The sequence below is a fragment of the Durio zibethinus genome, chromosome 16 (genome assembly GCF_047325235.1).
Source record: "Durio zibethinus cultivar Kanyao isolate XHJ-2024 chromosome 16, ASM4732523v1, whole genome shotgun sequence".
NCBI lineage: Eukaryota > Viridiplantae > Streptophyta > Magnoliopsida > Malvales > Malvaceae > Durio > Durio zibethinus.
The window spans coordinates 1,622,707-1,688,406 of record NC_143177.1 but is presented as its reverse complement, the minus strand read 5'-3'; the positions used below and the strand labels follow the sequence as shown (position 1 = coordinate 1,688,406).

Genomic DNA, 65,700 nt, shown 5'->3' with positions numbered 1-65,700 from the left:
TATATATATATATATAAAAACCCCATTGATGAAATGTAAACACTAAAAAAAGAAAGGAAAGAATGTTGGTGATTGATTAATACATTTTATATTCTAAATTTTTGCAAAAGGGAGGTGAAAATGCAATATGCTGTAAATGGGAAGTAATTTGAGGGAAGGGCAGGGGAAACCTGCCATGCCAGTTGACTCTTTCTCTTTTTTTTTTTTTAATTTTTTTATTAATTCAATTTTATTAATTTAATTAATTCTAATAAAATAAAATTTGATTTTAAATTTTAATTTGGGTTTAGAATTAGGCTTTAAATTTCTATTGAACTTTTAAACTCAAGTGACCAATTTTGAATTGAATTAGATTTTGGCTATGCAAAATGATCTAAAAACAATTAATCAAAAACAGTCAAAATGAACTTAATTCAATTAAAACATTTAAGTAAAACTAAATCCAAACATTCAAATCAAGCATACAAATCGAACAAAATTAGACTATCCCAACAAAATTAAGTGTCCACATGCATTATTTCATTTCATTTCATTTTGCATTGTTCAATTAAAATAGAACTTCATATCTTCTATGAAGATTTGTAGATATTTTGATTCTGGGGTCATTCATTTTGTTTTTTATGGCAAAATTCTTGCTTTGGGAGTCAACGAGGAGTTCATTCGCATGTGGGAATATTAACTTTGTCTTCATTCTACGCTTTTTTCTGCAAATTAATTGAAGGATTATGATTGCAGTGTGGAGCATGTAGAAAATATGGGATCCAGTACTTATGGCCAAACACTGAGATGTTGGAGAAAAAATTTATTGGAAATTCAGAGGTACTTTAATGACTTCCTGATCTAATTATTTCCAAAGACAAGTGCTAATTAATCTAAATTAGCAATAAGAAATGTGTTCTTTTTTATCAGGTTATCAAAGTAATTGAATATGTTTGATGATGGAAGATTCATATTTATTTCTTACCACAATTCTGGCTTTGGGATTTGATGAGAAGTTCATGAGGAAATGGGAATATTATTTTGATTACTGTGAAGCTGATTTTAAGTCTCGTAAAGCTTGGAGATTACTAGGTAATTAAATTCCTTGAAGTAGCACAAAATTGAATTGCCACTTGAATGTACATTTTGACTGTTATCTACTTGAAAAGTGTTAATGATCTGTTGAAGTAGGAAAACATTTGCTTGCCCCATTACTATATATGAAACTAAAAGTAATGGAAACTAAACTATTTTCACTCCTTAATCATGCATGTATATTCAAGTGAAATTGAAGGTGGAGTATCCAATTAATGTAGAGTTGGCTTAAGTAACAAAATTTCTTGTTTATTTCTGCTGATAACTCATATGGTCCATCAGTACAAATAAGAACAACTTCAATTTCAGTTCCTAATTGGGATAGACATGCAAAGAAGATTCCTTGGTAGTATTTATGATTGCTAACTTCCACCAATATGTTTTATACTCATATGGCTCATCAATACAAATAAGAAGCACTTCAATTTTAGTTCCTAATTGGGATGGACATGGAAAGAAGAAGATTCCTTGGTACTATAAATGATTGCTAACTTCCACCAATATGTTATATATATATATATATATATATATATGTAACATTTTTTTTTATTTTAAATTATCTTATATTGAATTATGATTATTGAAATGAAAAGTTAAAATATTCCTCCGATCACACGACCATAGGCGATATGTTATATATGTGTTGTAAAATTATAAACCGTTTTGGTTGAAAGATCACAAATTTTACTTTATTAGTCTAATGAATTAATAAATTCATTGCATTACTATATTAATAAAAAGATTTTCATCCTTAATACAATATAAAATTCGTCCTCCTTCAAACTAAAAATCCTAGTTCCTAGTAGAGAAGATGTTGTAATCAAAGGAACGAAAGATAATTCTTTACTTATTGAGACAGATTCACAAATGAGTAAAAAATCTCATTTTATTAAAAAATATGAGTGAGATGTCCTTTATATATATAGATGACTAAAAAATTCAATAACTTAAGCTTTTGTGCTCAAATGTTATTCATTATGTATATATGAGTTCTCTAGTGTACTTTCATGACTTCTAAGTATGGTGTATCTCTCCCACAACTAATATCGAAGCCTAAGATTTGACATAAATGCAGCAAGCAACGAATAGGATAATATACGAAAACAAAACACCCAAGAAGATAATGTACTGAGGCAACCCGTGATAAGTGCAAGATTAAAGTTGTGATTGAGTATAAGTTTAAAGGGCATTGAGACAACCTAAACCCACAGAAAGGTAAGGTTAATGCTGGACCACAAGTGCAAAGATTATTCGCACCAAAAAAATTATTAGGATAGATTCACATATGAATAAAAAATCTCACATTATTAAAAAATCTGAGTGAGATGTTTTATAATATATACATGAAAGATCTAACAACCCTATAATTTAAGTTTTTTGGCTCAAATGATATACAATATATATGTATGAACTTTCTTGTATATCCAAAGGGTTCTAAGTATGACATATCTCTTCAACATCATTAGTATAATTAATTATAAGTAACATACATTGAAAAAGAAAATAAAATGAAAATTTTATTTTGAAACATTAAAAAAAATAATAAGACAAAGGGAGTAAAAACAAATTCTTTTGTACGAATGATAGCAAAAACCCACAAAAGCTTCAACTATTTCATAAAGATGCTTACTTTGCGAGAGTGTTTCATTTTAATTTCAAAGAATTTGTCTCCAAGATGTGTCATTTTTCCACTAAGTCATTATCATTATTACTCACTTTCATCTCATGCCTGATTCATGTCCAACCGTCAAATTAATTGGTAGGTGGATAGCTTTTTTTTTTTTAAAGAGAAATAGGTGGATAGCATTTTTAAATGTATATGAAAAGTTTATTTTAATTTTAAAATATAAATGTAGAAATATTTTAAATTTTATGAAAACACTTTGAGATTTTTTAATTTTTGGGCTTAATCCAATTGTAAAAAGACAAAATCAAAGACCAATTAATCCAAAAATAATTTTAAAATTCAATATCAAATTAAAATTTAAAACCCAAAAAATGTTCAAGAAATCCAAATAAAATGAGATGTCTACGTCCAAAAAATACATGTTATCTGTAGGAAATTGGAATACCTCTCAATGAGCACATAATGAGCACATAATCTAACACTCTTGACTAAGAGAGCTAGTGTTGAAAGAGAAACGATCCCACATTCAATAATTAAGGATTAGATTGTGATAAAATTGTGAGGACAAGTCTTCAAACTTTTAGAATCTTCGATACCTCATAGTGGTCCAACAATTTTTGTATCAACAATGTTGTTCCATTACATTAACAAAAATTATATATGGGTTTTACAGGAGCTTACACTTCAATAGGTTTGTTTAAATGTTCCAAAATGGAAATGTTTTAAGTTGAAATAATGATTGTCCGGTTGGTAAAAATAGGAGATTGTGAGGGAGCTTATGGTTTGTTCTTATGATTTGCTCGCCATGGATATTAAGGATTAAAGAATATGAACCTCTTTAGTATGTTTTGTATGGGTAGCCAAAAGAATGGGTTAGTTGTTTATAGAGATAAAACAAACAAAGGTAATGCCTAATTGAGTCATTTTGTTGGCTAGTTTTGCAGGTTTGGAAGATTTGGACAAATTTCATTAAAACAAAATTAAAAAAGGAGACAAAAAACAAAAAAAAAAAAGAAACAAAATTAAAAAAGGAGACAAAAAAACAAAAAAACAAAAAAAAAGAAATAAAATTAAAAAAGGCTAAATCATGAAACATAGAATTTAATCTCTCCTTTTGAGAAAAAACAAAATAGACCTAAATGCTTAAATCTTATTTTGTTTTAGAGAAAAAAGCACATAATTGGAGTTTCACCTTTAAATTGCAAATAGGGTATGCATTTTTTATACAAAAAGCTAGAGGGGGGGGGGGGGGGGGAAGAAAGAGAGAGAAACTTTGCAAATTGAGCAAATTGCAAGTTCTACTTTAGTTTTGGTCATGCATGGAAAAACCCAATTTATACTTCAATGCTCTTCTTTCATGTATTACTTCTTTGGCAAATTGGTAAAGATAATGGAACATGTTGGAGGTCATCATCAACTGTCATTTAAGAACTCTTACTTTTATTTTTTTAAATCTTTAAAATGAATTATAAAAGTAAAAGAATACAAAACAAAGAAAGGGAAATGAATAGAGAGAAAGATGAGTTATTTTGGTTATTTTATAGTTGACGCAGAATAGACATGCATGAAATGAAAATGAAAATAGTTAAAAGAAAAAAAGGAAAAAATGAGTGGAGAGAAAAATTAAGGTTTAATTTTGTTTGTTTTTGCAATTTTTCTTTACAAAAATGAAGTGATAAAAGGTGCAATATATTAAGAATGTATTTGGTGTACAAAATTATAATAGGATAAGATAATAAAAGATTATAGATAAGATTATATTAGATAATGACATCTTATCTTATATTTGATATGTGCAAAAATTAAGAATATGATAAAAATGATTTTTATCTCTCAAAATGTTATGTGTAAAATTAAAAGTAAGATAAAATAATTATTTTATTAGTCAAAATTACTCTTTTTTTAAGTAAAATATTTTAAATTTATAATTTTTTACAAAAATATAAGTCAAAAACTTTTTTACTAAAAACAAATATTCTATGATAATTTCTATAAATAAGAGTTAAATTTATTTTTTAACAAAAATATTTTTCACCATTTTCCTTTTTATTTTATTATTTTATTTTTTACTTTTTATAAATTAAATTTAAAATAATTCATATCATAGAAAGCTAAAATTATTTTTAAAAAAAAATGGTTTTTCCAAAAAAAAAGTTGAGTTTTTCAAAAAAAATTATCAAAAATATTTTTTTATTTTCTTTCCTCTTTTTTTCTCTCTTTTTCTTTTATTCTCCCTCTCAACAAGAAACAAAGAAACTAGAAAAAAGAAAAAAGAAAACAAAAAAGGAATAATGAGAAAAAAAAAAGTAAGGGGAAATTATATACTATTTAAATTTAATAATTCAAAATTTAATACGAAACAAAGAAAATGAATTGAATAGAGAGAAAGGAAACTTATTTAGATATTTTAACGATTGATGTAGAATAGACATGAAATGATGAAAAGAGTAAAAAAAAAATTGGGTGGGGGGGGGGGATAAGGAGAGAGAAAAATTCGGATTTATTTATTCATTTATTTTGTAATTTTTCTTTATGAATATGATGTGATAAAAGGTGCAATACATTAAGAAAGGAAAATGAATAAAGATAAAGATAAGTTATTTTGATTTTTTTTTTACAGTTGATGTAGAATAAACATGAAATGAATATGAGTTAAAAAAAAAAAAAAAAGAAAGAAAGAAAAACGAGGGGAGAGAAAAATTAGGGTTTGATTTTTTATTTTTTTTTGCAATTTTTCCTTATAAATATGACATGATAAAAGATAAAATACATTAAGAAAAGGAAATGAATGGAGTGAAAGATAAAGTTATTTTGAATTTTTTTATAGTTGATATAGAATAGACATGAAAATAAAATGAAAAGAGTGAAAAAAAGGAAAAATGAGAGGAATGAAAAATTAGAGTTTAATTTTTTTTGTTTATTTTTTTGTAATTTTTATTTATGAATTTGATGTGATAAAAGGTGTAATTCATTAAGAAAGGGAAATGAATAAAGAGAAAGACAAGTTCTTTTGATTTTTTTTATAGTTGATATAAAATAGACATGAAATGAAAATGAAAATGAAAATAATAAAAAAAGGACAAATGAGGAGAGAGAAAAATTATGATTTAATTTTTTGTAATTTTTCTTTATGAAAATGATGTGATAAAAGGTGTAATACATTAAGAGTGTGTTTTGATGTACAAAATTATGATAGGATAGGATAATAAAATATTATAGATAAGATTAGATTAGATGATGACATCTTATCTTATGTTTGATATGTGTAAATATTAAAAGTATGACAAAATGATTTTTATCTCTCATAATCTTTGTTATATGTAAAATGAAGAGTAGGATAAAATATTTTTTTATTAGTAAAAATTATTCTTCTTTAAAGTAAAAATAATTTAAATTTATTATTTTTATATAAATCAAAAAAATTTTAACTAAAAATAAATATTTTGTGATAATTTCTATAGATAAGAGTTAAATTTATTTTTTATCAAAAATTATTTTTCACTATTTTCCTTTTATTTTATTTTTTATTTTTTCTTTTTATAAATTAAATTTAAAATAATTTTAATGAAACTAAAATTATATTTTAAAAAATCATTTTTCCAAAAAAAATTAGTTTAGTTTCTTCTAAAAAATTTATCAAAAAGAGAAAAGAGAGAAATTAGAAAAAAAATAAAAAGGAATAATGAAAAAAATAAAAAAGAAAATATATGCTATTTAAATTTAATATTTCAAAATTTATTGATTAAAAATATTTAATTTAGAATAGTTTTACAGTTAAAAGTTAAATTTAGGTTTTTAAAAAATGATTATTTCAAAAAAAAAAGTAAATTAATTTTTACGAAGCTATATTTTTATTTATTTGAAAAAATAAAGAAAGATGAAAAAAGAAAAAATAAAGAAAGAGAAGTAGAAAAAAAAAGAAAAAGAGAAAAAAACAAAATGGGGAAAAAATGAAAAGAAGAAAAATAAAAAAAAATATATAGTTCTTGTTAACTTATTAAATAATCACTTTTCATTTTATTAAATATTTAAGTCAAATTTTAAATGTATGATTTAAGACTAAAACAAGTAATTTATTAGTATTTATTATCTAATTCATAAAAGCAAAAATAATATTTTTTTTGTAAAAAATTGAGTCATCTTATATATACTAAGGGGATGGCTAATGTTTTGTACAATTCAATCTTCCCTCTTATGCTAGCAGCGAACATAAGATTAAATAATTATTATTTTATTATATTTATAATCTTATACACTAAATATAATTTTAAAAAATAAGTTTAACCATACAACTATTTGAAAAATAAGATTTTAAAATACAACGAACCATTGTTTCAAAAGTTGAAAGTGACATTTTACAGTTTTTTTGTATTTTTTGAGTGAGATGGGAAAGATTTAAATAAAAATTTTTAAACAAAGTTTGTAAAGTTTCATTTTAGAAATAATTAAATCAAAAGTGATAAATTAAAAAATTTTAATATATAGATCAAATATGTAAAATTTAAAAATAATAATAATAAATTTTAATATATTTTTAAATAGATATTTATAATAAAAAATTTTATAAAATTTTTTATAAAAACTATCGATTAAATTTAAATTATAAATAATATTTTTAATAATTTTTATATATTATCAATTTTTACATTAAATTCTATCAATATATCAATTTAAAATTTTTATTAAATTATTTTTAAAAAAATTTACAAACTTTACATAAAAAAAATCAACAAAATTTTATCTCTATTTGATATGAAGCATTAATTTTTTTCATCTATAAAATCATCCGATAAATGAGAATATATCACTTATAATGATTATAATATAATTAACTAATTATAATTTAAAATTATAAAAAATCATCAAAATTTTATATAAAATTTATATTTTTAAATGATAAATGTTGACATAATTTTTTATTATAATTAAATAATTTTAATATTATAATAAAAAATTATACGTAAAATATTTGGACTAGATTATTTGAACCGACAATAACTGCTGTCATATCTCAGGGGAGATGCAAGCTGCGAGTGGGTGCAAATTTTCATGTAAGCATCTTTATAAAGGGGTGGCCATGTTATAAATAACAGGGTCACAAATTTAGCAATCAATATAAAATACAGTAAAATAATTTGAGGCAATATATAATTAATGAAAATAGAGATCACAAAGGAGTAGTTGGAACAAGTAAAAAATTAGATTATTTATCTACTATTTTTTAATGTTAAAATTAGTTTTGATTTTACCAATTACGATTGCAAGTATATAATTTTTTATAAAAATATTAATAAAAAAGAAATTATAATTATATTTAAGTATTTCACATAAAAAATTAATAAATTATATATGAGATAAATTTAACATAAAATTAAGTTTGAGATTTAAACTTAAAACATTAAATTTTTGAAAAATTTGTTTACTAATAAATCAATGTTTTATTAATATTATATAAAAAAAAACTTTTTTGCAATGAAAATAATAAAAAAATTATTACTTAAATCATTAAAAAATAATTTAATGAATAATTATTTGATTATATTTGTATTGATGAAATGCATTGAAAAAATGCATTTCATATCTTAATGATGATTTTACATATGATTGACCCACTTATCTTAAAGCATTAATTTGTATGAATATGATGTGATCAAAGAAATAATACAATAAGAAAAGGAAATGGATAGAGTGAAAAATAAAGTTATTTTGATTTTTTTGTAGTTGATGTAGAATAGAGATGAAATGAAAATACAAAGAGTCAAAAAAGGAAAAATGAGGGGAGAGAAAATTAGGGTTTTTTTTTTTTTTTTTGCAATTTTTCTTTATGAATATGATGTGATAAAAGGCTAATACATTAAAGGAAAATGAATGAGAGAAAGATAAGTTATTTTGACTTTTTTTACGGTTGATGTAGAATACATGTGAAATGAAAGTGAAAAGAGTCAAAAAAAAAAAAAAAAAAGAGAGAAAATTAGGGTTTTTTTGTTTTTTGCAAATTTTCTTTATTAGTATGATGTGATAAAAGGTTTTATATATTAACAAAGGGAAATGAATAAAGAGAAAGATAAATTATTTTGATTTTTTTTTTACAGTTGATGTAAAATAGACATGAAATGACAATGAAAATAGTAAAAAAAAAAAAAAAAAAGAAAAATGAGGGGAGAGAAAAATTATGGTTTAATTTTTTTTTTTTTTTGTAATTTTTCTTTTATAAAAAATGATGTGAAAAAAGGTGCAATACATTAAGAGTGTGTTTTGGTGTACAAAATTATGATAGGATATGATAGGATAATAAAAGATTATAGATAAGATTAGATTAGATGATGACATTTTATCTTATGTTTGATATGCGTAAATATTAAGAGTATGACAGAATGATTTTTATCTCTCACAATCTTTGTTATATGTAAAATGAAGAGTAGGATAAAATAATTTTTTCTTAGTAAAAATTATTCTTCTTTAAAATAAAAATAATTTAAATTTATAATTTTTTACATAAATCAAAAAAATTTTAACTAAAAATAAATATTTTATGATAATTTCTATAGATAAGAGTTAAATTTATTTTTTATAAAAAATTATTTTTTCACTATTTTCCTTTTTATTTTTATTTTTTCTTTTTATAAATTAAATTTAAACTAATTGATATGATAGGAAGCTAAAATTATATTTTAAAAAATGGTTTTTCTAAAAAAAATAGTTGAGTTTTTTCTAAAAAATATTATCAAAAAGAGAAAAGAGAGATATTAGAAAAAAAGGGAATAACGAAAAAAAATAAAAAGAAAATATATACTATTTAAATTTAATATTTTAAAATTTATTGATTAAAAATATTTAAAATATTTAATTTAGAATAGTTTTATAATTAAGAGTTTATTTTAGTTTTTTAAAAAATGATTATTTCAAAAAAAAGTAAATTATTTTTTATCGAAGCTGTATTTTTATTTATTTAAAAAAAAAGGAAAGATGAAAAAATAAAAAATAAAGAAAGAGAAATAAGAAAAAAGAAAAAGAAAATAAAATAAAATAAAATGGGGAAAGAAAAAATTGAAAAGAAGAAAAATAAAAAAATATATAGTTCTGGTTAACTTATTAAATAATCACTTTTTATTTTATTAATTATTTAAGTCAAATTTTAAATGTATGATTTAAGGTAAAACAAGTAATTTATTAGCATTTATTATCTAATCCATAAAATTAAAATAATATATTTCTATTGAAAAAGATTGAGTCATCTTGTATGTATTAAGAGGATGACTAATGTTTTTAACAATTCAATCTTCTCTCTATTTCATTATTTTCTCATATTTATAATTTTATACACCAAATATAATTTTTAAAAAATAGTTTAACAATGCAACTATTTAAAAAATAAGATTTTAAAATACAACGGTCCATTGTTTTGAAAGTTGAACGTGACATTTTACAGCTTTTTTGCATTTTTGAGTGAGATGAGAAAGATTTAAATAAAATTATTTAAATAAAGTTTGTAAAGTTTTTTGTAAGTAATTAAATAAAAATTAAAAGTGATAAATTAAAAAATTAAAACATAGATCAAATATGTAAAATTTAAAAATAATAATAATAATATATTTTAATATATTTTTAAATAGATACTTACAATAAAAATTTTATAAAAATTTTTATTATAAAATAAGTACTTATTATATTTGAATTATAAATAATTTTTTTATATATTATTGAATTTTATATTGAATTTTGTTAATTTATCGATTTAAATTTTTACTAAATTTTTTATTAAATCCTTTTTTAAAAAATTTACAAACTTTACATAAAAATATTTCATCTAAATTTTATCTTTATTTGATATGAAGCATTGATTTTTTGCATCTATAAATCATCCGTTAAATGAGAATATATCACTTATAATAATTATAATATAATTAACTAATTATAATTTAGAATTATAAAAGATCATCAAAATTTTATATAAAATTTAAAATTTTAAATGATGAATATTTACATAATTTTTTATTATAATTAAATAATTTTAATATTATAATAAAAAATTATAAATAAAATATTTGGTCGTACGTTGTTTGAACCGACAGTATCTGCTGTTATGATTTCACGGGAGATGAAAGCTGCAAGTGGGTGCAAATTTTCATGTAAGCATCTTTATCATGGGGTGGCCATGTTATACTCGAGGGGTCACAAATTTATGAATCAATATAAAATACAGTAAAATAATTTGAGGCAATACATAATTAATGAAAATAGAGATCACAAAAGAGTAGTTAGAACAAGAAAAAAAATAGTATTATTTATCTACTATTTTTTAATATTAAAATTAGTTTTGATTTTACCAATTACGATTGCAAGTATATAATTTTTTATGAAAATATTAATAGAAAAAGAAATTCTAATTATATTTATGTATTTCACAAAAAAAATCATAAATTATATATGAGATAAATTTAACATAAAATTAAGTCTAAGATTTAAACTTAAAACATTAAATTTTTGAAAAAACTTTTTACCAATAAATCAATGTTTTATTAATATTATATAAAAAAAACTTTTTTGCAATGAAAATAATAAAAAAATATTACTTAAATCAATAAAAAATAATTTAATGAATAATTAGTTGATTATATTTGTATTGATGAAATGCATTGAAAAAATGCATTTCATATCTTAATGATGATTTTACGTCTAACCCACTTATCTTAAAGCATTAATTTGTATGAATATGATGTGATCATAGATATAATACATTAAGAAAAGGAAATGGATAGAGTGAAAGATAAAGTTAGTTTGATGTTTATGAAGTTGATGTAGAATAGACATGAAATGAAAATGAAAAGAGCCAAAAAAGGAAAAATGAAGGGAGAGAAAAATTAGGATTTTTTTTTTTTTGGCAAATTTTCTTTATGGATATGATGTGATAAAATGTGTAACACATTAAGAAAGGGAAATGGATAGAGAGAAAGATAAGTTATTTTGACTTTTTTTTTTTTTTTAAGTTGATGTAGAATATTTATTAAATGAAAATGAAAAAAGTCAAAAAAAGGAAAAAGAAAAGAGAGAAAAACAAGGGTTTATTATTATTATTATTATTTTGCAAATTTTCTTTATGAATATGATGTGATAAAAGGTTTTATACATTAAGAAAGGGAAATTAATAAAGAGAAAGATAAGTTATTTTGATTTTTTTTTTGTCAGTTGATGTAGAATAGACATGAAATGAAAATGAAAATGAAAATAGTTAAAGAATGAAAAATAAGGGGAAAGAAAAATTATGGTTTTTTTTTTTTTTTTTTGCAAATTTTCTTTTATAAAAAATGATGTGATAAAAGGTGCAATACATTAAGAGTGTGTTTTGGTGTGTAAAATTATGATAGGATAGGATAATAAAAGATTATAAATAGGATTATATTAGATGATGACATCTTATCTTATGTTTGATGTGTGTAAATATTAAAAATATTATAGAATTATTTTTATCTCTCATAATCTTTGTTATATGTAAAATGAAGAGTAGGATAAAATAATTTTTTATTAGTAAAAATTATTCTTCTTTAAAGTAAAAATAATTTAAATTTATAATTTTTTATATAAATAAAAAATTTTTTAACTAAAAATAAATATTTTATGATAATTTCTATAGATAAGAGTTAAATTTATTTTTTATCAAAAATTATTTTTTCACTATTTTCCTTTTATTTTATTTTTATTTTTGTCTTTTATAAATTACATTTAAAATAACTGATATGATAGGAAGCTAAAATTATATTTTAAAAAATGGTTTTCTGAAAAAAAAAAAAGTTGAGTTTCTTCTAAAATATATTATCAAAAAGAGAAAAGAGAGAAATTTGAAAAAAATAAAGGAATAATGAAAAAAATAAAAAGAAAATATATACTATTTAAATTTATTATTTTAAAACTTATTGATTAAAAATATTTAATTTAGAATAGTCTTATGATTAAGAGTTAAATTTAGTTTTAAAAAATGATTATTTCAAAAAAAAGTAAATTAATTTTTATCAAAGCTATATTTTATTTATTTGAAAAAAAAAAGAAAGATGAAAAAAGAAAAAAAATAAAGAAAGGGAAGTAGGAAAAAAATGAAAAGAAGAAAAATAAAAAAAATAGTCCAGGTTAACTTATTTAATAATCATTTTTTTATTTTATTAAATATTAAAGTCAAAATTTAAACGTATGATTTAAGGCTAAAACAAGTAATTTATTAGTATTTATTATCTAATCCATAAAATTAAAATAATATATTTCTTTTGAAAAAGATTGAGTCATCTTATATATATTAAGAGGATGACTAATGTTTTTTACAATTCAATCTTCTATCTTATGCTAGCAACAAACATAAGATTAAATACTAATATTTTATCATATTTATAATCTTATACATCAAATATAATTTTAAAAAATAAGTTTAACAATACAACTATTTAAAAAATAAGATTTTAAAATCCAACAGTCCATTGTTTTGAAAGTTGAAAGTGACATTTTACAGCTTTTTTGTATATTTTGAGTGAGATGAGAAAGATTTAGATAAAATTCCTTAAATAAAATCTGTAAAGTTTTTCCTAAAAATAATTAAATTAAAAAATTTAATACATAGATCAAATATGTAAAATTTAAAAATAATAATAATAAATTTTAATATATTGTTAAATAGAGACTTACAATAAAAATTTTATAAAATTTTTTATTATAAAATAAGTTTCAATTAAATTTAAATTATAATTAATATTTTTAATATTTTTATATATTATCAATTTTTACATTAAATTCTATCAATCTATTATAAATTTAATTTTTTTATTAAATAAATTTTTTAAAAATTTATAAACTTTACGTAAAAAAAACTTTATCTAATTTTATTTCTATTTGATATAAAGCATTGATTTTTTGCATTTATAAAATCATATGTTAAATGAGAATATATCACTTCTAATGATTATAATATAATTAATTAATCATAATTTAAAATTATGAAAAATCATAAAAAGTTTACAGGAAATTTATATTTTTAAATGATTAATTTTTATATAATTTTTATTATAATTAAATAATTTTAATATTATAATAAAAAATTATACATAAAATATTTAGACGTAGATTATTCGAACCGACAATATCTGTTGTCATTATTTCAAGGGAGATGCAAGCTGCAAGTTGTTGCAAATTTTCATGTAAGCATCTTTATCATAAATTATATATAATAAATTATATATAAGATAAATTTAGCATAAAATTAAATCAAATTCATAAATAATAAATTTTAATTTAAAACATCAAAATTAAAAAAAATTACCACTAAATCAACGTTTTATTATTGAAATCAATGAAAAATAATTTAATAAATAATTATTTAATTACATATGTATTGATGAAATGCATTGTATATCTTAACGATGATTTTCTGTCTGATTCACCCATATCTTAAGGCATTATTTATCAAATCACTCAAATGAAATATTCAAAAAGATTTACGGGACTTTCAAAGTATTCCTTATTGGGGATTTTCTAAGTATTCCATATTGGATTCCTGTTTTCCAAGGGTTCCCTATTACTGACATAACAGGAGCTATATAACAATATTATTTCGGTTTTCTAAGGATTCTCTATCCCTTACAGGGATATCAGGGGTCCAGAAATAATAGCAAAGTAGTACAGAAATTTGTTGTTTTATGTCGATAGAGGACTTTGTCCCCAGCTTCCTTTGCTCCACCGCTACCAAACAAACGTTAAAATAGAATAACCTTCAAATTTTTTTGTAGTTCTTTTAATTTTGGGTTTAATTTTAAGAGATAGAAAAAAAAATTGTGTTTGTCTTTATATCTGTGTTTCAGATCTTGTGACGGTACGAATGCAAGTTGATAAAAAAACAAAAATTTTTGCTTGTTCTTTGAATATCGAGTTAAGCCGAATTAAAATAATTTAATAAATTTATAAATTTAATTAAATTTAAAAAATTTATTTAAATTATGAGTTAAATTTAAATATAAAAAATAAAATTTAAGTCAAATTAAGCTGGAAAATAATAATATATCGATTTTATTTGATTTGATTAAATCTTTAAATTGATCATATTGAAGAATTTAAATATAAAGAAAAAATTTACCTTATTTTTGGAAATTTACAAAATGTCCCTTTCATAAAATGTTCAATTATGGAAAGTAGAAAATATCACTTTCCAATTTTATTAAAAGAAATCAATAAAAATCCTTCAGTTTCTGGTTACGCCTGTAAATTTCAATAATGGTTTTTTGTTTCTTTCTCTTAATTTTTGGGGCACGTCGCTTTCTACTTTCTGGTTACATCTTGTTCTTGGGCCTCATGGATTTGTTTTTTTTTTTCCTTTTCAGTGCATTATTATAGGAGCATTGTCACGTGACGACTGACACTGGTTGCGAAAATGGAGTCACTTGACCCCATTAATTTAATTTAAAATTTTTATTAATAAAAAATCATAAATTCATTTCATTAAAAATAATTTTAAAGTTTTTAATTGATTTTAAAATTAGCTTTATAAGAATAAAAAAATCAAACTTGTATTTTTTAGAAAAAGTCACAATCTGATAATTAAAAAAAAATTATAAATTCTTTTAAAATTCAAATTTTAAACTTTTTGAATTCCATTTTTTAAAAATAGATACATAAATTACTTAAACCAAAGTTTAAATTCGTTTTTTTTTTTTTTCATTCATTATACTTTGTTATAATAGTAAATCTCAAATCAAATTAAATAATTCATGTATTTATATTATTTTTTATGTTAATACGTTAAATATAAAAAAAATTTTATTAAATTTATATATAATTTTTATAAAAATTTTAAAATATGTAATTTTTTTATATTTTTTAAATCATATCATTATTCTTTGTTATAATAGTAAATCTCAAATCAAATTAAATAATTTATATATTTATATCATATTTATTTTATATTAATTATAAAATATAAAATATATATTTTTATTTTTATTAAATTTATATATAATTTTTATAAAAATTTTAAAATATATAATTTTTTTACATTTTTTAAATCATATCAATATTTAAATCGTATTAATATTTTTTATTTTTAGATTCGAATCTTATCGATAGTTATTTATTGAGATTATTTTTAATGCACGACTTATAATTATTTGTCTTAAATTATCAAATACGATATACTTTATCTTAATCTGAAAAATTAAATAATTTATCTACTTTTAAATTTTAAAAAAAAATTAATATGCCTTATTTTGTAATTTTACATTTTATCTTTTTAATTAACTTGCTTCTTTATACACAATATGTCAATATTCAAGCGAGGATAAATGAAATAAAAATAATCACATTTATTGGAGGATAAGTGAAAGAGAAATCTCTAGCGAAACACATGCGAAAGTAGCATTGGTCAACTTTCCAAATTTATTAATTTTTAACCACTGAAAAAATTGTATTTGGCATTCAAGGACAAAAATCTCTGAGCTCACCGAACGCCACTCAGAAATAATGTCATCTCTTTTGTTTTTTTCCTTAGTTTTTCCAATTTTGTATTGTTACATTCACAAATAATATCAATTTTTTTTGTTTCTTTCCTTTTTTTCCAATTTCATATTGTTTGAATCATTAATTTTGTCAGGTTGATTGCTGACCAACTGTACTATAATGGCTCCACCAAACGCCATTAATTATGTCAATTTCTTCAAACTCTTGATGATACCATTGAAAAATTAAGTAATTGATATTATTGAGTTTGAGTATTTTCCACATATGAGATGTTGTGGTCCAATTGAGTACTTTTTTTTTTAGATTATTTATAGTAATATTTATTTTTACATTTATAGAGTTTCCTTTCAGTTTTGAACTTTAATTTGAGTTGAAATTCAATAATAACTGAAATTAGATATATATATATATATTATTTGAGATTTTTTTATATTCAATAGTCACTTTAAGTCTTGATTAATCCGACGTCAAGTTAGATTAGATCCCATAAAAAATTAAAATTTTTTAATTTTTTTTATTCACAAAACTCTAACCAATGTTTTGCTTAAAGAGAATCAAACTCCTTATTATTTGAACTAATAAGCGTTAGTAAATTAGATATATATTGATGTCTAATTGATATTTATTTAATAATTAAATAATTAATTATTTTTAATTTATCTTTAAATCGTAAAAGTTAAAAAACTTCATTATGGATGATAATATTATATATTGTTAATGTCAGCAATTTTATAATATGTTGCTAATGTGTTAAATTCTTAGTTTGTTAAATATTAAATGAAGAGATGCGAATGAGTTAGCTGGTTCAAACCATGCGCATTGAATTTATTTACGTAAAAAAGTTTGTTAATCTAAAAATTAAGCTATAAAATAAGAAAATAATTATAAACTTTAATTATTAAATTAATATTTTTTTATTTTTATTCATTTTTATATCGGACAAAACTTAAATATGTGTTTGGTAAAATAGAAAATGAATCTTGGATGTACTTTGAGAGAAAAGTGAAAGGAAAAAAAAATAGGAAAGATGATATTTTTTACAGTTATTCATAAAAATAAATTATTCAAAATTAAAATGGTAGGAACAGAAAAATAATAAGGGTAAAAGTTAAGTGTTGCATATTTTTAAGATTATCTATTATATTTAAATTTTGTTTTTTTATGTTAATTTACAAAAAAAATATAATTGTTATTTTCTTTCTTTTCATTTTTCAACTTTATCATCATGTAATTAATGAAAAAACTTAAATTTACTTTCAAATTTTTCATCTTTTCTATCGTTTACATAGATTAAAAAAATATTTTCCTTCTTTCAATTTCTACTCATTTAAATTTTCTTTTCATTTTCTATTCACACTACCAAACAAGCAAAGCCTAGATTAATATATTTTAATACAATATATGGTGCAGGTTCACTGAAACAATTAGTAGCTGATAGTTGTATATTAATTATATATACAATCATCTATATTCTATACAACAAGTAGTAGGTTTTATATATACTGTTAACTAGTGTTCATTTAATAATTAAATAATTAATTATCTTTTAAATCAACCTTTAAATTTGTTTCATTATTAAAAAATTTTATTGTTAATATATTATATTGCATAATAATATATATTATAAAATTTGATTAATGGATATAAAATTTAAATTTTTATTATTGAAATTAAGAGTTTAATAATCTGTTAATAGATCATACAATTATTAATTACTTATAGACTTATAGTTATTTGTTAGTATCAACAATAGTGTAATATGTCAATAAGTAATAAATTGTTTTGTTGTTATTATCAATTGATTCATTTGTTTACAAAATTTAACTAATTAAAAAAATTTAAAGGAAAAAAAAGCACATTGGCATATTGTTGAAGCACCTATTTTTTTTCATAAATTTATCTAAATAAAAAATTTATAAAATTATTGAAAGAAAAAGAAAAAGAAAAAAACATAAAATGGCATATTTAGATTTGAAATGAGAGTCAAATTAAAGTTAAAATGAACCAAATATATATAATGTGTGAATAGATTGATGGATTACATCTTATTTAAGGCATATATAAAATTTGTCATTAAATTCAAATATTGAATAATAACTTATTAATATAATACATATATAAATATAAAAATAAATAAATTATTTAAAATATAATTTAATATATATAATTAAAGTAAGACGGAACACTATAAATTCACATTCAACTTGACTTTAATTTTTTATGAAAAACTTTAGTTTGATCCTGAATAAAAAAATACCTATTAGATTTGCACAAATTGAAATCTATCGGATATGGGTTGTTTTATTATCCATATATTCATTAAAATTATTTTGAAGAAATTAATTTACTAGTTAAATTTTTATTTATTATTTAGTAAAAAAAAGCCAAAAAAAAAGTGTCATGTGTTCACATGTATTTTTTCTTTTTAAGTTATCTAATTAAAAATAATAAAAGAAGAAAAATTTTTAAAAAATTAAAAATGATGGAAAGGTAAAAAAATAAAAAGAGAAGATTGAGTTGCCATACGACATTAGCAACGATAAGCTTTCCTTATAAAATTTATATCATAGATTTATATATTTTTTATTTTAATTTACTTTTTTATTATTTTTTATACTTACTATATTTTGGTTATATTGTAAATTTTTTTGAAGTCAATTTGATTTTATTGATTAAAGCATCAATTTTCTTATATCATAAATTTTAAAAAAAATATATGAAAATATCAAATTTGAATGCCAGTTGAAATCTCCATTAATAGAATTTTTAGCAAAATTATTTAATTACAAAAATATTACAAAAAAATTTAATTATTAATATAAAATAAGACCTACCATAAAAAATAAAATATTAAAAATATTTGTTAAATACAAAAAAGAAATAAAAAAGAAAAATGGTGAAAAAAATGGGTTGGCATATAACATAAAAAATAATTATTTTATTTAAAAAATTATATAATGGATTTCTTAAAAATAAAAAAGATTTAAAAAAGAACAAAAAAATTAATTTCGGATGTCACATTGACATTTATACTAATATTATTTTTAAAAATTATAAAATAAAAAAGAAAAAGTAATTAGAAAATTATATTTTTAATAATAATATCAAATGAGCCCAACATTTAAAAAATAAAAAATATGTTAAAATATTTATTAAATAAAAAGAAATAAAATGTAAACATAAAAAAATAAAAAAGCAAAACAAAATTAAATTACTTAACACATGACGTATTTTTTTATATCAAGTGAGTTATTAAAAAATAAAATCTAAAAATTTATTTATTAAATATATAAAAAAGAAAAAAACTAATACTTACGAAAATAACCAACAAACTTTTGGTATTAAACGAGACTAATAAAAAATATATAAAAGATTAATTAAGTTTTTTTAAATTAAAAAATTGATATCAAATGGGTCCCAAAATTTATATTAAACATTTTTAAAATAAATAAAAAAACAAAACACAAAAAGATTAAAAAAAACAAAGAAAAAAGGATCTCACTGAAAATAGAATAAAAAATTGAATCACATGTTAAAAAAATTATGAATCATTAAAAAAAAAAATTGAAAAAAAAAAAACCCAAAACAATAAATGTGTCTCATCACGTGACATAAATTTAATATCAAGTAAGACAATAAAAAAATAAAATCTAAAAACTGTTTATTGATTATATAAAAAATGAAATAAATAATAAATAATAAATAATTAAAAAAAAAAAAACACCTGATAGATATCAAGTGAGTTTAAAATATATAACAGATCAATTAAAAAAATAAAAAAAAAATCAAGTTGATTTCAAAAAAATTATATAATAAAAAATAAAAAAAATAGTCTCATAAAAAAGCTATAGTGGAAAAGTTAAAAAAAAAAAATGGATCCCATGGAAAAGTTGTGGACCTAACTATTAAAAAATGTTTTTTATAATAAAATATATAATAAAAAATAAAAAAACAAAAAAAAAAATTGTTCAGCCGACATGTGGAATGTAGAGCATCACCCCAGGTGGGCGATTTATATATTAGCTTCTAGACGGTGATGCTTTCATCGTCAACTCCGCCAGAGCAGATCAAGATTGGTGAGTCAGCAATCGAAAGCAACCCCTCCTAACAACAACCACCTTCTTGGTCATTTCTAATTCAACGCAAATTCCACGTGTCATCTCCTTATTGGGTGTTAGTGTACAAATTCCACAAATTAATTAAGCTTAATTTATAAGACTTTTGAGATGATAATTCGCGTTATCATATTATATAAAATATTATATTTATATCATATTTTATATAAAAATTATGTATTATAATTTATATTAATATAAAATATAAAAATATAAAATATAAAATATAATTTTTTAATTTTATTATATTTATTAATAATTTTTTAAAATTTTAAATCATATTATTTTTATATTTTTTATATCATATTATCATATTATATATTAAATTATCAAATCTAATTCACTCCCTTATTGCCTTTTCTCTTGTTCATTTAGTCTCTGGCCTTTTGGTCTTCCTGACTTTGAAATTATAATTCTTTATTTAATCGCTCTTGTTTTGTATATTTTATGAACCTACAATAATAATAATAATAATAATAAATTAAATTTTATATCTTATAATTTTAAAATTTATTGTGTGAAAAATAAAAAAAAATCATATTAAATCTTAATTTTGATCTTCTCGAACTACTCATTTCTATGAAAAATAAATTTTGATTCTATTTTTTTAATTATCATATTATTTTTTATTATTTATATGTATATCTTTCTTTTTGATATGATGTGAATGCAGGGAATCAAATGTCTTCCGTTTGACAACGATATCCTTTAATAAAAATAGATTTGGAGAAAATCTTTTTTTTTTTCTTTGTCACCGACACATGAGAATCAAATGTCTTTCTTTATTTTTTTATTTTTTTATTTTAATATTTTTATTTTTATTTTTTAATTAATTGTTTATTTATTTTTATTTACATACATATTTAAAATTTCATATTAGGAACATGTTTTAATCAATTGGTAAAATAAAAAAACTAAAATATTTGTTAGACAAATAAATTTCTAAATTTTTTAATCATATTTATTTATTTGTATCATGTGAATTTTAAAAAATTTGGAAATAAATAAGAATTTTTACAATGATGAAATTAAAAAAATTGCAAGTGATGCTTGAAATTTCTAAGTGATGAATTTTCTTAGAATCATACTAAAAGTGTTGGAAAGATTTAGGAAGTATTTCAATAAAATTATTTTATTTATTATTAATAAAATATTTAGTAAAAATAAACTTTTTTCTATAAATTTTAAAGTAATCCAACAGGAAGTTTGTTTAAAAAAACAAACAAATTTTTTGAATACTTTTGAGATTAAGTAATTTTTTTTTTGAAATTTTACAAAAATAGTAGAGAAAAATTAAAAACTTTTTGATATTTTAAACAATAAAATTTAATTAAAAATAAAAGACTATTTAAATATAAGATTAAGTGGTACTATCTTTAGACAGATAAAAGTGCTAATAACTTTTTCATACATAAATTAATTAATAACATAGTAAAAGTTGTCTCCAAGTGGGAATGATTCTCAATTGAAGAATACAAATTGGAGTTTGTTTGATATTAGATCATAATTGGATGTATTTTTTAATATTTTTTTATCATTTATTATCTATAATAAAATAAAATAATAATACAATAACAATACATAAAATATAATATTTATTTAATTTTAATAATTTTATAATAATTTTATTTATTTTATTATTTTTATATTAAAATAATTAATCTACTCAGCATAGACTCATTCTAGAAAAATATTAAATTCCACCAGATTCAACATTTAACATATTTTAAAAAAATAAATTGTCGTTTAATGCACTCTTTTCCTGGAATCCTAGAGAAATATGTTAACAAGTGTCGGTCCCCTCCCTCGATAGTTACTGTTAAACATTTTCTTATATATATGACCATTGAGAAACCAATATGGAATCACATATAGAATTGTTTTTTTGACTGTGTCAGGTTTGATTAGTATCACGGAGAAATTTGAGGCATACTTATCCTTGCCGTAAGACAATTAAGTCGTCAATATACGCTATTGCATTTCCTTTTCATTTGTTACTTTAGTTGATTTTCAACTTAAAATGCAGGGGTAGCAGTGAGTGCTGGTGGCTGTGATATCAGAAATGGGAGTGGCCGTGATCGGAGGTGGAATCCGAGGGCTGGTTTCGGCCTACGTTCTGGCCAAAGCTGGAGTCAACGTCGTGGTTTATGAGCAAGAAGAGCAACTTGGTGGCCATGCCAAGACTGTTACCTTTGATGGCATTGACTTAGACCTTGGTTTATTGTTTCTCAATCCTGTAAGTTTCTTCTTTCCTTTTCATTTTTTTTCTTGTGTTTTTTTTTTAAATTTTATTTTCTAACTGGGAAATTTTTTTGGCTTTGAGCTTTTGATCCTTTATTTTTTTTTAGTAATCAAACCATTAAATTAAACATTAGTATATGTTTTTCGAACTTTTGATCTTTAGCTTTTCTTAGTAATCGTACCATATTAAAATAAATATATGTTTTTATTAGCTATTTATAATATTTAATATTTATTTAATACTCAAATCATATTTTTAATTTTTAATCATAAAATTTCAGACCTATTTAACCTCTGATTCGATTATTAAAGATTATTTGGTTTTTTTTTTTTCTTATTATTACTTGTACAATATTGTTTTCTTCCAAAAAAAAAAAAAACTTTTTGAAGGAAAAAAAGTTTATAGATTCATGCATTTAATCCACATACGTTGATTTTTTAAGTCAATGCTTAACCTAAACTCTTATTTTATTAAATAGATTATATTTTTTAAAATTAAAATTTTGAATGCAAAGTGCATTTTTTTTTTTTTTTTGGTTTTTAAAGTGCAATTATTTTGATTGAACTAATAATGGGTTACGTACACCAATGTATGGAAGAAAAAGGAGTTGTTTTATTTATCTATAAAAAATTATCTAATACACCAAAAATAAAATTTTTTAATCTTACAGACAAAACTAAAATAATAATATATATTTTTAATATATATTTAAAAAATAAAACATGTATAATCCTGCTAAATCAAATAATTTCTCTTTACGTATTCTATGTATGCAAAATATGTACGAAAAAAAATACAGATACACTAATTTTCCTTAAAAAGAACACAATAATATTAAGTGTTTTTGATTGTCCCATCAGTCACTCTCCTAGCTTTGAGATTGCTTTGCAGAAATTTAAGTTTTCCAACAACCCAAAGGATAAACAGTCTTCAGATTCCTAGCTAGTACTTACACATAATTGTAGCATATCTTATCCTCCATGGGTTGGTGGGTCAGAAGTTGTAGGGTGTGGGGATTCCATTTTTGTTTCCTGTAGCTTGATTTGGATTGAGTGGCTCAATTCATGCTTGATTTTTGTGTCATTTGCTGTGCATAATGAGCGGCAGAGACCAACCTGTTAAAAAGAAATGGCATCTCAAAATAGGTACTCTTCTCTAGGCCTTACAGGCAAGTGCAAAACAGTACATCTCAAGGTTCCAAATTTTCAAGCTTTCTAAAAAAAGATATATTATTGCAATCCTACTGTCCATCTGCTACTTTTGGCTGATCTGTGTTTCTAGTAAAACATCGTGAAAATAACAGTTTTAGGTTTTTTTTTTGGTCTGATATTTCCTTTTTTTCTCTGTTACTGTGTGTTTGGGAAGTTCAGTGTATCTTTCCTGCTTATGGACAAAGTTCATTCAATTTGCAGTACAGTATTTGACAGATCTTTAAGATTCTTGGGAAATTCCCACCTACCAACCACTTGGCAAAAAAAATTCAATGCAATTTTTAATTATTTAATTTTAATAACAAAAATATTAGCTGCACGCTTGGAGGGAGAGCCACCTGGTGCGTGAAGGCCTTCAAGCTTGCCTATGGACTATGGACCACCTCAATTAATATATTACTAATAAATAAAAAAGAATTTTTATATATTTTTTAATTATTAATTTTAATAAATTTAAGTGATGTGATTAAATTATTTTTCTAATTTTTTTTATTTTTTTAGATCTATTAAAATTAATAATTATAAAAATGTATAAAATATTTTTATATTTATATTATATAAATTGATCTCTTGTTGCAAATAAATATGTATGCATATACATATTCATGATATACATATCTATTTATTTATATAAACACATTACTCAACTTATTTGTTTGATGTATACATAAATATTAAGCTATAAATATATATTTTTGTTAAATTTTAGGAAGGGTATGTAGACATGAAATTGACCTGTTTCAATCAAATCCAAGTCTAACCTAGCTTGGAATATTATTTTTGTTTAATTTTAATTTTTATTAATTTAAAATATAAATATTTTAAATATTTTTGTTGAATAATATTGGACTTATTTGAATCTAATTAGATCGAATTAAATCCGACTTTGAACAAGAGTTAAAAAATCTCAATCGAAATTGATTTGATTTGATTTATGAACATTCTTAAATAAAGCTTTTCTTAATATATTACATACTTAAGGTGTTTCTAATTAATTAACATGTGAAATTTATCATCATTTTAATATATATATATATATATGTAATACACATGCAATATTTCTTATAAATACATGAAATTCCCAACAAATAGTTTTAATTTGGTTACTATCTCGCATGTACATGATCGTGGGCTTCTTTATTTTCTATTGGTTGTTAATGGTGTGACAGCTTTAACAATCACTTTCAAATTGTATTTGTAAATGTTAAACTACTGTAACCTTTAAATTTGATTAGCAAGTTATTTTGTCCAAATATTTTTAGAACCCACAAAAGCTTCACATAGTATCATTCAAAGAAAATGTTTACTGTGAAGAGATTTTATCCATTAGGGTTTCAGATAAATTTTTAATTTATTAATGAAATATGGAAGTGTACAAAGATTGTTTTTAGTATTTTAGCCTAAAATTTCAACCATTAAAGGTAAGTATAAAACTTCAAAGCTTTAATGTTTTGCTGTAATTTTCTTTGGATAAATTTGGATTTGAGAAAAATGATGATATGGATAACTTGACAGGCAAGGTATCCAACAATGTTGGAGTTGTTTGATAGCCTTGGAGTTGATGTGGAAGCATCTGATGTTTCATTCTCTGTAAGCCATGACAAAGGTAATGGCTATGAGTGGTGCAGCCAATATGGCTATTCAAACCAGTTTGCACACAAGAGGAAAATGTTGAATCCTTACAATTGGCCAGACCTCAGAGAAATTACCAAGTTCGGGAATGATGTCAACAGGTTAGCCATTCATTGTCTTGTCATATACATTTGGACAATTTGAGATTTCTTTTTATTACCATTTTAACTGTATAGTCCTCCATGTTTTGCAGTTACCTTGAATCACTTGAGCACAATCCAGACATTGATCGAAATGAAACCTTGGGGCAGTTTATAAATTCTAAGGGTTACTCTGAAAATTTTAAGAACTCTTATCTGGTGAGCTGCTGAAGAATTTATACATTTCATCCAATTCTTGAGCTTTTCTTATACCAATTATTGGAATTAATCAATTGAAATTTTATAGGCTCCCATATGTGGTTCAGTATTGTCCTGCTCCCAGGAAGAGGTTATGGGCTTTTCAGCCTTCTCCATTCTTTCATATTGTCGCAATCATCATTTGTACCAGGTATTTGATTAATTTCCAAAAGGCAAGCTGTACCTATGGCTATCATTTCTCAAGCATTATCGTCTTGATCACTAATCTGTAGGTTTAAGTTGCATCATGTCGATTTTGTTTATTGATTTTTTTTCCATTTCCATGTGCAGCTATTTGGGAATCCACAGTGGTTAACTATCAGAAGCCACTCATATTTTGTTAAAAAGGTACACATTTCTAGTTTCTGAAACTGTCCAATTCCCTTATATGTTCATCTTATTTGTGAAATAGGTTGTTCAAAAGTATAAAGCTTAAGATTCTGTTGCTGTAAGCTAACTACAAATATATTCCAATTCAATTAAATCAGGTCAGAGACATGCTGGAGAGTAGAGATTGTCAATTTAAACTTGGTTGTGAAGTAAATTCTGTTTTGCCTGCTGATAATGGTGAGTACTTGCCTGTCATATTTGTGTATTAAGTTTTATATCAGGAATATTTTCCAAACTAGTGGATAAATGTTGGGAAAATTTACCCTTCTAGCATTATGGAAAATAACCCTAATGTGACAAAGGAAAATGAAAACAGAAAACCATCCATCATTCAATATTTATCTGGAAAATATGACATTTTTTTTTTCTTTTGAGCATCATTTTCTTGTAAATTCCCATTTAGATGCAACGCGTTTTTCCTATCAGCGATTTATGGACCTCCAAGGATAATTGTAAAAATGGATTAGCAGGTATCACCATAGTCTGTGGAGATGGTTTCCAAGAAACGTACAATGGATGCGTAATGGCTGTTGATGCTCCCACAGCCCTAAGAATATTAGGAAACCAAGCAACATATGAAGAAAAGAGAGTACTGGGTGCATTCCAATATGCTTCCAGGTACTTGTATTTATTCTCTTTAATCTATTTTAACTTGTGAAAACAAAATATGCATTCTTATCATTTGAGATGTATTTTGTATATACTGAAATTCCCTCTTATTGGGAACTCTCAATCCAAGGATGATTCTTATGTCTGTAACTTTTCAATGAATGATTTGCATATAGCCAATAATCATTTTGAATTTTCTTTAGTTTATGGAAATTGAGCTACTAAAATTCATGAAATCTGATCAATTGTTTCTGTTGGCAGTGATATTTTCCTTCACAGTGACAGCAATTTAATGCCCAAGGACAGATCAGCTTGGAGTGCAATGAATTTTCTTCGAAGTAGAGAAAATAAAGCATGCTTAACATACTGGCTGAATGTGCTACAGGTCTGTAGCAAATTCTCTGAGTAAACTAGATATGTTAACTTATGATTTTCACACACAGTTCAGAATCTAAAAAATATTCAGTTTGCTAGTATTGCCTAAAATCTAGGGAAGCACAGAAGAATCTTGTAAGATACCATTTATCTCATCAGAATTACCAATATACTTTGTTGTTTATCAGGTTATAACTTAAATAGTGGTGACTGGTTCTTGTTCCCTTTTTTCAGAATGTTGGGAAACCAAGTCAGCCATTTTTTGTGACTCTCAATCCAGACCGTACCCCAGGCAATACCTTGCTTAAGTGGTCGACTGGCCATCCAATTCCCACTGTTGCTGCATCAAAAGCTTCACTTGAGCTTAATCAAATTCAGGGGAAGAGAGGAATCTGGTTCTGTAGTAAGATTTTTTCTCATGAGATTAGATGACCATATTACATTATTTAGTTAACATTTTGGATCATAAGTTTATGATAGTCAACCATTCCTGCTGGCACTGTCATGCGCTGTGCTTTTATATTCCTTGTGATCTAAAACCTTGATTAGCTTGACAGTTAAACTTTTATTAGTATTTTCATTATAAGATAACATAGCATAATGTCAACTACCTCTCATCTGAGTCTGTTTACAATTCTTTCAGGCTATGACTTCCATGAGGATGAATTAAAGGTACCTAGCCAGTAATTTCTGCTTATTTCTAACTCTAACAATGGTTCACTTTTATTTCAGTAAGTTAAATACCTTTAGTTTAGGCTGCAATGAAGTTACAAATTCACTAATAGCATTCTTCTGAGGTGCTCTTCTTCTCAGGCTGGTGTCGATGCTGCACATGGTATCCTTGGAAAGCATTCTTCTGTTCTGGACAGTCCAAAGCATATGTCACCCTCTTTCATGGAAACAACGGCACGTCTTTTTGTTACTAAATTCTTTCAACAATTTATACAACTGGGCTGCGTAATGTAAGTTCTTAAAAATAACCAGTCAATGTTTTTAGCATTTTGTAATTTCACTACATGTTTTTTCTTGAATTTGATACAATTTACTATGTGGCATTCACCAGTTTCTTAGAGGAAGGAGGCAGAATTCTCACATTCAAAGGAAGCATGGAAAAGTGTCCTCTTAAAACTGTTCTGAAAGTGCACAATCCCCAGTTTTACTGGAGGGTAGACACTAGACATTACTTACTCCCAATTCATATTTGACATTTATTTTGAATTCTAATTGAATTTCCTATCAAGTTGGATTAGTTGTTAATATTAAAATCTGAGTGCTTTTTGTTTATAAAATTTGAACCTGGCATGGTAAGGCACACAATTGTCATCAGTGCTGATGAGCATTATATGTGTTTTCCTCCAGATTATGAAAGAAGCTGATATAGGCCTTGCAGATGCATATATCAATGGAGATTTTTCTTTCGTTGATAAAGAATCAGGTCTTCTTAATCTTTTCCGGGTAAGAAAAGGTTATCCAGATCTGTTCCTATAAATATAGTACAATTTAGATACTTAAAATTTATCAGAATCTTCATTGATAATTTTGCAGATACTAATTGCCAATAAAGAGTTGAACTCTTCTGCCTCAGGACAGAATAAAAGAAGGTTTATTATAACTTGGAGAAGAATCTAGATTGAGATACTGGTAGAATCCATAAATAAAGTTGGTTTATTAAGCATTGGCACTTAAATGGTTGCAGGACTTGGTGGTCACCTGCACTGGTCACTGCTGGTATAGCATCTGCAAAGTATTTCTTGAAGCATCTCTTGAGGCAAAATACTATTACACAGGCTCGCAGGAACATTTCTCGTCATTATGATCTGGTAAGCAATCATGACTCAATTTCATGGTATTAGAACAGCATATTTTGTATTCACCTTCCAAGATGTTATTTTTATTACATAGTTGCCTTTCTCTTTTGGTGTTACCTTGCACTAGCCACTAATCACAATTTTGAAACCTACATATACAAGAACCTCATCAAAAAGAAAACCTTTATCAAAAGTATCATGGTCCTTGGTGGTGAAAATCTGTGTATATTTACACTCAGCTTTTGCTCCTTGAATAAACTGTCCAAGTCAAAGCAGCCCTAAACAAAAATCTCCAGTTAAATAGCATGATAATGGTGTCATAACCAAGATCTCAAACGTGTTTTTCTCTGTTATATTTGGTGCTTGTAGATTACAATGAATTATAGGTTATTATAAGCATTTTTCTCTTTTTGTATCATTAACAAGATCTTAAGAGTAATGGTTGGAGGTGCTGAAGTTGTTCCAATTTACTGTTTTACATTAATTTGGCTCTTTAGTATTGGGAAGCAGCATTGCAGGGGAAAAATTTCATAAGAACAATATTCACAATTTCCTTTTGTGATGACCTTGTCAGTTTTAAGTTTTTGACTGTGCTACTAAAGTTAAAATAAAAAAAAAAATCATGTTTGAGCCTTGAGGCTAAAGATTTCCTTGGTCATAGACAGGTCCTTTTGTTCACAATGCCTATATGCAACAGGATTTATCAAATTAAAGCTAATTAGTTCCTCCCAAATTGTGTTTGCAGAGTAATGGACTTTTCACTCTATACTTGGGTGAAACAATGCAATACTCTTCTGGAATTTTTCAGGTCTGGATACCAGTTTATATAATTTTTCTTGAACATGAACAAAAGAATCTTTCCATGTAATGTTGGGACTTTATATTCTTCTAGCATCTGATGCTCATATTAAGTTACTTTATAGACGGGAGAAGAACATCTGGACGTTGCACAGCGCAGAAAAATCAGTTCTCTAATTGAAAAAGTGAGAATTTACAATGGTCTGAGGTCTCATAGTTATTCTTCTTTTTTCCTTTGCCATGATCATTTATTTGATTGTGTTCTTTTTTGATACATATAGTTAAGAATAGAGAAGTGGCATGAAGTTCTCGACATTGGATGCGGTTGGGGAATCTTAGCTATTGAAACTGTCAAAAGAACAGGATGCAAATACACTGGCATCACTCTATCAGAGGAGCAACTGAAATTTGCAGAAGAAAAAGTGAAGGAAGCTGGACTTCAGGTATCCATGTGTGAAAATGGCTCTAGTCTGCAAATATTTCTTGTTCTTTTAGTCTTGATGAAGAAAAACATTTTGCGGATTGTTTTCACTTAACAAGTTTTGTCATCAGGGAAACATCAAATTTCTTCTCTCCGACTATCGCCAGTTACCCAAGACGAACAAATATGACAGAATCGTATCTGTGTAAGTTATATATTGCCCCCAGTAAATTTATATTTAAGCGTCACATGACAAATAATTTTAATATTTGCAATTGTATTCTTTAGTGAGATGGTAGAACATGTTGGTGAAGAATATATTGAGGAGTTTTTCAGATGCTGTGACTCATTATTGGCAGAGAATGGGCTTTTTGTCCTTCAGGTAATGCCCTCTTATCTTATTTGCTTATGGTAACTTCAAAGTTCCAACTATTGGTTAATGGACAAGAGTGGTCTTTTGTTTTTTCTCTCAGTTCATATCAATTCCAGAGGTACTTTCCAAAGAAATCAAGCAAACAGCAGGTTTTCTGAAGGAATATATCTTCCCTGGTGGAACCCTTCTTTCTCTAGATAGGACTTTAACTGCCATGGCTAATGCATCAAGATTCAGGTAACATCCGTTGTTGTTTAGACAATATTCAGAAACCTTGTCTTTGTTCTACAATACTAATTCATGAAGGATTATTGCGAGTGCAGTGTGGAGCATGTGGAAAATATAGGAATTAGTTATTACCACACCCTGAGATGGTGGAGAAAAAATTTCCTGGCAAATGAAAGGTACATATGCAACTCTCTCTTACACATTTTTGCTGATTTTGATTAGCATGCAAATCGTCTTTGGGGTTCGATAAGAAGTTCGATAAAAAAACCAAAGTAAATTTGTTTCAAAATGTGATGATGGAATATTTGTTTTCCTTCTCAGCAAAGTTCTGGCTCTGGGGTTCGATGAGAAGTTCATGCGGACATGGGAATACTATTTTGATTACTGTGCATCTGGTTTTAAGACAGGCACCCTCATAGATTACCAGGTAAACTCTATGTCTGTTTGACATAATGACACACCATATTCTACAGTCTTAGACTCCTTAATCTTGTCAAACAACAAGGGTTCTCACTTTCAACACTACATTTTAACAAACAATTTAAAATATGTATTAACATAAATGGACTGGTTCCTATTGCTTTAGAATCTGCAACACATTTCTGCCAAGCACTCAGTTCTTATTTCATATCATTGATGGGATAAACATGAAAAGGAGGAGAGTCCTTAGACACCAATGAATATGTTCTGTCACATTACATAATATCTCATATGGTGGAAGATCATAATCTTGGTTTATCTTTCAGCTTAAAACTCAGATTTTCCTGTATATTCTATTGTAGGTTGTATTTTCAAGGGCTGGCAATTTCACTGCACTTGGTGATCCATACATTGGTTTCCCTTCAGCATATTCTTTTTTGGATAATTGAAATGGTTTTCATTCATCCAAAGAAGCATATCGATACAACCAGCATCAAACTGCTGGCCTATGTTTAAGATCCTCTCTCCCTACTTAGTTTATATATGCTTTTGTTGTAAGGCAAGGAACAGAAGCAAATAATGTTTGGTTGTACTTGGTACACTCAAATGGATATTATGTATGAAATCTCTCAAGTCTTGTTGGAAACTTGACAATTTGAGGTAAAATGCATGCTGAATGTGTCTCAAGATTTGGGTGTCATGTCTTTTTATACCATCCAATAGCCCCATATCCTGCTTGCCTGTTTGACAAAATTTTTCATCCAAAGTGGCAGAGAAGAATCAGCTTGAAATTAAGTTGATTTTCTCACATAAAAGTATTTATTCGATTAATTTTATACCGAATTAATTGAATTAAATTTATTAATTATAAATAGTATACTAAGTTAAATAATTTAAAAACTAAATTTTGCAGGCATAGTAATACTGATGTTTGAATACAAATTATTATTACTTAAGCAACGTAATATAGCTCATGATTCATTGATAAGAGAAGAATATTTTTTATTAAGTCGAAATCAAAGGTACTTTGAAACTAAAATATTAAACAGATCAAGTTGATATGGGCCAGAACGTATAAGGTGTAATTGAGTAGACAATGATCAACATAAAATTTATTATTTAAAATTTGATTTGAGAAAATTAAATTATTTAAATTTATTCGTTTAAATTTATTTATTAAATAAAAAGTAAATTTGATTTTTATTTTTGATTTTAAGATCGATTATTTTTATTTAAACTTAAAATTGAGTTTAAATTGATATATATAAAATAATAATTTTTTAATTAAAATATAAAAATTTGATTAAATTCATAAATTATTTAAATTAAATAAGATGTTCAAATTTTACTTATTTAAAAAGTTGAATTGTTCAAATTAAAATTCAACTCGACAATAATTAAAATAAATTTAAATTTCATTAGAATTAAATTTAAATACTTTAAGAGTATTTATATATTATACTACAATAATACGTAAAATCGTTTAAAAAATTTTAAAATGAAAAAAAAACTACGGGCATAGCTTCCTCTACATGGCTGACCCTAAAGATAACTAATGGCCGTGATCGAAATACCAAAACTATCCCTGTACCCCCAACTTGGTCCCAATTTTTTCCCATTCACCCAATTAGCCAATTCCCACATACGTTTTTCCTTCAACGACAGCAATGCTGTGTGAATTTTTTACCTGCAAATTAGAGGCAGCTATCACCTACATCAAAATACGATGAAGACGCCGCCATCGGGGAGTTGGGTTCTTTCAATTATCATTCATTTCCCCAATAATAAACCATATCATCTGCAAATTCAAACAGATATGGCGGCACCAATGAAGAGCTTTTGTCTGCACTTTGATATAGTAGAAAGAATGGATACGATCAAAAGGTAAAATGATGGAGTAGAATTTTATATTGGATTTGTGTTTTTTTTTTCAAAGAAAAATGTGTCCTGTAGGAATTGAATAAAAAAAAAATGTAATGGAGTGGATCGTCTTCCTGTTTTCCTAGATATATATAGTTCAAGCCTATTTGTAATATGTTGGAGACTTTGAAGTGAAATGGTGCTTGTAATTTTAAATTTGTTAGTGAAAGGAGGAAGGCAAATGGCACCCTCTTTCATGGAGACTATGGCACGGAATTATTATATTAAAGTAATATTTGATGTAAAATAAAATAATAATTATTTTATATTATGTTTAGTTTGTATCTTAAAAAAAAAAGATTGGATTATAAGGAAGATTAAGGATGAGAAAAAAATCAAGATAATCGAAAATTTATTCAAAACTAAAGTGTTAATTCAGTTTGGATCTATTTTTTTTTATTCGGTTAAGATCAAATTTAGATATTAAATATATATATATATATATATATATTAGATTTAGATTGAATTTCAAATCGGAAGATGAAAACAAAAAAAAAAAATCAAACTAAATTGAATTATATATTTTTCTTAATTTTTATCTATATTTTAAATTTTTATAAAAAAATAATTTTATATCAAAATTTACTTAAATATATTAAAATTTTATTTTAAAATAATATATACAAATTTTAAAAATTAAAAATTAAAAATAAATAAATTAAACTGAATTAATAAAATTCAATTCAGTTTAGATCGAATGAAAATTCTGTTCGGATTTGAATTGGATTTTAAATTTTCATAATATTATGCAATATTTGAAAAAATTGAATTGAATCTGATCTAGACCAAACTGTTATCACCTCTAAGGAAGACTAATTATCTTTTTGATATATGATAATTCAATTCTCCTAATGTAGAGAAAATTATTTTTTAATCTATTGGATTGAACTTATATATCATATTATATCCTTAAAAAATATATCAATAATTTAAATTATATAGATTTTGTAAAAAAATAATTTTGATCAATAAATAAATTATTTTACTTTAATTCTTGTACATATAAAATTCAAGATAAAATAATATTATTTAATCTAATTTTATTCATAATATTATCTTATCTTATCTTATCATAATTTTGCATATCAAACATATCTTTTATTCTTAAAACAATTTATATCAATGGGCGACATAATGTGAATTTTTAATTAAAAATAATTCCTCATTCATCTTTCTTATTATACATCAATTTCTTCTTTTTTTTGTCACAATATGGATATAAAAAAAATTATATGTATTATATTTAAATAATAAATTTACTAGATATTACCTTTTAAATGCGATTATATAAATCAATTGAATTAATATTTGTTTTCTTTAATTTTTTATATATAATTTATTGTTTAATATATACCCACTAATTATTATTTCAGGATTCTATTTTAGTATTCTCTTGTTAATATGCTTACATTTTATCTTTTGAGATGTATAAACATCTAATTTTGTCTCGATCGATTGTTTATTTAAAAAAAAAAAATTTTGTGGGTTGTTAATTGTTTTTATGTTTTAAATCCAATTCAGTCTAATTTCATAATCCAGGTCTTTTGGGCTTAGGAGCCCAAGCCCTAAAGTGCAGTCCAAGTGTTAAGGTCTATTAGAAATGGATTGGCTTTTTTTTTTATTGTTAGTATTTATTATTTTTCTTTTTAATAAAAATTTAAAAAAAAAAGTCAGAAAAGGCCGAAAGAGTATGGGGATGGCAAAATTGGAAAGAACAAAGTCTAAGCTACCAGCTATCCTATCACCACTACCATTTTCAGCACTATCGGCGGCACCTGCAAAAGTTTTATGTAAGCCCATAGAATTTGAGATTTGAGTCCTTAATTCATTTAATAAATTGAGATTCATGGTAAGGATGTCGTAGAATATAAGTAAAGCAGAGTATTCTTTATTTTTATTATTAAATTTTTATATTATATTTATTTTCGTAATTATTTTGATAAATATTTTAAATTTAAATTTATTTTTATAGATATTTAATGAATATGAATAATTTTTATATATGTAATTTTTTAAAAAAATAAAAATAAAAATTTATTTATATATTTAGATAATTTTTTATTAACATATATTTTTTCAATAAAATATATTAATTTTAATTAATTTTAATTAATAATTTATATTATTTAATAAAAAATTTTATTTACTAAATATATATAAATATATATAAAATACAAGTATAAGGCGTATACTTTTAAATGGTAATAAGTTTGGTTAAATAGATTTTTGCTCATTTGAATTTGATTTAATTTGATTTTTTTTTTATATTTAAATTTAATCTAACTAGATATTATATAAAATCGTATTTAACTCAATCCGATTCAAATTAATAAAATTTTATTTTTAAATATAAATATAAAATAAATAAATATATAATTAATTAATTAAAAAATAATATATATAGTTGAATAAAATCGAATTTGTTTAGAATTCGACTCTTTTTTTTTATCACCTGATCTAACTTAATTCGATATTTGATTTTTAAAAAAATTGATCTTAAAAAATTAAGTTAGGTCGAAATTTGTTAGATACAAATCAAAATACCTTTTTTACTGGTATTATATTATTTTTTTCATCTTTATTTTCAATAAAAATTAAAATTATATATATTTATTTTTATACTCATAATATAATTTTTATTTTTACTTTTAGTTAAATAAAAAGTTAAAATTTTTATTAAATATGGATAAAATCCACATCTTTAACTCAAACGCACTACAGAGAAAATTCAAAATAGGCAAAAGAGCAAGGATAAATAACACGGCGATAAATTAATTACCAAAATTCCTATTATCAATTTCAGTTTTTTTTTCTTAGCCTACGACTATTGTCACTGAAAGTTACCTAGAACTAACATTATAATAGCCAAGTCGGCCCCCTCTTTGAATCAGCTAGACGGCCTTGCACAAGCCACCAAACAGTCACCATCAATCACCTTAAACCTACTCTCAACCCACCATAACCAAAAATCACGAATCGAATAGCAACAAAAAAAATCACGTGTTTCCTTTTTATTTTTAAATAACAAAAAAAAAATCTATAGTCCTCATCGGAGTGAGGAACCGAATAAAAGAACAAGAAGAAAGCAACACAGTACAAAAAGAACCCAAAAGAAATTAAAAAAAAAAACAAAAGAGGAAGAAAATAAGGTTTTATTAAGGTTTTGAGTTTGGCTGGTTTCAGGGAGTTTTGGGGCTTGAAACGCTGTAAGGGGAGAGGCCGAAGGGTAAGGAACAACATACTACAAGATCAGAAGATTTGGTACGGCCAAGGCTGGTCTTTTGGGGTGTTTGTGCCCCGGTTTTAAGGGTAGATCTAGGTTTTGGAGGCAAATCTAGGAAAATCCAAGGACGGATTTGAAACGAAGAGGTGTGGAAGAGTGTGTGGAGAAAATTGGAAGCTGAAAGGTGGTGGCAGCTGACGAGGGACGGCGACCAGGACGGTGGCCGGCGTCGGAATCTACCACCCTGTGCAGCTTTGGGTTTTTCGACGGGGCTGGGAACCGCCAGAAAATCGATCTAAATCGGCTGAGCGGTTGACTGTTGACCAAGTCGCATAACCGCTGTCTGGTGACTGAGCCATTGACCGAGCCCCTGAAGTGTTGACCAGCCGGTGATAGAGTCTTTGACCAAGCTTATTTTTGGTATTTTTCATTTTTTTAATTATTTATTTTATGTGGATTTAATTGTTGCATTAAAAATATTTTTAAATTTGTGCGAAAATATAAAATGTTTGAAGTTTATTTGAAATAAATTTGAAAATGATAAAAATTTGAAATATTAATTTTTTTTTATTTTTTTAAAAAATAAAACAATTCAAAAAAAACTCTAAAAATATTTAGAAAGAAGTTGAAGTCTAATTTTTTTTAAATAAAAAAATCAAAACATTTATTGCTTTGAAAATTATAAAAAATTGAAATATTAATTTTTATTAAAATTATAAATTCAATTTTAAAATTTTCAGTGCTGGAATTATTAAAAAATTATAATAGTAATTTTTATATAAACTTTTAGGTGAGGTATTATTCTTTAAATGCTGATAAAATATTATAATATTTTAAAAAAACTTTAATATCAAATATTCTAGGATAAAAAACGTTTTGAATTCGACGAAAAACCCTTTTCAAAAATGATAATAGACATTTTGAATATTTTTAAGATGAAAAAATAATTTTAAATTTTTATTAAAATATTAGAATAATTTAAGAATAATTAATTAAATTATTTTGAAAATATTTTAAAAATTTTTTACTAAATTTAATAGATAGTACGAAATTAATTAATATTTTTTTTGGGCTAACGTTATAAGGATCTTTTAATCTTTTTCATATGTAATTTTAATTAGTAAATCAAAAAAATTTAAATAAATTTTAATAAATTTTATGATCTAATCAAAAATATATTTTTTATTATCAATTGTACATAAAAGAAAGTAACGATGACTCCGTAACAGGTCTACCGATGGTTAGCCTTAGGTTGGCACGACAGTAGTTATCGTCCAAATTCTATAAACTTTGCCGCCATTGATGACAAGTATTTATTTATGTTTTTGCCGGTTCATGGTAGGCTGATCATTTAGGCCTTAACAGATGTATTTATCCATGGCGAGATTTTACCCTTGATACAAGTATTGCTAACTGCTTCATTAGAATCTTTGATTTATTTGCAGATATTTCATTGACTATAGGCCTTGCAATTTCGCTGCTATTGGCTATCCATGCCAAGGCTTTCCTTCAGCGTACTAATTCAAGCGAGTTGCTGCGTCGACCATGGCCAATTGTTTACGTACCATCAGCTTTTTCAGTTCTCATTGCAATAACCAAATCAATTTTGAATGTCATATTAGCTGATACAAGCTTAAACAAATAATAATTACCTATAATACCTGAGCTTTTCACTTTCCAGCAAGTGAGAGCAGTACTCATCTGAGTTTAAACACTGCCTGCCTCCATTGGTAAGAGACAGGCTGGGTTTTTTTTTTTTTTTTTTCTTTTCCCTGTATTATTAAGGAAATGGAGATGATGGGATTCAAACTCCGACCTTACATATCTTCTTAAACTGCCCGATTCCAATGATAAGAGAGAAGCTGAGTTTCTATCTATATACATATACATAGATGCTGCCATTCAGTCACCAAGTCATTACTAGTGATTAACAACATTTGAACCATACGTCTCATCGTCCAATTAAAATCCTGAAAATGAAAGCTTTCAGCATCAGTCTTGAATCCTTCCATCAACCAAAACTCAATTCGACTGCCTAGGTTGACATTCAAAACTACTAAAAGCCCCTCTTCCACTGAATTATTGGTTTGTTACCTAAAATGTACAGACACGAAAACAAAATTGGGGTCTTGACTCATGATGTGACCGAGAATAATGAGCAATTATGAATCATACGACGTTACCAATACCAATCAGAAGAATTTAACCTATTGCCTGTGGAAGGAAAGAATGGCCCCAGCATTAAATGCTAGGGAAAACTCAATAATTCATTCCAAAACTAACAGGAACTCTTAAAGGACATGCTTTTCTAAGGCTCTATTGATCAGAAATCACACTGTAAGATCTACTCTAAAGAATCAAAAGGCACCCCAAGTAATAAGAGAATAATGTATCTTAATCTGCCAGACAGCTAACAGCTTTGAGTCAACATACCCCAGACCGTTTGCTTCACAAATTCAAAAGCCAAGAGTTGGAAGAGTTGGCAGCAACTGGATGGGGAAGGGCCTCTCCCATGTTAACTCAAAATTTCAACTGAGCAAGTCCTCGGATGAACAAACCCCACATTGAAAAACCCCCACCACGAAGCTCGGGTTCAGCCCTGAGTAGACACTTGACTCCACCTTTGAACTCTCAAGCATCTCTCCTCCTGTACAACACAAGGGCAAATACAGGGGGAAAATGATTATGCCATCCTCAAGTGTCACCTACCACTATGTTTATCGCTACCATTATGAAGTGATCAACCCAAGTGGTCCATAGCTCCACTGCTATCAGTAAAAATCCTTGGTACATCTTCGTACCCTACTCATCATTTCAAATCAAGCATAATCATCTATCATCAAATTTCCTAGATGATATAAATAACATCAAAACACTCAAAACAGTCAAGACAACAGAAATAAAAGTTATATAAACTAGTATAGCTTAAACACTACCATAAATAAGAAACGTACCGGAGCAGTAAGTAAACAAATATAAAGCAAGCCAAATTTAAACTACACTCAATAGCAAAACTAAAGAAAGGCAACTATTATGCCTCAAAACTACTTATTATGGCTAGCAAAATAGATACTGCAAGCTACTGGGATTCAAGCAATCCAACCGGTCCCAAGGTGATTAGACATCCAAATTGAGCCTCTCCCGTTGCTGCTGGGAATAAGAAACCATCACCACAAGAGCAAAGAGAAGGCTATCCACAGAAGAGGTTGAAATCAAGTTGTCTTTCAAGTGATTGAATCACTGTTGTTGAGCTTGTCGGCCCTGAGCACCACCGTACCCACCACCATAACCACCTTGTCCACCATGAGGACCATTTGACTGAGTGCCCCCATAATTTCCAGAACCTTGTGATGAATCAGACCTCCATGATGCATTTCCATACCCTGAATTTCCATTTGCATCACTATATCCACTTCCTATGTAGCCACCACCACTTCCTTGTAGATCTCCCCCGCCTGAACCAGGATTAATATTTGGAGTAACACCAGAACGACCTCCAACAGCCCCATACCCAGCATTCCCATAAGATCCATCATTTCCGCCATACCCACCATATCCATAACCTTGACTCCCGTAACCAGTAACTCCAGTGGGAGATTGGCCGGTAGCTGCTGACCCTGGACCACCACTACCAGCACCAGCACCTGGGGCACCCCAAGAAGCAGCATTTCCATAACCCATAGTACCATAACCAGGAGGAGTTTGAGCGCCCCATGAGCTTCTAGGTGCACCAGGAGGGCCACTTGGATAACCAGCAGTAGGATTCCCATAAGCAGCACCTGCAGGGGCACCATAACCAGCACCTGCACCACCATAATTGCCATAACTACCATAACCGACACCATTATTAGTGGGACCATAACCATAACCAGCTGTGTATCCTGATGAGCCATAAGGTGGAAAGCCAGCTCCAGTACTCTGGGCCTGCATGTACCTATTGGAGTCCATACGACCATCATAAGAACTCGCATTCCCACCAGAAGAACCATAGCCCTGGTAACCTCCACCACCACCAGCACCACCACTGATAGTTCGGCTAACCCCACCAGGATTGGCATCTTTAGGAAGGGCCCGCTTCACTTCAACTTGCTTGCCATTCAAATCATGAAAATTCTTGTGCAAAACCCTATCAACAGCATCTTCAGCGTCAAACGAGATAAAACCAAATCCACGAGGCCGCTGAGTATTCTGGTCATACATTATTACTACATCAGTTACATGACCATATGCCTCAAAGTATTGGCGAAATCCATCTTCAGTTAAGGTAGGAGGCAACCCTCCAACAAAAATCTTCTTGGTCCTGATATTTCCACCACTTCCAGAATTTCTACCCTGATTAAAATTTCCAGACCTAGCAGAAGTTTGCTGCTCCTCTCTTGATAACGCCCTCTTTGCCTCGACCTGGGGAACAGTTATCATATCTTACAATAGGGAACTATTCTCAAACACCAGACAAAGACAATAACAATACAGATAAATTTACAAACTCGGATGAACTCTAGCATTCAAGCAAACTCAGCCGCAATTTTAAAAGCAATAACAGTTCCTAAGTTAACCAAACAATACCTTGACTACAAAATTGGCAACAAAAAATGTAGCATACATTATGAAAATCCAAGTATCTTCCCAGGCTCAGGAAAAAACAATAATATAAAACTTATAAAGTTCATAATTAGCAATAAAATACAACAAAATTAAAAAAAAAAAAAAAAGATACCCAATATGGACCCACACAATCATCAAACAGTAAATCAAGAGAAAATTATCAAAAAAATCATTTATCCCTCAATACCCATCAAACTGACATCAAAAAAGAAAAGGAAAATCCAAAATTTTCCACCTAAAATTAGCATTAAAAAAGAAAAACCCAGATGACAATAACCCTAGAAAAACCAATTAAAGCACAATACAAATCTCACCATTCTCCCATCGATGCTGTGTTTTTCTTGAAGAACGGTATCGAGAATGGCAGGATCTGAGAAGACGACGAATCCAAACCCTCGAGGTCTTCCGGTAACCTTATCTCTCATAATAACTGTCTGCAAAACGTCGCCGTATTGGCTAAAGTGTTCCCTAAGCTTATCCTCGCTTGTTTCCCATGGTATCCCACCAATGAACAGCTTTCCCTGATCTGAATCCATTTCCCAACCCCTTTTATCTCTTCTTCTTCTTCTTCGTTCCTCTCTTTTATTCCTCAAAATCTAACAAAAAACTTTTGATTTTAATCTTCCTTTCGCTAGGTTTTTGGGTTTTGGAGAAGAAAAAGAAGAGAAAGGTTTGTTGGCTATTTTGGGGCTTGAGATAGAAATTGCGGGCTTAGGAAATAAAGAAGGGAAGGAAGTGTGAGGGAGGTGGGAGCATGCCATTTGGACGGTGTAGATTGTGGTATGTTTTGGAATGGACGATTGTGATTTGATATTTGGGGTGGAAGCTTAGGTCGTCTGTAGTGAATTTTGGCTTGTTTTGGAATTCTCATGTGTGGTGCACGCGATGAAACATTTGATATTTTTGTTCATGATAAATATTCCATTTTTCAATTATCATAATTTGGTAGGTTGAGGAAAGGGAATATAATTATTCATATTTAATTTTTTTAATTTTTTAATTTAAAATTATTAAAAATTTTATTTTAGATTATTAAAATTTTATATCATAAAAAAAATTCAAACTTAATATTTTTTATTTTCAAAAAATACAATTACAAATACGACAAAAAATAAACACACACACATATATATATATATATATATATATAAAGATGGTCTATTTGCATCAACGTAAATTTTATAATTTTTTTTAACTCTTGAATTAAAATGATTAAAATTAAAAATATTATTTTTTTGCACGATAAATATTCTTTTGTTTCAATTTTTATAATTTGATATAAATATAAAAGGGACTATAATTATTCATATTCAACTATATGAATTATATATTTTTTAATATTTTTTATACTTAAAATTATTAAAATTAAAATTTAATATTTTATCAACATACTACATAATTATTATTTTTATATAAAAAAATAATATTTGAACTCAATTTTGAGAATTTACAGAATTTATATATGTAATATCTTATTCGAGGAAGGAAGCCTTAAGCTAAGCAATTCAAATATAGATTAAAAAAAAAAAAAAGGCCAAACAAGCAAAATTTCCCAAGCAGCCAAGGGTAAAAAAGGTAAAAAAAAAAATTCCTCAAGAACACCCATCTTCCCTCACTCTAAGTACAACTTAAAATCCAACCAGACAAAGCTAACGTCAAATTGGAAGTAGAATAAATTTTTGTTGAGATCAAAACAAAAATTTCATCCAATCTTGTCATGTCCGAAATCGAACACAATCAGTGAGTCAAGTGACAGCCGCATTTTCAGATTTAAAGAACGAAAAAGTCATGTTTGTCCTTTGATTATTATTTTTTTTCTAAGTACCTCCACTTCGGTTCCTCCCATCATCATTAAAGGTCCAACGTTCATATTTTTTCGAAAACCGTTAGTGCCAAATCGATTTTAAAATCACCCAAATCTGAGAGTCCATTTTTTCCCAGCATGGATCGCTCCTGACCCTACCCCAACATTCCTTTGTTCTCTTTGAAAACTTCACCAGGGATTTTCCAATGGGGTGTTGCCTTGGCTGTTTCGGGATTTATACTAAAAGGAAGCCTGGAAAACCTCCCAATCGGATTCTCCCTGGAGATTTGGTAACCTACTTTTTTTTTCGTTTAGAACATTTCTTGGAAAGTTTCAACTGGACAAATTCATTTGTTTATGGTTTTGATTTTGCTGTTGAATGGTTTTCTTGCATAAACTTGTTAGCTATAAGGGGTATTAGCAAACAAAATTTTTGATTAATTATTCGTGAATATGTTCGATTTTAATTTATTTATATTCAATTATTAAACTTAACAAATGATTTTAAACATCATTTGTATGTTTGCTTATTAAACATACTGAACACGAATAAATGTTTGTTTATTTATTTATGTTCATAAATAAATTTATTTATAATTCATTTATTATTCACTTGCTGTTTGTTTGTAATAATATTAATAAAATTATTTTTTTATTTTTTATCTTAATTTTATTTTAAGATTCATTTATATTTGTTTGAATTTATTTATATTTGTTTATAATTTGTTTGTTTAAATTTATTTGGTTATAATTTATTTATTGTTTAAAAATGTGTTTATTTATATATATTCGTAAATATATTCATTTAATGTTTATGAATAAGCTCGTTTAACTTAATTGAACGAACATGAGCTAAATATGACAAAGTAAATTTTTTTTAATGAATATGAATTAAACACAAACACTTTTAAAAATAAACAAATAAACACAAACATACGTTCGTTTGTTCATGTTTAATTCGTCTACAACATTATTAGCTAAGAATCCTTGGATTCATCTGTTTCTACAAATCTTGACATCCTACAAAACCCCGTTACCTCAAATTCTCAGCTGAGGTCAGTTGCAGGTTTATAGTGCCACAGTTTGTATTTTTGTAAAAGGGACTGACAAGTACATATGTGTGTATATTTATTTCATATCTAATACGCGTAAAAAGCCTAAAGAGATACCGAGTATCAAGATCAGGAAGAAAAGTGAGCTTCAATATCAATGCTCAGACCCATGAGCCGATTCCAGCTGAAAAAACAATTGCATATCAGTTTTCACAGAGTGTTGAAGAGGAGGAAAGTGAAAAGAATGGAGCAGAAACAGGAAAAGGGAGAGTGCCCTATCTCTCTTGAGGGGGATTCAAATTCATTGCAGAAGGGTTCTTATCCTGCCAACTATAGCTACCAAAACTGTAGAGATGAAGATGATGGAATGACAAACGAGGAGAGTGATCTAGAAGATGATGATTTTTTTTATGATTATGATGATTATTTTTATGATTATGATCAAAGACAAAGGATAAGAGCTCTTGGATCACTTTGACTCTGTAAACATGGAATCAGCAAAGGGAGCTTCATTGGTTCACATGGATGAGGACAAGGCCAAGAATCAAATGCCACTTTGTGCTTCAACAAATGGAGAACTTAAAGTCACTTGGGATTGGAAATACAAGGATCAGAAGCCAATATCTATGGTCTGTATTGAATCCAGTTGAAAATACTACTCAGTGGAAAGAAATTAAAGCAAGAGCAGCACCACCACCTAAGCACAAAAGGAAGAAGAACATTGAACTAAAGGAAGAACCACTAATACCCTTCAGTTCAAAGCTGAGATCCAACTGCTCACCATATTATAATCAGTCAAAGACCCTACTGCAAGACAAGGCAGTTGATGCTAGCCTCACAAACTGGTTAATTTCACCAACCACTGATTTGGTTGTTGTCTGTTTATGATAAAAGGGTGAGCAAAATTTTGGGTTGCTGTCTGTTTGTATGTCAGTTTATGATTCTTTGGTTCATTTCAGATTGTTTAATAAGATTTGGTAATTTTGGTAGCCCTTGGTTTCATTTCTTCATGCTGTACTATATGTACAAGGATTGAACAATGTGTTGAAGTTGAACCATTTAATTTCAATTTTCAGGCTTCTCAAAACATTATTCTAACTTAAAAAAGGAAGAAAACTACTCACATTCCAACATTGTGTTGCAAGTTAATAGCTGTCAAAAGTTTACCTGAAAATATATACAGAGAGTTCCTAACAAAAGCAGCAGATGATTAAAACTGCTCAGAAAGGTGAACAGGAAGGTAGAGGTTGCTAGAAGCAAGAGCAATTACACCAGCAAAATTTAACAATTTTTTTAAGTACAACTTACTTCCCAAGTATTAATTTCATATAGATCAGTTTGGAGCCCACCATTACACATATACAAATGCAATTGAGTAGCACTGGCAACCTGGCATCAAGTGGTATAGCATGTCACAGTATATGTTCCTATCACCAATCATGCAGCATATTGTGATAAAGTTTGCCTAATAATGGGATCAATGGAAGCATATGTTCTAAACAAAGACAACCAGAATATGCATAGATTACACATTCTGCAGTACTGAATGATTGTCTCACAAGTAAAAGATATGGTGGGATCAGTTCAGAAGTTTTAGGTGCTCAAATTTATGTAACTTAATTACACCATATCTTGGACTCATTTGCAGTTCTAACCAATCAAACAGTAACACAATTACAAAGGCCAATACCATACTCTGTATACCAAAATCGCATTTCTCATCATGAATCTGACTCATAACTTATTAGCAGATGGTTATTGTGGAAATAATTTTCTTCTGCCTCTAGCAACTAGCAACAAGAATTTTGTGATAGAGATTATTAAGATTCAGAAGAAAGTAATGCAGGGAAAAAAAAAGATGCAAATAAGATTTACATATTGACTATTCCATTTTACGTGATCAACTTGTAAATATCACATACAGGGAAAAGCAAAAAAAAAAAAAAAGGATGGTTAATAAAGAGACATCATGCAAGAAAGACAACCATCATCATTATCTATCTGCTTTCATCTCTGAGATAAGGTCCATGCAATTCTTACATGTTCATGGTGAAACACATGACAAACCACCTTGTAAATGGTAAAGAACTCCAGTTTGATAAACTGCAAATATATGAGAGACTGCATCACTCAGCACCTGGAACTTTAATCTATCCTTCCAACAGCAAGTTCAATCCAGGGCTATCTTGTCAAAAAATCAAGGTTGAAATTGAAACCCAAATTTAATTTTCCAGCGGTTAATTCCTGATGGTTTCCTGTATTGTACCTACATTATGATACATATGCAGGAATCTGAATCCTCATCATCAGAATCGCTAACATCACTGCAGGCATAGATAGGATATTAGGATGTGACAGATACAATGGTTAATCAATGAAAACTACATTAGCAACTATTCAAGTCCAAGTTAATCATATTGCAAGGTCAAGTGTGATTCACACGAGTAATCCTTTTCTTTTGCAAATTGACCTTGTATCACCAATGCATAAATCCAATGTATCTCCTTTCAATTAATTCTTGCAAAGACAACAGAATACATCAAAGAATTCTGCTCAATTGTTCGTATTCAATCAAGAATATCAGTGACATTTTTTTCATGCCAAAAAAGTAAAAAACTAAAGTGCTCATTCCTGAGAAGATCCAAAATATGCCATTATTTTATTAAAGAAACCAAAAAAAAAAAAAAAAAACTAAATGGAATATACCATGTGGACACAAACAGTATAGAACAATTCAGCTCAAGTAATTCCTAGTTAATACACCAAGAACCAGTTCAAATTCAAATCGTGTTACAAAATAAGATGGTCCTTTGTACTTAAAGTAAAGTTCTTGATGTTTTAAACGAAAACATCAATAACAGAAAACTAAGCTATAAGTGGGCCCTTCAATCTGCATTCTTCAATCTATGGATGGTAGGGTTACTATATACTTGGATTGTTGGATGCCAAGACATTACAAGGCCTAGATCAGGAGCTAAGAGAAATAGAACATAAACACACAAAACCCCTGGATAATTCACCATGTTATAGTGTCAGATATTGTCTATATCTTACACCAACAAAACTTTTGAAGATATGTGCAAAAGACATCCTAATGCTTCAAGAAAGTACCTGAAAGACATGCTGTAGTAAAAGCCATTTGGCACAATGAGATAAAGTTGAAAACATTTTTGTAAGATTTTGGTGATGTCAATATTACAAGTATCAATTACAGCAGTCCTCAATTCAGATTCATTGTTGGAATATGGAACAACCATTGAAATTTTGACATAATCAATAATCAATACAGCAAATATCCCCTAAAGCAAACCCACAAAGTAATTTGCATACAAAAGAAATGTTGCTTTATGCCAATCCCTCTCTGCAATCATAGATAGAACAGGAAAAGACAATGACAGTACATTGCCTTCTGAGTGAAGCTTGTATGGTACATAAAATTTTCAGCTCTGTACCCATTTGTTCTATTCTTGGAATTATCATTCAGCTAGATTGATATACAACTCACCGATGCACGGCATTATAACATGTTTAAAGACAAACTCAAAAGAAAATAACAGAACATGGGATTTGAAGATACAAACAAGTCTGTGATGACAAACTACTTTTAGTTTCAGCCAAGGTTGAAATTTCTGGTGTACACAAATTTGTTGCATACTTAAAATGATAAAGTAGCTATGCTCATAACAATTCATCAATGTAGCATTGGCAATAAATTCAAACAAAAAGTTCACTAGTGACAGAATCATCTAAATGACATATCAACAAAACCAAGCCCAAAGAATCAAAAGTCTCAAACATCAAACAAATTACTGCATACATTGGCAGATAAACTCCACAAAACCAATCACCTTGGTTCAAATTCCAGTATCTCTGCGAGTTTATTCCCATTTTTATCATTCCATTGGACTTTTCGCCGTGTCTTCTCAGGTTTTCTTGACATCCCACCTTTCTTAGGTGGCAACAAAGAATTTGACTCACAGTAATCTTCTCCATCAGCATGATCTTCAACTTTTGGAGAATCTATGGTACCTAGAGTCTTGTTTTTATGTCCATTAACATCCTTAACATCATTATGGACCGCATCCATTGACAATTACACCTCCCCACACAACACAATTCCACTCAAATCTATAACTCAATAAACTTACAACAAAACAGCCTTAAAATTTGATAATTGGGATAAAAAAGAGGATCTTTTTATCATAAATCATAAACCCCATTAAGGCAACTAGGTGAAAAGAACAAGACTTTCATAAACCTTTTAACTCTCAAAGTTCAAAGAAAAACATTGAAACAAATAAGGAGATCCCTGTATTAGATTGTGATTTTCCAAAAATCCCAGAGACCCAGAAAGAAAAAACTAGTGAATTAACAAAACCTAATCCCCAAATTCAAAATTTTTATCTGGGTTTGAACTTTGAATGGGTAGAAAGTGGAATCTTTCAAGCTAAATCCAAGCAAGATAGTCAACGCCTTTGTATTTTGACACCAGAAAAAAAGCCAATGAAAATCCAATTCAATTTTCAAAAAGAAAAATAGAAAACCATGAAACTTGAGAATTCATATCAGGGTTAAGAGACAAAGGACCAATATTTTATTTCCCGGGACAGTGATGGAAATTCAGTTAAATTACTATTTAAAAAAAAAGCTTTTCACCCGAAATGAAATATAGAGAGAGAGGAAACAAAACTCAAAACAGTGGATAAATTTTATATATAAATATAGAAAATAAAAAAAAATGAGAAATTTTTTTTTTAAAATATGAAACTCAAACAATTTAAAAGAGAAAAAAATTTAGGGTTTTATTTTATTTAAGCTCTTGATTTTTATGATGCAATATTTTTATGATCAACGGCCAGGATTTGAAATGTTTGAGGATTGGGGTCCATATTAAGGCTGCAGATGTACGGTCATTAATATCGTTATTTTCTTTGGGTTCGGTAAAATAAAAAACATGTGAGTTTTCTTCACGATTAAAAATAAAAATAATTTTTATAATATATATTTTAATTTAATATTTAAAAAAATAAATATTTTATTTTATCAAATATTTTTATATTTTATATAAATATCATTACTTAAATTATTTACGTGATATTAATATTTAATAAAATTATAAAATATAATATAAATATTCAAGTACAATCAAATGACCTTTTTGTATTTTTGTATTTTTTATTTAAAAAATTAGATTTTATTTTTTTTTAATTTAATGATTTGAAAATAATTGAATATTTATGATAAATAATATAATTTTATTATATATTTATGTCATATTACTTATTTAATTAACGGTAATAATATAAAATATCAAAATATTTGATAAAATAAAATTTTATTTTTTAAAATATTAAAATAATAAAAAATAAATAATATATAGGTCATTCTACATATTAATTCTTCAAAGAGTGGCATTTCGTTGTGTCATTTTAGTGTATCATTTGGTTTTGAATTTTTTTTTAAGTAATTTTAATGGGTTTGAGTTAAATGGAGTATTTTAAATATAAATTATTTTGGATCTGATAATATGATACGAATAAAAAATATAAAAATAACATAATTTAAATTTTTTAAAAAATTATAAATAAATTTAATAAAAAAATTTATATTTTATATTTTTATATCGATATAAATTATATCACTTAATTTTTATATAATATTATATAAATATAATATTTTATACATATGATTACACTAATTATTAAATCTATTTAGATTTTAATTTCTTTGAATTTGAATCTTTGATTTTTTTAATCAATTTAAATTTAAACTGATTGGAATTTAAATAATTTTAAATAAAATTTTGAGTTTATCTTCATTTCAACACCTCAAGGACAAAAGGGTTAAAATTAATTAAATAATATTTTTGTTGGGTGAGGTGTCAATGTTCAAGAAGAGTGTGATGGAAAGTCTTACCATTTATGACAGAGAGTCAAAACTTTGGTGGGACAATTTGTCCTTATTTTACGTCATATAATACGTTGTATGATTCTTTCTATTTGGTTAATTCTTTTTTTTTTTCCCTCAAAATTAAAATCTTTAATTCAATGCATACTATAGTTTAGTTTAAGCATCAATGTTAAATTATACATAATTGAATTTAGAATTTATTTTAGTTTTTTATAATTATTTTAAAATATGATATTTAATAAATTTTGAGTTTAAATTTTAAAAATAAAATTTAATAAATTTTGAAGCTCAAATCTTAACACATGTAAGTCAAGTTTGATATATAAGATAATAGATATAATAAAATAATAATTATTTCGTATTATGTTTTATTTATATATAACGACGATGGATTAATTATTTCGAGATGATTCAATTATTTCAAAGTAGAATAGATTATTTTTAATCATTAAAATTTAATTTACATGTCTTATTATACTATTAAAATTATATCAATAATTTAAATTATATAAATTTTGAAAAAAAAAAAATTTTAATCAAGAAAGAAATTATCTTGTTCTAATCCTTAGATATATAAAACACAAGATAATATGACATTTTTAATACAATTCTATGTAAAATATTATTTTATTTTATCTTATCTTATTATAATATTATCTTATCCTATTCATAATATTATTTTATCTTATTATAATTATATATATATAATATATCTATAATTTTTTATTTTATTCTCAAATTGAAACATTTTTTTTTTTGTAAAATAAATGTATTATTCATATAAATTTTTTCAATGGCAAATTTTTATAAAAATTGCTTTTTTTTTTTTTTTAAAGTTAAAAAGTGCATTTGATTGGAAACGTGGATGGTAGATGATGGGTTGGTCATATACAAGTAAGATAAAATGCATTTTCAAAGCAATAATAAATTTGTCACAATCGTAGATATTTTCCTTATGTTAATCAGATGGTTTTTGTGGCCAGAATTGATATATCATCACTTGGCTTTCATTACTCCTTTAACGTTAATAATGTGATGATTCCATGATTTTTTTTAGGTAACGATTGCATGAATTATTACTATTAGAAGATATTCTCAATATTTTAACAATTTATTATTAATTGTTCAATTTTCAAATAGTTTAGATGAAAATACGAGGTTAAGAAGTTTTTTATTATTATTATTTTAAAAAGTATTTGGTTTAGTCCGATAAAAAGTTCAATGCAATGTGAAGATTATTATTTTTAGAGATAATAACAGAACGAATATTATTATTTTTGAAGTACTTATATTTAAATTCGTTTAATATTCATAATATTTGAGTTTATATAAATATCGATTTAAATTTCATATTATTATTTAAATTCGAATCTATTTAAATAAATATTATTCATTTAATTATCCGAATCAATGGTTTTGGGGTGGCTTTCATGGCCGATGGTTGACAATGCCAAAGTTCTTTTGTTCAATGGGAGTACAGTAAACTAGAACAACTTTTGGAATGAACCAGTGACATAAAAAAAGGTTAAAAACCAGAAAGGAAATGACCCAACCATGAACAATTGACGCCAATCTCTGCTGCTGAAGATCAGCTTTTTGTTGGATGAATTTGCAAGTCTTGGTGATCTTGAAATCATTCCTACATTCTGCTATGGAATCCATTTTGCTTAGCATGAACAAATTTCTCAGTGAAATTAATTATGAACTTGAGTCATTTTGCCCTGAATTTGATGTATGCCATTCTAACAGGAGCTCCCTATTGGTCCATTCATTGTTTGAACAGAAAACTGCATCAGAACATTCTAATAACTTCAGAAATCAGCACGGAAAGTTCCTTTTTTTTTTTCCTCATATGCGCATTGGTTGCCTACTATTCCACTTGTTAGTCTTCCAAGAAGACATGTTGTTCACGTTCAACAGGAGGTAGCATCCAAGAAGTTGGGGATTGGAATGACAGCTTCAACATCCTGAATCAACTATTTCATTCCAAGTAGTTCTTGCCTTCTAAAAACCATTCAAAGACATGGGATTTTATTTCCACCATTAGATATAAATATGAAAAAGATTCTAAATTCGACGGTCAGGATCATCCTATGAATAATCTAATGGATACGGATCCCCATTTTCCAAGGAAGAGCCAGAAGATTTCCAGATTATGTGGCTCCTAATGCCTTAATGAACTTCTCCACTCACCAGGCTCTCGTATATACACCAAAAATAAATCCTCTTCACATGGAGAAAAACCCCATCAAGCACAAGTTCTAAACAACATAGAGAAAACCATCTTATATAGTTTCATTGCAGCTAGATAGAGAAAAGTTCTGAATAGGTGTTTAATCTCTACTTCAATTTCGGCAACTGGGTTTAAGGGAGGTTGGGGTACTTCAGTAATTGGTGAAGACTATGCTATGCTGGCTAAGTGAGTTCTCAACCGTGTTCGAGTTGGACAGCCTGTTAGATTACAGCCTATTATGAAGAATGTCAATGAAGGGAAAGGTCTGTTTGCTCCTATTGTGGTTGTTACACGCCAAATTATTGGCTAGAAAAGGTTCAATCAACTCGGAGGAAAAGCAATTGCTTTGCGGTAAGGGTGTAAACAAACAGAATTTTCGGCGAATTATTCCTAAACATATTTGATTTCTATTCGTTTATATTCGTTTATTAAACAAATTGAACATAAATAGATGTTTGTTTAGTTTGTTTATATTCGTGAATAAATTCATTTAAAATTCATTTAAAACTCGTTTATAATAATATTAATAAAATTATATTTTTATCTTTTATCATTTATTTTAATCTTATTTTAAGATTCGTTTATATTTATTTAAATTTTTTTATATTTATTTTTCATGAATATGTTTATTTATATATGTTCGTGAATATATTCGTAAATATATTTATGAACGAACTCGTTTAACTTAATTGAATGAACACAAAACCAAACACAAATAATTTATCATTTAAATGAATGAACATGAACAAACAAAATAATTTTTTTAACGAACATAAACACTTTTAAAAATAAACAAACAAACATAAAACATATATTTGTTTGTTTATGTTTAATTCGTTTACAGCCCTACTATCATGTAGTATTTCCTATTCCTACCACCGTAGAACATGTAGAAACGTTATGTGCTTCTGTGCCTCATGTTTCCAAAATCATATCCATTTGTCTTTTATCGTCTGATGAAACATAATTTTGCTTAATCCAGACAGTTTTCAGAGCTAGGAATGAAGCAGGTTCCCAATAATTGTTACAGTGTTATTGAATTCATCTATTTCTTTCAAATGGTTTTTTTTTTTTTTTAGGTAATTACTGGATTCTGCAAATCAATAGGGGCTAATCCTAAACAAAGGCAAGGGTTGCTTCGTCTGGCCAAGAAGAACGGGGAAAGGCTTGGATTCCTTGCGTGATGATGACCACACGTGTACTTTGTCTTTTGACTATTGGAGATTAAATAGTTCATTCCAAGGACATCCAGATGTAAAACACATTCTTCATCTGGGTTTTTTCCTTGGAGAATCAGATTGTAAACCACATTTCTTTCCTTCATATGTACTTGTAAACCTTCAGTTTAGTTGAACTATATAATTTTCAGACCATGAAATAAACATCAATGAAAATAAGTTAAAAAAGAAAAAAACCCTAGAATCAATCACCTGATGTTTCAGAAAATTGAAAGCTGCTTGAAGCTGAGACCCACCTACCATAGTGACAAATATCAGACTAAAGGGTGGCCAACAGAATACCTTCAACTTAAGCATGATAATCTTCCCCTAATCTGTTTTTGGGATGCACAAGTAGCAATGGAATAAGAAAACCTTGTAAAAACAGGATATTTCTTCCAATAATGGATTCTTAAGGCTGCCGGCAAAGTGGAATCAAGATGCATATGAGATTCAGAACATGAGACAGGGAATGAAGATTCAAGAAATAGAGCGAAATTCTCAATATGTTGAACATCAGAAGTATCCGAATATAGAACTTGATTGTTGATGGTATCATGGTATTACATTAAAAAAAAAAAAAACTCAGCATGCAAAGTATTTCAATTACCGAGTGTTCTCAGCTCACAGAGAACAAAAAAATGGGTAACAAATTACGATACTTCCTGCCACAATTTGGCAATAGAGAGTGTTAGCCGCCACAAAAAAGGAATCAGCAAAATATTCACACATTGTATCGGCCTTTCGCTGATCTTTCCCTTCGAGAGTCGTCCTGCAACATATAAAGCAGTCAGTTGCAACAAGAGAATATGCACTAAAAATCACAAGTACCATCCAAAATTACACTTACATGGAAGCTATAAGTAATGTTATCATTAACGTCAATGATCTCCTTCCACTTCCTCCCAATGCCCATCTAGATCACAGGGTTCCAATTAGCATCATCAACACATACGATTCACAGAATTCCAAATGGACACAATCAATCATCAAAAGCATAGGGTAAATGACAAGAAGTAACCACATCTTCAGTGAAGAAGCAAATTATGCATTGCAACTACATGGCAATGTGATCTGGACATGTGAGAGGAAACTGTATAAATGTCAATGAGATAGTTTACTTGCAAAAATATGACCTTTCGAGAGATCAGAAAACTAAATTATAAACGTGAGAGTAAACATCATCAGTGGAAGATGACCCTATCTACAACTTCAACAATCTGTTAAATTGCCACATGCTAAAATTGTCAAATTCTTAATAAATTGATGAAAGATGAGCTGAAAGGGGTTCCTAATTGTTACATCAAGGCAAATAATTTCATTTCTTTTGCATTCTAATTGAAAACACGAACCCATGTTTGCAACAAAAGTTTTAATCCGTCAAATGTGAATAAGAAATTTTCAGCAACGCATGAGTGATCAGACAGATTTAAACATGTTATTGACTTACTTGAAAAATAGAAACATCATTATCAGTACAGGATCTTCCCATTTGAAGCAATTTCTTGCAGAATGATCACAGCAGAGGATTCCTAACTCAACAAACAAATAGGTTCTGATTCAATGCATCAATAGTTACTAAATATAGACCTAAGCAGCCTCATTTGTTGCTGTTTAGGTCCACAATGCAAGTTTGTCCTGCCTTTGGCGTACACTAGCAACTACGCCACAGATCTCATCTGCCTCATCAAATTGTTCCCCAATCAATGCCATCAACTGCCCAACAAAAGACCATCAGTCAGCCCAAATCCCAATATATATTAATATATAGGCAAGCATAGCAGTAATGACTCAAGACGCCTACAGTTTCAAGCCACATGTTATCAAGATTAGCCTTTCTGTTGCTAGTGACAGACCACTTTCCTCCATTAGCACACTCAGGATCTTCCCGTTTGGGCTCAATTCCAGCCTTAAACAAGTGGAAATCAGCATTTGCAGGCAACTTGCTAGGCTTGAATATTTTATCATACAAACTGAAACATAACAAAAGTATTTTTAAGTCTCACATTTCAAAACATACAATAAAAAATAACAACAAAATAACAGAAACCAACTCAAGTTCCCTTTGAAGCTAAAAAGGAGAGATCAATAACTGAACCATAAGAAAAATGGATAAATAAAAAACCCCAATTGGTAAGTCCAAAAAAAAAAAAACACCATCAAATATAAAAACCAGCAAAAAATCAACAGATCTTAAAAGTATATATAAAAAAAAGAAATGGGTTTTCAATAAAAGTACCACCAAAATTCTTCTAGGGTGTCCAAGGTATAGACTTTGCGTAGAGAGGTGACCCAAGCGGCGCCTTGTTTAGGCTTTGACTGATTATCAAGCCAAAAAGTCCACTTTCCTTCAAGCTTATGCGGCTGCTTCTCTGTCCCTGTTGAGGCCGCTTCTGCCGCCACCACTACTGGGTCATTAACTTCCATCGCCGCCTCACTTGCCATACATGTTTTTTTTTTTTTCTTTGTTTTTCTTTTCCTTTCCTTTGGGCTCTTCCAAGAGGAGTGGAAAACGACAAAAGACTGATTTTACAGTTTTGGGTTTTTCTTTGTAGTTTTGGCTTTGGGCTTCAACTAATAATATTATAATATTATATTCTCAAAGTAAGGAGAATTCATTTCTTAAGCTGATTTTGTACATATAAAATACTCAGTAAATTTTTTTTATAAAATTTAATTAAATATTTTTTATTATTAAACTCTTATTGAAACAAAAATATTATTTTCACATGAAATAAAAATTTTAAAAAATAAAACTGTCCATGAGGATATACAATGATTGAATGCATGCATGAGTGTTTTATTTTTTTATTCCATCTTCAAATCCAAAATCAAATCAAAAGCATCCAAATGATATTCTGAACAAACAAAAACTAAATAAAACAAATCTTGATCCAGCAAACTATAATTAGTCCGAGGCAGACCAACAAAATCTCTAAAAATTTGAACTCCTAAACAATGGCATTGGCCGCACTAGCAATCCTTGGCCACAGATCAGCACACTCCTTCCCAATTGGACCAGTTATGGCAGAACCTAGAACAAAGCATCAAGAAGAAAATGTCAATTGTAATACCATTTAATGCAGACATTACAAGATTGGATGTTGTCCTGAATAATTGAAACGCTTTTGTATTGGCTGTGTACCTTTCATTTCTCCCTTTGGATTCACAATGACACCAGCATTGTCTACAATCAGAACAAGATTTGAATCAGAAATTTAAAGTAAAACATCAGAAATCAGCATCTTTTGAACAGATATTTGCGAGTTGCGACTTAATGAATCTGCTAGTTTTCAGAACAAGCTAAATTGAAAGAAAACTAAAAAATTTTAAACAACTGCAGGGTCTCCAAGCAGACATCCGGCATGTTTATGAAAAAGACTGAAAACTGCCAATCTACTGCTATTATCAAATGATGGAAACAAAATGAGCAAATGGAAGTCAAAGTTTAAGGTGCACATTTGGAAATATGTAGGGCCCAAATGGAGCACATGCAAGCTTCATAAACTTAATGCATCTGCAACGATGGACACACTCAGTTTTCCAGACTAGTAACTGTATCAACCATTGAATATTAAAGTAGATACCTGACTTATGTCTGGAGATATGACATTATTTTAACTAATTATCAAACTACAATGGTTTCAAGACATGCAGAATTTCCTGTTAAACATCATGATACCTCATTAACCAGTCATCCTCCCAACAGAAGAAGTTAGCAAGATAATCAAAATAACAAACATGTGTCCCAACCTGGACAGGGATGATAACCATAGTTACCACCTGGTATTGGGGTAAGGTTGGCTAATCAATTTAGCTGGGTATGGGAGGTGTAGAGAAACCCTGAACAAAAAACTCCCCACACCACATCACCAGCGCACAGACAACCAAAAAGGCGAGAAAAACAGCAGAAAAATGTTACAACAGTTTAGAAACCACAAGGAAAATTCCCAGAATGAGAAAAAAAAATGTGTCGAATTGCGAAAAGGGAGATCCCAAATGAGATAAATCTCACTCAGATGAAAATTTTGACCACTAGGATAAATTTTGCTGGTCTCAGAAAGCATCAGATCATACTACGCACAGGTTAATGCATACATCAGGACACTGCTTAACCAGCAAACCTCTATCTTCAGCAAACAGTCTAAACACCAATTATCAGTCGCATATCATCAGCATCTACCATTTTTTACTTACCCTAAACTACAGAAAAGAGTAAATAACCATCAATAGATCACTAATTTCTAGTCCCTTTACCATGTAATGAAACTACACACATGATTAACAAATCTACATAACATAAAAAACACAAGGGAAGCAAGAAAGATTTTACCTTCAAAGTACATGTAAACACCATCCTTTCTGCGCCAAGGCTTGCGCTGCCTCACAATGACAGCAGGCAAGACCTTCTTCCTGAGATCAGGCTTCCCTTTCTTGACAGTAGCCATAACCATATCTCCAACACAAGCAGATGGCAAGCGGTTAAGGCGGCCCTTGATTCCCTTCACCGAGATGATATAGAGGTTCTTAGCACCAGTGTTATCAGCACAGTTCACTGTAGCTGCCACTGGCAGACCAAGTGACATCCTAAACTTGTTACCAGCTGACCCTCCACGTCCTAAGCAAAACAAAAAAATCACACCTTTTTCAGCTATGAAACAGCTGATGAAAAATGAACAAATACCCGCAAAAAAATAGGCCAACAGCTATCGACGCTTTCATTTTTTTGTTAAATTTAATAAATCAAAACAAAAAAGCTAAATTCAATGTTAAGGTTTTCCTGATCTGGGTTTTTGTTTATGGGGTTAGAATCATGCAAGCAATGAGAAAAGGATGGATTTTTATCCTTTATTTTGCTCTTTTTTCTGGGAAAATAAACGGAAAAAGAAAATGAAACAAATATTGGGCTGAGAGAGAAGAAAACTGACCTCGCTTCGACATTTTCGACGGCTGAAGAGAAACAGTAAGTACACTTTAGGGTTTTTGAGCTTTATAAAGACAAAAACTTAGGGGGTTTTGGGTTTCTGCTTTGGGTGTTGGCAGTCGAAGGTGCTGATGGGCCTCAAGCTCTAAGTCTCTCCTCCACTCAGAAATTGGGCGTGGGCACAACATGATGCCTCTTTTACTTTTGAAAAATTAATTATATTTGGTTAATAAATTCTATTTTACTTTTATAATAATATTTTTATTAGAAGTGGAAACAAAATTTGAGGAACTGAGAGCTAAGAATTAAATTTTATTCTAACATAAATACTACTAATATAAAAAAAATAAAAGTATAAATTATTATCATAATCAGCTCAAAACTGAAAGTTTTGAGTTTGAATTTTAATAATAATTTTTTAAAAATTACAATTTTGTATTTATGCATATGGAATTCTTCATTAACAGCAAAAGATGTTAATAGTCACTTAGTCATGGAAAGGGGCTGGATACCATGTTTCAGCAGGAAATTTGGTAACATCAATTTAATTTTGAAGTGCAAAATCATAGGCTTCTAAGTTCACCAATGCTTAATTGAATCTAGTAGCGAAGCTGACAGAGAAATAAAGAATGCATCGCATTTGTATTTGCATGAATCACCTTCATGATAGAATGGTTTCGGAAAAACATAATGAAGCATGTTCTGTGCTTCCTGATTGATCTGTTTGCATTGCGAGGCAGAATGGGAGATACAACATGGGATTCCTCCATATGTCAGGAGTGATCACTCAGAAAGCAGTAATCACTAGATGTTTTACAACGTTTGTATTTTATTTATCGAATCGAGCATGGAAATGTACCGGCGCCATCGGTACAAAACTGTATATTTACACAAGTTAAACTTCGTATTATGTACAGAAAGAATCTCATAATCTCCAATTTCTACGGAGAGAAGTATTTTATATCAGCAGCAACTTGCGTAAACTGATTCAGCCTGAACCACACTGAATCACTGATGCTATTGAGCATCACATCTGCTCCTTGCTCCTGCTTACCATGCTTTCTGATATTGCATTCTCACCAGACAAAGTAGATATAAGCACACCAAGTGATTTACCCTTAAGGAGATTTATCCAAGCAAAGTCACTATTTCAATCACCCACTGATCTTATAATACCAGAGCACCATGGAACTTTACTCCAAACTTGCTTGGAGAAAGGGCAGCCAAAGAACAAATGATCTCTGTCTTCAATAGCCTGTCCATAAAGAACACAGAAAGTGTCTGACAATACCGCAATTGTAGCATTTCTGAAGAAGTGATTTGTCCAGAACAGCAATCCAAGCAATCAAGACACGCTTGGGGATGCTATAGCAGAATCATAAGAGATGCACCTTTGGCTACTTAGATCAAATGGAATTAAAGGTGCCTGCATCATTAAAAATTCCTGACTTGGACACTGTCCATCATGCCTGATTCTCGGTACAGGAAATGAAAGGAGCTACAAGACTCCTTAAGTCAGCAAGCTTCTTCGAGGCCCAACTATAAGAAGACTGCTGAATTTGCCAAAAACTTTGTCCCTTCCGAATGAAACATAAAAGGCAAGTGGAAACTTCCTAGATTTATTCAAGGAAGAGAGATACCTGGCCACATGTCATGAAGAATAATACAAACAGATCCCATGCAATGGCTCCAAACCACAGCAGCAAGTTAAAGTCTTTCTTATTTTTTGCAGAATGGTGTATTTCCAGCAGTTGTGTGTCCGCATCATTCCCCATGGAGGACCAATGACATAGTCCTGAGCTGTGATCAATTTGCACCATGCACATTCATGATATTATGGTAAGAAACATTTTTGTGTATTTTACACATAGTAGAGGAAACAAGCTCATTATGACCAAGCGTAAGCCTATTATAACAGTTTATCCCTTTCAACTCTCAAGAGAGAGCTTGTTTTCAAGAGGGAGGAGCAAAAAGAATTCTTACTTTTGCATGAAAGCAAAACGATAAGAAAGTTGCATGAATGTACCTGAAGTGATGAGAAAAAACTGAAAATCTGATTGAACTAGCATAATGCATTTAAGAGCGAAAAAGAGTAATGTTACCTGAAGAGAATGCTCTAATACCAAATAAAGTTATAGTTAGGCAGAAGGACCAACCTCCTTCCACCTTCGCTTAAAGCATGAGTACAATATAGTGATTACAAAGTCTATGAGCAAAAGTACCATAACATGAAGATAATTTGAAGGCAATTACTCGAAAAATTAAGTCATCACACTCAAAGTGCAAACTCATCCTTTATTTTGCAATTTCTGAGAGCTACATGCTAGTTCTTTTATGCTTGAATTTCACTTCTAGTTTGTTCAAATAGAATTTCAAATTTTACTGAATGCTAAAGGCTACAGAGTATAGATTCTGTAAAATGCATTTGGTATAAAATTCACACCAGCTTAAACTTGTACATTCAATAAAAAAGGAGCAAAATACAAGATCTTTTGTTCTAAGGATTCAAGGATAAAATTCCCAATCAATGGTAGACAACCTATATAAGATAACAATCTGAAACAAGTCAAACTAGCTACAAGAAAATATAAAAATAATTATCTCAGTTTGTGTATAAATACCTAAATTTCAACTTACACACTGCTTTGGTACGGTAAGAGGATTACAACTAAAGAAACTTCAAATCTAGATGTCGCCACCTTTACTGCTGTACATTTTTTGGTCGGAGAGTGGGACTTTGAGTATGGATGTAAGCGATAGCAATTGCAAAAGACTGCAGAGCTGAGAGTGTTGATTGAAAATGAATAAAATACAGGCCATCATGAACATTTACTATCCTCAAGGCTGGAGAACCATGCTCTGAACCCTGAAAATTTGAAGTTGGGCAATGGTCATCACAATGCTTATTCAGGTCGTAATAAAGTTATTTGATTGTTAACCATGAAAAAGAAAATCTGTTCCACTGAGGAGAAAAGGTGCAAACACAAATATCATAGATCTTGTGCTTCTAACATTGACAGTGAGCCTAAATCCTAACAGTATTAACCATCTTAGAATGTAACAGACGGGGAAAACACAGAGACTGGCATACCTGAATGAAAAAATCAAATAACTTGCATGCCTCGGACATATCTGTTGGAGGTAAACCAGCTTCTTTACTTGATCTGGCTTTAAGTACTGTCAGCGGACAGCCCAAGTCCCAGCCACCACAGTCACAATGTCCACCAGATCTCCATCTTTCAATTAGACTAGAAGGGCCACCATTTCTAGTTCTTGGACCACCATGAATACCTGCTGGAACTAGAGCATCCATACTTGTCGAGCAATCACTGGTATCACAAGAACAAGCAGAAGGAACTGGGGCTTCCAAAGTGTCAACCGTTTGCTTAAACCCCGCTTTCCTGAGAAGCTTTAAGCCCCAGCCTCCAACTTCTGGGCTAGGATTCTCAGGGAAATGGTCCCTCGCAACAATGGCAGTCAATTCAAAATTAGGCAGAAGTTGTTCCTCTAAAAGGTTTGCCCCATCTAGTGCATCAGAATTGTTGACTGTATCTTGGCATGGATCCCAAGAAGAATCTTCCATTATGGAACTTGATGGACGAAATCTAGACGTTGATCTCTGCTTGGAAGAGTGACTGCTCTTGAATACTTCCATCACCTTTTTTGATAGACTCTTATTTTTCCTGTGGTTATGGCTTGAAGTTTGCATCTCTTGAATAAAAGTTTCATTACCACTGAACAAAACAAACTCCGTCTCCATGATTTTAGAATCTTGCGGGCAGATTGAGAAAGAAGTAGATACCTTCATCTTACCAACAAGGTGTGACTCGTTATCACTCATCCCATGTTCCTTATGGCCTCCCCTGCTTGAATGGAACAAGTACATATAGTCCAGACCCTTATTGCAAGCTGATCCTTCCTTTGACAAATTGGCAACATATAACTCCCTCTGATTATCCAGGGAGAAAACAAAATATGGAATCCCACCCTTCCATGTGCACTGAAGCATTCCCTGAGAAATTGCTGTAGAAGTAGAAGAAAAGGACTGATAAGAGCATGCTGAGTTTGTACTTGACACAGAAACAAGCCTTTTATGCAGAGTCTCAGATCCATATTTATGATTCTTTGATATGGGTGTTTCATTTCCTAGCTTATGTGAGGAATAGTTACTGAAACCTCCAGGAGAGCTCATGAAGTCATAACTTATCGATCCTTTAACATCATTCAAACTTGGATCAACATCCAATGCACCCAATTTCCGTAACAATGGGCTCTTCAATATATTTGCCATACTCTTGCTGCCCATTATTGAACCTAAAACCCACTGTTCTGCAGGACCGATAACTACACTACCAGTCCCAACTGCCAGTGGACATTCAAAAACAAACTTGCCCAAATCATATGTATTTTCATCCCTGATTTTAGCTGAATTCAGTCCATGAGATAAAATGCCCATTTTTATGGAACTTAAGTTCACAGAGATGTTGCATTGAGCTGCTTTTGCTGCATTGATATGAATCAATTCCAGGCAATGACGAAGATATTTCTCATCTAAAGTGACAACATGCCTCATAATCTTATTGCCTATTCCAAAAATACTCCTAAGGAATGGATCCTTTATAAGACTTTTTCCGGCTTGTAATCTCTTAACATTTAATATCAGAGCATGCTGTGGATTTACCCTTCTTGCCAGCTTTCTCATTCCATTGTCTCCTGAAATATCCCTTCCATCCTCCAAGTTTTGCAGTGAATCATCTTTGCCTTGTTTCTGACCACTGACAAATGTGTTGTCCATCTTCTGTCTCTGATCAAATATAGTGCTTAATGATGGGCACACCTCTTTCCCGTTCTCTGCCTGGAAGTGGTTGATGTCAGTTTGACAGCAGACAAAATCCATATATAAGCCTCCAACTATCCAATTTGTACTTCACAAGAAATCTGAAGAATAGGATGAAGAATTACATCAAGATGGTACAAAAAAGGAAGTAAATACAAATGGAAAGGATGCTATGACTCTAGCACTACCAATCCATGCCTCAACTAGAAAGAATAAGGTTAAGACAAATCTAGATGGAGAGGGTACTTTCAATGATGAGAAACAAAACAGAACATGTTGGACTCGAATAAAAACTATGTTTTTTTATATTCAAGGCTGCTAGGATTTGAACAATGGAGCTTTAATTTTTATATATGTAACTATGTGCAGTTATGCAGAAGAAAGACAAGAACATATATCCTTGTCTTTTTTCACTTGTTTTCATGGTATCTAGTGGACATAATTATGACATATAACCAAATTTAAAGAGCTTGATTACACCAACATTAAGGTAAAAAGCAGGTAAAGGAAGGAATAATGAAGCATTGATGGAAAAATACAGCAGAAAAAAATCATACCCAGAAATTAAACTCAACCAAATCTACCATCCAAATAGTATAGAGGAAAGAGAGATCACTCAAATTACAAACATATTAAGGGAAACTGATGGGGCTTTTGAACACTGTCAAACATATTACTCTATAACAATAAACCAGCTTCCATCAATCCAAGAAACTCAGCTACATAAAATTTTTGAATCAAAAGAAAGTGGAAACAGTTAACCAGAAAATTCAATCCTAAGAACAAAACTGGGAAGTACTTGCTATTAAGTAATACCAAAAAACAGAAATAAACAGAGACTGTCAAAATCAATGTAAAAGAAAAACAAAATGAAGAAGAAAGTTACAAACTTTTATGAATAGAATAAGTAAAAAGAGAAACTTTTTTCTCTTACCTCAAAGAAATGGATCCAAGAAACAAAGATCAACCACCCCAATCCAATAGAAAAGCAAAACAAGCAAAGATAAGAAGCAGCAGCTGATTCCCAATAAAGTAAAAACTTAATCACTCATTAACCCAGAGCTTAGAAACTCAAAGAAAGCATAACCACCCAACCAAGATAACAAAAGACAGCTTTTTGTGTTTGTGAGAAAGAGAAAAAGAATAGAACCAAACTAAACTTTGTTCCAAGTACTGTTTTTGTTTTTTTTTTTTTTTTGTTAAGAGAAAAGGTTAAGGTTGGTTTGTTGTTAACTGTTTAAGACACTAATCAAGGTTGCTTTTTTTGGCTTAAAGAAAGAGATAACAAAGCAAAGCACCCCAAAACTGAAGCGAAAGTAGTGGGCGGCATGAAATGGAAAAATGGTGTTGTAAACCACATTTAGTCGTGGAATTTTGGTTCCACGTTCTTCCATAGTTTCAACAAGGACCCACTTTTATTTTCCAATTATTTTTTTCTTTTATGCAAATAAATAAAAAATGAAAAGCAGAAGGGATATCTTCACAAAGAAACAATTGAAAAATTCTCCAAGAGGAAGGAGTGCGCTGGAACGCAGGATGTGAACAGAAATCCACTGAGGCCGAAAGATAGAGAGAGGGCCACTTGCTACATAGGGAGGGGGCACATCAACTGAAGAAATGGACTTTCTTATTTCATTTTTTTGTTCAAACAGAAGGATTCTTTTCCAAATACATGTGAAGGAGAGAGAGACCAGGGAAGAAGATCTTGTTGACTAGTCTGGGGGAATGGTCAAAGTACTGCCAAGTTGGTAATGCCATATGTTTTTGTTCAAAGCTTGAAAAACAAAAAACAGCAGGAACAACAACATGAGATCCATTGTTTGTTGTTCTGTTTTACTATGATTTTATTTATTACAACTATCTGGATCTGCTGCATCTTTTGCTTTGCATGTTGCTCTTTTTAAATATTCATATTCCTCTTTTACTTCTTGTACCAATTTAATAAAGTAAGTTCCAATTCATCATTAATGCTTTTTATTCGGGGATGTTTCGATTTTAATTAAATTAATAGACTAAATTGATTTAATTTGATTAATCGATTGATTATAAAATTAATTTTAAATAATTAATAAAAATAATTTTAATTTTTAATTAATTCGATTTAAAAATTAAATGTACATAAATTTTAGTTGAAATATAATTTTTAATTGTTTAATTTAGTGATCAAGATAATCCCTTAAAGAAGACATTAAAACTGAGATTCGAATCTTAGCCTTCTCTCGTCCCTTTAATATAAGGTTTTGACGCCCTTGAATGACCAAAAATATATATATATATATATATAATCTAAATATAAAATAAAAAATTCATAAAATGAATCATTTTATTTTATAAATTATTAGAGTTTTTAATATAATAATATTTATTATTTGAATATTTTATTGGATAATTTTAATTAATTTATTTAAAATATAAAAAATTAAGAGTTTAAAATATAATTTAACTTAAATATATTTATTATTCAACTAATCTAAAAAATTAATCGAATTGACTAAATTAAATTTGATCGGTTAAATTTTTAAATTAATAAATTGAGTTTAGAATAACAAAAATAAAATAATTTAATTTAATTAATTTAATTTTAGATAATTTGATTCGAAATTAATTGAATCGATCAAATAAACACTTTTATTTCGGTTTGACTAAGTTCAAACCAAAAACAACAGCTAAATTTAATTGTTAGACCTGATAATGTTGATGTACATAGCTAATTTATATTAAATTTACATATAATAGATAAAAAAATTTGTTGAAAGTTAAAATAGAACATTTGTAAATTTATAAAAAAAATAACATATTTTTAAAATATCAATACATATCTCTTTAAAT

At 27.8% G+C, this 65,700-nt stretch overlaps 6 protein-coding genes and 2 pseudogenes across 16 annotated transcripts; 3 read left to right on the top strand and 5 right to left on the bottom strand.

The window, feature by feature from the left end:
- The first annotated feature begins 22,162 nt into the window (after nt 1–22,162).
- LOC111292171 (uncharacterized) lies at nt 22,163–31,833 on the top strand. 4 transcript variants are annotated; one of them, XM_022884426.2, is made up of 25 exons: nt 22,163–22,245; nt 22,337–22,537; nt 25,270–25,487; nt 25,580–25,685; nt 25,774–25,875; nt 26,016–26,072; nt 26,213–26,291; nt 26,585–26,732; nt 26,985–27,108; nt 27,333–27,501; nt 27,742–27,770; nt 27,912–28,060; nt 28,162–28,264; nt 28,458–28,553; nt 28,644–28,699; nt 28,795–28,918; nt 29,652–29,714; nt 29,830–29,889; nt 29,986–30,147; nt 30,257–30,330; nt 30,414–30,507; nt 30,599–30,735; nt 30,822–30,902; nt 31,048–31,153; nt 31,509–31,833. In XM_022884426.2, exons 2-25 carry the CDS (start codon nt 22,364–22,366, stop codon nt 31,593–31,595), a joined length of 2,598 nt encoding a protein of 865 aa, XP_022740161.2. In that variant the 5' UTR covers nt 22,163–22,245; nt 22,337–22,363; the 3' UTR covers nt 31,596–31,833. The 4 variants fall into 4 exon arrangements, with proteins under 4 accessions (XP_022740161.2, XP_089601261.1, XP_022740155.2 ...); XM_089745135.1 differs by having other exon boundaries at nt 26,582–26,732; XM_022884420.2 differs by having other exon boundaries at nt 22,328–22,537.
- A 6,048-nt stretch (nt 31,834–37,881) lies between these two features.
- Nucleotides 37,882–41,587, bottom strand: LOC111292184 (heterogeneous nuclear ribonucleoprotein 1-like). Of its 4 annotated transcripts, none has more exons than XR_002690479.2 (4): nt 41,209–41,587; nt 39,393–40,690; nt 38,723–38,936; nt 37,882–38,259 (listed from the first exon to the last, which is right to left on the bottom strand). XR_002690479.2 is itself a non-coding variant. In XM_022884439.2 (2 exons), exons 1-2 carry the CDS (start codon nt 41,428–41,430, stop codon nt 39,527–39,529), a joined length of 1,386 nt encoding a protein of 461 aa, XP_022740174.2. In that variant the 5' UTR covers nt 41,431–41,587; the 3' UTR covers nt 39,175–39,526. The 4 variants fall into 4 exon arrangements, 1 of the variants encoding a protein (XP_022740174.2); XR_016328546.1 differs by lacking the exon at nt 37,882–38,259 and adding an exon at nt 38,469–38,503; XR_002690478.2 differs by lacking the exon at nt 37,882–38,259 and having other exon boundaries at nt 38,469–38,936.
- A 1,317-nt stretch (nt 41,588–42,904) lies between these two features.
- LOC111298285 (uncharacterized) lies at nt 42,905–44,638 on the top strand (annotated as a pseudogene).
- LOC111292201 (uncharacterized) lies at nt 44,447–48,449 on the bottom strand. 3 transcript variants are annotated; one of them, XR_002690488.2, is made up of 3 exons: nt 47,599–48,449; nt 45,791–46,074; nt 44,447–45,177 (listed from the first exon to the last, which is right to left on the bottom strand). XR_002690488.2 is itself a non-coding variant. In XM_022884459.2 (2 exons), exons 1-2 carry the CDS (start codon nt 47,835–47,837, stop codon nt 46,017–46,019), a joined length of 297 nt encoding a protein of 98 aa, XP_022740194.1. In that variant the 5' UTR covers nt 47,838–48,449; the 3' UTR covers nt 45,592–46,016. The 3 variants fall into 3 exon arrangements, 1 of the variants encoding a protein (XP_022740194.1); XR_002690487.2 differs by having other exon boundaries at nt 44,447–45,139; XM_022884459.2 differs by lacking the exon at nt 44,447–45,177 and having other exon boundaries at nt 45,592–46,074.
- Nucleotides 48,450–51,070: 2,621 nt separating this feature from the next.
- On the top strand, nt 51,071–53,275 carry LOC111298286 (protein PROTON GRADIENT REGULATION 5, chloroplastic-like; annotated as a pseudogene).
- A 312-nt stretch (nt 53,276–53,587) lies between these two features.
- Nucleotides 53,588–55,743, bottom strand: LOC111292216 (eukaryotic translation initiation factor-like). Its single transcript, XM_089745132.1, is given in 5 exon segments — nt 53,588–53,882; nt 53,961–54,026; nt 54,701–54,826; nt 54,915–55,083; nt 55,350–55,743. Coding segments are annotated over 5 exon segments (615 nt in total). The 5' UTR covers nt 55,556–55,743; the 3' UTR covers nt 53,588–53,834.
- Nucleotides 55,744–55,886: 143 nt separating this feature from the next.
- LOC111298554 (large ribosomal subunit protein uL14x/uL14z/uL14y) lies at nt 55,887–58,195 on the bottom strand. Its single transcript, XM_022893272.2, has 4 exons — nt 58,039–58,195; nt 57,444–57,728; nt 56,256–56,297; nt 55,887–56,144 (listed from the first exon to the last, which is right to left on the bottom strand). Exons 1-4 carry the CDS (start codon nt 58,049–58,051, stop codon nt 56,062–56,064), a joined length of 423 nt encoding a protein of 140 aa, XP_022749007.1. The 5' UTR covers nt 58,052–58,195; the 3' UTR covers nt 55,887–56,061.
- A 514-nt stretch (nt 58,196–58,709) lies between these two features.
- LOC111292225 (uncharacterized) lies at nt 58,710–64,819 on the bottom strand. 3 transcript variants are annotated; one of them, XR_002690490.2, is made up of 4 exons: nt 63,806–64,172; nt 61,126–62,972; nt 60,672–60,900; nt 58,710–59,834 (listed from the first exon to the last, which is right to left on the bottom strand). XR_002690490.2 is itself a non-coding variant. In XM_022884487.2 (3 exons), exons 2-3 carry the CDS (start codon nt 62,929–62,931, stop codon nt 60,736–60,738), a joined length of 1,971 nt encoding a protein of 656 aa, XP_022740222.2. In that variant the 5' UTR covers nt 62,932–62,972; nt 63,806–64,819; the 3' UTR covers nt 60,459–60,735. The 3 variants fall into 3 exon arrangements, 2 of the variants coding, with proteins under 2 accessions (XP_022740222.2, XP_089601257.1); XM_022884487.2 differs by lacking the exon at nt 58,710–59,834 and having other exon boundaries at nt 60,459–60,900; nt 63,806–64,819; XM_089745131.1 differs by lacking the exons at nt 58,710–59,834; nt 63,806–64,172 and adding an exon at nt 63,429–63,649 and having other exon boundaries at nt 60,459–60,900.
- Nucleotides 64,820–65,700: the final 881 nt, after the last annotated feature.

Bases quoted from the DNA above. Each gene is read 5' to 3' on its own strand.
- LOC111292184 (XM_022884439.2), bottom strand. From the start codon at position 41,430: ATGGATTCAGATCAGGGAAAGCTGTTCATTGGTGGGATACCATGGGAA. The intron at 40,691-41,208 runs GTGAGATTTGTA...ACTGTTCCCCAG, and splicing joins ACAGCATCGATGGGAGAATG to GTCGAGGCAAAGAGGGCGTT.
- LOC111292201 (XM_022884459.2), bottom strand. From the start codon at position 47,837: ATGGATGCGGTCCATAATGATGTTAAGGATGTTAATGGACATAAAAAC. The intron at 46,075-47,598 runs GTGATTGGTTTT...CTATGCCTGCAG, and splicing joins ATACTGGAATTTGAACCAAG to TGATGTTAGCGATTCTGATG.
- LOC111292171 (XM_089745135.1), top strand. From the start codon at position 22,364: ATGGGAGTGGCCGTGATCGGAGGTGGAATCCGAGGGCTGGTTTCGGCC. The intron at 25,876-26,015 runs GTATTTGATTAA...TTCCATGTGCAG, and splicing joins GCAATCATCATTTGTACCAG to CTATTTGGGAATCCACAGTG. The intron at 26,292-26,581 runs GTGAGTACTTGC...AAAATGGATTAG, and splicing joins TGTTTTGCCTGCTGATAATG to CAGGTATCACCATAGTCTGT.
- LOC111292225 (XM_022884487.2), bottom strand. From the start codon at position 62,931: ATGGATTTTGTCTGCTGTCAAACTGACATCAACCACTTCCAGGCAGAG. The intron at 60,901-61,125 runs GTATGCCAGTCT...TCAAATTTTCAG, and splicing joins TATTTGATTTTTTCATTCAG to GGTTCAGAGCATGGTTCTCC.
- LOC111298554 (XM_022893272.2), bottom strand. The intron at 56,298-57,443 runs GTAAAATCTTTC...TTCTGATTGTAG, and splicing joins TGTTTACATGTACTTTGAAG to ACAATGCTGGTGTCATTGTG. The intron at 56,145-56,255 runs GTACACAGCCAA...GCTTTGTTCTAG, and splicing joins TCCAAAGGGAGAAATGAAAG to GTTCTGCCATAACTGGTCCA.